This window comes from Castor canadensis, chromosome 9 (genome assembly GCF_047511655.1).
Source record: "Castor canadensis chromosome 9, mCasCan1.hap1v2, whole genome shotgun sequence".
Taxonomy (NCBI): Eukaryota; Metazoa; Chordata; class Mammalia; order Rodentia; family Castoridae; genus Castor; species Castor canadensis.
The window spans coordinates 58,483,467-58,555,555 of NC_133394.1; the positions used below are offsets into that span (position 1 = coordinate 58,483,467).

The 72,089-nt window shown below is 40.0% G+C and overlaps 1 protein-coding gene across 3 annotated transcripts; it reads left to right on the forward strand.

Annotated features, from left to right (window-relative positions):
* The first annotated feature begins 7,341 nt into the window (after positions 1-7,341).
* On the forward strand, positions 7,342-48,227 carry LOC141410903 (rho GTPase-activating protein 20-like). Of its 3 annotated transcripts, XM_074041694.1 has the most exons (11): positions 7,342-8,141; positions 9,737-9,883; positions 14,160-14,295; positions 14,594-14,753; positions 25,794-25,930; positions 32,477-32,614; positions 35,029-35,070; positions 35,707-35,785; positions 42,772-42,838; positions 44,865-45,032; positions 47,931-48,227. In XM_074041694.1, the coding sequence occupies exons 5-11, from the start codon at positions 25,806-25,808 to the stop codon at positions 48,173-48,175; spliced, it is 864 nt and encodes a 287-aa protein (XP_073897795.1). In that variant the 5' UTR covers positions 7,342-8,141; positions 9,737-9,883; positions 14,160-14,295; positions 14,594-14,753; positions 25,794-25,805; the 3' UTR covers positions 48,176-48,227. The 3 variants fall into 3 exon arrangements, with proteins under 3 accessions (XP_073897795.1, XP_073897796.1, XP_073897797.1); XM_074041695.1 differs by having other exon boundaries at positions 7,342-9,883; XM_074041696.1 differs by lacking the exon at positions 47,931-48,227 and having other exon boundaries at positions 44,865-46,318.
* Positions 48,228-72,089: the final 23,862 nt, after the last annotated feature.

Sequence of the window (72,089 nt, forward strand, 5' to 3'; positions counted from 1 at the left end):
AATTTCACATTAGTTTTTTGTTTTGTTTTCTTTGTTGTTCTAGGGTTGTAACATAGGGCCTTGCACTTTCTAGTCAGGCACTCTGCCATGTGAGCCATGCCCTCAGCCCATTTTTTTATTCTTAATGTACTGACTATATAATCTTTCTCCACCTGCTACATTATAAACACTTGAAATATCATAGTTATGTTTAAAGTATAAATCAGCCTATTTTCTCACTAATAATTATATTTTAAATTACATTTCATTGCAATTTAATCAAATATTTTATTTGTTATATTCTCTAATTTTCAAATACTTACAAGTATAAAAATATCAAAAATATAAAACAAATATGTTAATAATTCATAAACCACACAAGAATATACCCTCTAAATTACTTGTAATTTCCACAAGAAATGGCAGGAACATTGTTTAGTGGCATGAAGAATAGGCTTAGAACTGAGTGCTTCTGTTTACTTTTTGCTTTTGTGTAATTCAAACTAGAAATAAAATAAGAAAGTCTTATTTCAGGAAATTTGATTTGACCTTTCTAATCTAACTTCCTGTTATCCACACTTGTACCCTTTTCCTAACTAGTAAGTTATCTGTATAGCTGTAGGAAAGATTATTTTTTTGACCAGAAATGAGATTAGATATGTTCCCAGTAGTTTCAACTGAAGGTTACTCCATCGTCAAACTAACCTGCTCCAATGTTGACAACCTCAGATTTGAGATTTTAGGGGGCTGAAATTACCTATTACTTATTGACACATATATTAGAAAATATATCTCTTGGGAGGGGAGCCCTTGTGACTAGTACTGGGTTTCCACGTGGAAGTATAGCCACTGGAGTCATCTTTGTGAATTCTGTTCCAACAAACTGTGGAGGGACATATTTGATTGGAAAGTTTGTGAGAACTAATTTGCTTTTCAGTGTGGGCCATTTCCCTTTCAGTGGCACCCTGATCTCTGGAGGTATGTGCTGTGGTCACCTATCTGTGATGAGTAAGAGACTCCCCAAAGAGGAAAGCTTGTTCTTGTACAGTTGTACCACAACTTTCTCAACACAAAACTGCTTTTGTAACCAAGTATTCATTGTCTAACACAATGAATACACAGGTATCTGCTGTTAAGGAGATTGATCATCTTTGGGCCTGACCAAATTGAGAGATCAAATATGGTTCTCTATTCTGGATGGCATGGTTTGTGCAGAAAAAAATAAGACCAAAAATAGAGCAAACTTCTTTTAAACACATATGTCCTTTATAATTTTCTTTTAGTAGAAGCAGTATTGCAAATGTAAGTTTGATGAGATTGCTTTGTTATGAGTTACAAATTCATTAACTTAACCAGGTCATTTCCTTAGTAGCAGGTATATATCATCACATAAACTAAGCATTCTCAAAGAAATGACTTTTTTGGTCAAATCAAATTCCATGGAATTAAGATGGTGGCATGATACACACACATATACACACATACTCAGACAGAATTTTTTTGCTGATAGTGTCATTTTGGTGTTTCTATCATCAGGTATCAATTTTCCCCTCAAATGCAGGCATCACCTCATTCTGTAGCTAATTGCATTTTTCTTCTTAGCCTTTGTAAACCAGACCTTCATTAATGCTATTCACCAATACATGAGACTCAGGTCACCCATCCAAAATGCCACAAAAAACCCAGATTCTCATATAAATAGCACTCCCCAAAGTGCTATCCTCTTCCTCAATGCATATACACATCATAACCCTTCCATTTTTGTTCAGCCCCTTTGTTTTCACATAATCTGTCATACTTGGAATAAGTGGATATTCACAGGCTGTCAAACACATTATGCTTTATTTACATAATAAATTAAATAGCATGTTAATTATGAAGTTAGATTTTTTAAAAAGAAATTAAGATAGCTTATTCCATTTGAACTTCAAAATGGATTCCTTTTCCAGAGTGGTTTCTATTCATTTTTTACCTCTTCTCGAACTCTTGAGATAAAACCAATTTAAATTGTCCTCTTCTACTGAAGATAAAAAGGGAAAAATAGTTTTAGAATAGAAGTATTCAAGCAGAAGTGTAGGACTAAGTAATTCACCTTCTAAAGCCTTAAGTAACTTTAAATTCTATGCATACTAATAATTTTTCATCCCTTATATATTTCACCTCATATATTTCAATATTAACTACTTTTGGACATAAGTCATTATGAAAAGGCAGAATGAAACAGTTTACTCGGACAGAAACCAACAGCAACACTTTGGTATTTTAAGTTTCCTTAAAAACATTAAACTAACATAGATGAATTTTGGGCCTTTATGTTAAAGGCCTTTAGCTTTAAATAAAACTGAGTAAAAATATATGAGGTAACAAGCATTAGCATCTTTCCTTTCAGTCGCAAATATAACTGCACTAAATTTAATATACTTGTTAGGCAAAGTACAGTAAAAAACAGCAAATACTTTACTGAGCACATGTGATATGGTGGCATGAGACATTAGTAACCACAAAAAATTGGCAAGTACTGTGGAATGCACTGTTAACATTGGAAGTTAATGACACAGGCCATGAGTCTATTGGGAGACTTTATGGTAAGGATGACCTACACTTTTCTGCTGTTGAATGAAGTATAAACAGAGCAGGAAAGCTCATACAAAAAGAGCAATGAACACAAGTACAAAATGGAGAGATCTTTTGGCAGTGGGAACATTAACAGCATAAAAGGAGAGGGTGTAAGATCAAACTACTTCATATGCAGGTATGCAAATAGAATAATGAAACTCATTAATATTGCTCTAAAATCAGAGGACAGGAGCTGGGCACAGTGGCTCACACCTGTAATTCCAGGTACATGGAAGGTGGACATTGGAAAGATTGTGGTTTCAGGACAAACTGGGCAAAAAGTTAGTGAGACCCCATCTTAACTAATCTACGCTAGAAGTGGTGGCACATGCCTGTCACTCTAGCTCCATGGGAAGCATAAATAAGTAGATTATGGTAGAAGCCACTCCCATAAATTTGAGACCTGATTCAAAAGATAACTAAAGCAAAAAAAAAAAAAAACTGGAGGTGTTGCTTGAGTGGTAGAGCATCTGTACAGCAAGCACAAGGCACTAAGTTTAAACCCTAGTATCACCAAAAAAAATTAAAAGTTAAAAAGGGGCAGATGGGGGGATAAGAACAGGTAATTGGGTGATTTTGATCAAAGTTCATGATATGCATGTATGGAAATATCACAATGAAATTCCTTTGTACAATAAATCTATGCTAATAAAGAAATACAGCACAAAAAAGAGCAAAGGGAGACAGATTAAACAAGGCCAAGAGGAGAGGACAGGAGCTAAAGAGGACCAAATATCAATGACACTTTTAGATAAAGAGAGTGGGAAATTGATGAATGTATGATAATGAAAGAAAACCAGGGCATTTTCTTGGTAATTACAGCACTCACTGGAAATAATGAAGAATAATTAAAATACTGAAAGTCTTTGGTGTTTCATAAATAGAGTGCAACCATACCTTTCTAATTTGTACTTCATATTGGCTATGATAAGTTTACTAAAAGACTACTTGAAAATTCCAAACTTTTAGCCTGCCACACAGACTCTCTACAGAAAAGACTCAGATGTGATCTGATCACAGGAAAACTGTCCCTGGGATAAAGTGAGTTAGTTTGATGCTTCCATGCTTTTGTTCCACTGCCTTTAAATTATGGGTTTGTAATGTCCTCTTCTACATATCTACACCTAAAAATACTTTTTCCTACCTTTTATGACACAGACTGCACTTCATGTTCTCCATTAAACCTTCTCTAATAACCACTTCTATTAAACCACTCATCTTTTCCTGACAAAGTATTGTTTAAGTTTTAGATCCTTGAGAAACACTCTTTAGTTTTATTTATTTAATTTTTTTGAACTCAGGGCTTTGTGTTTGCAAGGCAGGTGTTCTATAACTGGAGCCACTCTGTCAGCCCTTCCTTTAGGTACTTTTAATTTTACAGCAAATTCAAATAATCACTAGATTCTCATCTTATTGCTTCTTGCTCATCTTATTGCTCCTTAAGTGCAGTGATTTTTGTGTACTGAATCCCCAACTACATTCACATAGCATAGCATGAATTCATTTTATTTTTCTCCTTCTTACTTTCCCCTACCCCCTTTCCTTTCTTCCTTCTTCTTCTTTTACTCTCATAACACACTGTGAGATAAACAGTACTTGTACTTAATAAATATCCACTGAGGAAGAAGTCTTTGTGTTTTTAGTTTTTCATTGCTGACTTCTCATCACATTCTTCATAATGACTGCTACAAATGTCTTTTCAACTTTTTTCACTTATCTGACTCCATCTTTCCCCTTGTCACTTATCTTGTTATTTCCTCCACTAAAAACCTAGAGATTATTTTTCACTTATGTTTCATGAAAAGTAAGAAATTTTCTATACTCCCACATTTCCTTTCTTCCATGTGTCCATTTTCCTGCGAGAGGTATTTCTTTTTGTGCTTATTCTCCATTTGGGTCCTTGGTGTGTCTGGCTCTATTAGTTATTTCTTTCCAACATTTCCTCTGAATATACTAAAAGTAAATTCATGGTCAGGTATATGTCTGCAATCCCAATATTTAGAGACTGAGGCATGAGAATCATGAGTTCAATGCCAGCCTGGACTATATAGCAAGGCTTCATCTCCAATCAATCAATTAACCACTCCAATTCCCAAAACATAGTAGACTTATCCCCACTTTCCATATCTCCTACAAACTTTTTACTTCCATTCTTTGTCCCTAACTTATAACAATTTGCAAGAAGTCCACCCCCTTACAATGTGACCTAAATTGCTTCCTATTTGTTCATCAAAGAACTTTTAAGTACAAAATTTAATAATATTTCCCCAGTCATTATCTTTGGGGTGATTTGTGTACTAAACTACTAAAGTAGTATCTGTTTTTTTGGTGGTACTGGGGTTTGAACTCAAGGTCCCAAACTTGCTAGGCAGGCATTCTTACTACTTGCACTTCACCAGCCCTAAAAAGGTATTTGTCTATCTAACACAAGTTCATTTAGTAGGTTCTTACAACATTTGTCTCTCATGATTTGTTCCCTTTTGTTTATCTCTTCTAAATTTCCCTCACTGCCTCTTATCTCTCAATGTGTTATTTTATGAGTGATTACACTTTCCATGAAAATCCATCACTTCCTGTCTTAAAATTGCCAGAAAGAAAACTAACCCAATACCATAACTTGGTCATCATTTCAATGTAGATAGCTCCACCATGACCTCTAAGACTTAGTTCTTCAGAGTTCAACCAAACACCTTAAACAGATTTTGAAATGCCTCAAATTTGTCATCTCTATATTCCCACAGTACTGTTCATTCTCACTTCTTTTGTTGGAGCTACCAGCAAAGTCAACAGATCAAACAATAGGTAGGATTGCAACTGCCATTTTACAGTGGTCAGAATATTTGTGTATTGTCATGCACAATATTTTTTAAATATTTTTTCTATTATTTTTATTTATTTATTTATTGCTATGGACAGGTATTTGTGGGGTTTAGTCTGATGCCTCAATACATGCATACAGTACACACTGACCAAATCTATTTGTAATGTTATAAAATATAAATTATTTCCAAGGTAATTAAAAATTAGAAACAATTAGTTCCTTTAGTTCCCAAGCAGGTAGAAAGGTATTGTGTTTGGTATTTTTAACAAATGGATGAAGAAACTGCTTACTTCACTGGTCTACCTATCAAAACATTTTAATGGATCACCTTTTAAATTATTTTTTACAACATATAATTGGCAACAGGAAAATGGAAATTTAATAAGTTCTTTTCAATGAATACTTTGCATGCCATTATATCAAAATTAAAATTCAGAAGTATACTTTCTTCCATTTAGTCTTCCTATCTTTAAAACATATCTGTTTTTTGTTTTAGTTTTGATGACCAAAAACAAACAAACCACAAAACCAAACTATGTTAATCAGACTTTTGCCACCATGACTAATACAAAATATTTCATCAACTGAAGGTGGAAATACTAATTTTGGCTCATGGGTTCATTGGTTTCTTTTGGTTTCCTCCACTGTGGTGGGCCTGAGATGAGGCTGAACATCATGACTGGTTGCATATGGTGGACAAAGCAGCTCACCGCATGGGGTATAAGAAGCAGTGAGAGAAAGACAAGAGGCATAGGGATAACTTGCATCCTTCAAGAATGAACACACACATACACACACACACACACACACCCCAAACTAAAGCCCTTTGGGCCAGCAGAGTGTCAAAAGGTAAAAGCACCTCCCTAGCAAGTGTGAGGCCCTGAGCTCAAACCCCAGTGTGAACCCCCCCCACAATAACAACATACTAAGAATATGTATATATTCAATCTATAAGTAGAAATATCCAACACAAGCAATAGAATTAATGTGTATGATTAGTGATTGATCTCTAACCTGATAAATAAGGCTTGACTATTGTACTATTTGAATGAACTTAAACACAAGGCAAGGTAGATGAAATTTATTCAAATTGTAAAGCCAAGTCATAATAGGAAAATATGACAAATTTAAAGTTAAGCAATTTTCCATGTTTTTATAAAGTGTTTTCTTTTTACAAATGTTTTATAAAATGGTATTGATAAATATGTGAGAAAGACCTAAATTTATGATCTACTTTATGTATGGAATTATCTCAAAAATATTTTTCTCCTTAATCAACAACAGAGTTTTATGACTAGTTGACAGACTTAGTAGAACTAATTTACCCGTATTTACATATTAGGCAATACAATAATCCAACATTCAATATATTCACAACCAACCGTCTAAAAATGTATTATAGGCCAAAAATATCTCACCAATTTAAATAAGTAGTTATAAAATAATTTGACACATTAAATCCATTTTTATTAATAGGACCATGGTTTATTACTTCTTCACAGAGGCTTTGTGTGGGCATTTTCCATATCTGAAACTTTTATGAGCTGTTTTGAATTTCAATTATATTTTAAAATGTATGCACATATAATATGCATTTTTTCAGCCTGTATGGATTAAATGTGAAAAAATTATATATCTACATTTTACATTATACCATTTGGTACATAATCATGGTTGAGTTATGAATAGATGTCAATATATAGTACTAATTTGATAAAATATGTTAATGCTTTCTGATTAGAAACCATGACTAAGAATTTCAAGAATTATTAGCTTTCAATACTTTGTTCTTAATCTTTACTGAAGATAAAAGGTTAATATTCTATGTATGTAACTGGATCCTTAAAAATTATGAACTCTATTGACATATATTTGTTGATTTTTTAAAAGTCAGTGTTAATTAGTATGTCATGATTCAAATTCATTTTGACCTTTTGGAGCACCTGCACCACCACAGAGCCCTTAAGAGGAAAGTGTTAGGGGGAAAGTTGCATTCTGCAGCTTGATTTTTAAGCCAAGAAAAGCCATATACAAACTGAACTTTAAGTAATCAGAATAGAAAATTACTGATTTTAATTCCTGTTCTTTACCTAAAATGAAATATAATCTCTATAAAAATAACACAGAAGAACACATGATTATCTCCCAGGAGAAGCCCATTGCCACGCAGAAATCAGGTTCTTCTCACGCAGCTCCTCTAGAAATCCCAAAGCATCTGGCAGAAGTTGCTAACATCCACCAGGCAGCACTGTGGCTGTGCCAGGCACAGCTGGCATGTTCACGTAAATTTAAAATGAAAATCTGAAACTCAGAGATGGTGCTCGCTCATTGTTCCGAAAACAGGAATAGGAAGCAGCCCCCCCACCTCCCAACCTCTAACAAGACAACTGCAGAGCTTGACCACCTGGAAGCAAGTACTAATGTCCACCCACTGCGCCTGCGCAACAGACCGCTCTGAGGTGGGCGGGAGAGACAGGGTTGCGCAGGACCTGGCTGCTTGGGGCGGGGCTGAGAGGCGCATCGCGCTTGCGCAGAGGGCCTGGCGGCGGGTTTAGTCGTTAATTTTGAAACGTCTGGTGGGGAAACTGCCGTGGAAGCCGTTGCTGGAGCTGTCTGCCCACTACCAGCCGCGTCTAGTGAGCGGACCTCGCCATGGCTCTGCAACTTGCTCGGGAGCAAGCCATTACTTTGCTCAGGACCGCGGAGGTTTTGGTCTATTTCTTCTGTGAGTCCTCGCTCAGGATGCGGCTGGGAGACGCGGGGTCGCCGGCCCAGGGTCGGCCTGGGAGACCACGAGGCCCAGGCCGCCCAGGCACCGGCCCCTCGAGCAACCTGGGAGTGGGATGCGGGCTCCTCCTCACTACTGACGCGCTGCTCAGGTGGGAGGAGAGGCCTGCATGCTGATGATGCCTATCTGGCAGGGCCTCCCCTTCTCCTGAGCTGCTCTTTAAAGTGCGCACCCCCTATCCCAGTCTTAGGCCTGGTGTACCTGGTGGGGCCTGGCGAGGATTTTTACCCAGACTCCACCCCACCTGGGCTGTGGAAGACGCTGCACCCCAGCAGGCCCCCTGCACCTTCTAATGGATCCTGAGGAGAGGAGGAGGAATTAGAGGGGCAAGCTTGCCTGAGGAGTGGGACCAGGAAGTCAGTCAGTCAGTTGCTAATGCCGAAGAAATAGCCTAATTTGATCTTCTCTAACCACATAACCTCAAGAGAGATTGCAAAGAGGTGAAATTTGGCAATAGTAGTTTAACGTTATGGAAGCTCAGGACCCCCCTGCATGGAGCAGGGTTTAGAGTCGCGCTTGCGCAGAGGGCACGCGGCGGGTCCCTGAGTTGGTTTTTACTATTTTCCCAGGCAGGGTTCAAACCGTGATTCTCCTGATCTCTGCTTCCTGAGTAGCTCTGATTACAGTTAGTCATGAGCTACTGGCGCATCGTTAGTTTTAAAACGCCTGCTAGGGAAACTGCTGCGGAAGCACAGCTGGAGCAGTCTGCCCTCTAAAACCAGCATCATGGTGAGCAGACCTCACCACAGCAATGCAGCTCCCTCCAGAGCAAGGCATCACCTGGTACAAAACACCAAGATCGTGGCTAAAGTCTTGTATGAATCCACACGCGAGACATCGCGGGGAGACTTATCTGGGGTCTGGTGGCCTCGCGGGACCAAGGCTCAGCCTGGGCCTGGAGGACCTGGCCGCGCAGGTACCAGCCCTCTGGAGGAACCTGGGAGTGGGATGCAGGCTCCTTGAGAGACTGATGGGCTGCTCAGGTGCGAAGAGAGACCTGTATGCTGCTGAGGCCTGTATGCTGCTGAGGCCTGGCTCACAGAGCCTCCCCTTCTCCTGAGCTTCCCTTTAAAGTGCACACACCTTCCTTCTGTCTTAGGCCTAGTGTGCTGATGAGGCCTGGTGTGGATTTTCACCCAGACTCCACCCCACCCGAGCTGTGGGTGGCATTATGCCCCACCAGGCCACCTGTATCTTAATGGAGCCTGAGGAAATGAGGAGGAATTAAGAGGGACAGGCTTTTCTGGGGAGGGGGGTCCAGACAGTCAAATCAGTTACTAATGCCGAGGAAACAACTTGAGTTGATCTCCTCTGGCCACATAATCTCAATTTAGATAGAGTGTAAAGAGGTGAAATTTGGCAATGGTAGTTTAATGTCGTTTGACATTTTTCTCTTACTGCCACGTAAATGCCACTTTGTTTTCCTTGGAAGCAAAATTTTAAGAAATTTCTATGTCACTTTTCTCTGCTTTCAGCAGACGTGCAAACACGTGTTTAGGCATTTATAGCTTTAACATTTCCTTTGCTTTCAGCGTTTGGCATCCACAGCATTTTCTATCAGCATGGTGTAGATCCACCTGACACTGTTACTGGAGTGCAGAAATCCTGACTCACCTTGCTTGTCATTACTGATTCTGCGCTCATAAAATATCTCAGTAATGAGATGGAACAACTGAAAGGTATTGAGTTTTGCATGTCTTCTTGGTCCACATTTTATACATCTCAAGGAGGTTTTTTTCCAGCTCTTTTTGTACAAGTAAAAAACTAACATCTCAAATACACTGATCTCAAGGGGACCAAGGAAAAAGACAGAGAAATTGAAAGAAAGCTTACCTTCCCTCAGTACAGTTTAAGTAAACTGAGTAGTTGATGTTGGAAATTTTATGTCTTAATAAAACAGTCTATTTTTTTTTCTTTATTCATATCTTCATATGTGCATACATTGTTTGGGTTGTTTCTCCCCCATCCCTCCCCTCCCCCCTCTCCCCCTCACCCCCTTGCTTCCAGGTAGAACCTGTTTTGCCCTTTTCTCCAATTAACAAAACAGTCTCTTATCATTTCTCTTAGAAATGGCTTTTGCAGTTAATATATCCAAATGAAAGAAGTTGGAATTTTTACACAATTGTGATGATATCCATTATCTGTTTGAGAAACCACTGTATATTCTTTTTTTATACTCTCTGCTTTAACTATGATAAATTAGTTTTCTGTAACCAGTAAACTGGTGTCTATTGTCATAATATTGAGATCAAAGAAAATAAAATTTGATCCAACTAGGAAAAGAAATTAAGAACAATGAACTAAGTAGAATATCCAGTAGAGTTTTATTTTTCAACTATTTCCATTTGGCGTTTTGAAAAATATTGCCTCTTATTCAAATCAAAACACGTTTTCTTTTTGTTAAATCAAGAAATTATTGTGTCACCTTTTGGATCAATGCTTGTTCACCATCACTTCTTTTTTCATTCTACTATTCCTATTAGTTCCTCATGACTCTCTTTGCTTAGGAGTCTCATTTCTAATTAGTTATAGCTTGTTTCTCCCCATCTCCCAGAATTCCAAAAAGTCCTTCAGTACCATCTTTTTAATTTTTAAGTGTTTAAATTCAGAAATCATTGTTTTTCAGAATTTTTAATTAGTTTCAATCATAGCTTCATTCTTTAAATTATAATTTTCATTTTTGTTAGTCTTAAGAGAGCCTTCCATTGATGGCCATCTGAACTTTGTTAGCTTGAAACAATTTTGTTTATTTTTTGCACTTGTACTGAGATTGAACAGTTTAGGCAAGTGTTCCTCTGCTTGAACCATGCCTAGCCCTTTTGTTTGTATTTTGTTTGGAGACAGTATCTGGCTAACTGCCCAGGCTGGCCTTGAGCTCTCCATTCTCTGCCTCTCAAGAACATTACATTACCATGTGCACCACTGTGCCCTGTGATATTTCTCTTTGAAGCCATATCCTTTAATGTTTCCCTACCCTTCATATCAACAGGAGTTATATCCCTCAACACTTGAGCAGGTCAGTTCTCAAGAATGACAGGCAAAGGATGGAGGGTTTATTGTGTAGTACAGGTTTTCTTATCCTTTGTGCTGTTGACATTTTGTTCTGGTATTAAGTGTGGTGTGCTTTCTTGTGTATTATAGGATGTGTAGCAACATCCTTGACCTCTACCCACTAGATGTGACTAAACACACCTTTTAGCTTTCACCATCAAAAATGTCTTGTGTATTGCTAAAGGTACTCTGGGTACAAAATCCTGCTTGATTGAGAACTTCTGCTCTGGTAGTTCAGTACTAGCATAACAGCAAGATGAGAGCTTTGCTAGTAATGGGGATAAACTTGTATTTTCAAGTGCAAATAAGAAACACATAGATAGCAACAGCCCACCACTCTCAGAATAGCTTTCAAAAACAGAGGTCAGAATTAAGTTATCTGTAGTTGTTCATAATCACATCATCTGCTGTGGGTCCTCTAGGACACTATGAATGTTCATCTTCATCTTACTGAACTTCTCATTTTTCTATTAATTAAAATAAAGGAATTGCTCTTCCTTACAGGCAAATAGTTCCAGGTTTTAAAAAAAATTTCATTTCCTCTAACCTGTTAGAGGCCTTATATTACTGCTCCTCTCTAATATTTTCTATGTACGCTATACCTTGAATTATTTCTCTTAGTTTCATCTCTTTCTCTGAATATGCTGTCCCAATTTCAAGATTAATTCAGGGCTCATTCTGAGCTTCTTCTCTTTATAACCTCTGTCTAGGTTATCTCTGACATCGACATAGCTTCACTAACAACTTTTGTGGAGTCAACCCATTTGCTTTTCTCTAACCCAGATCTCTTCTTATTCTAGACCTGTGTTTCTAAGAACTGTATCTTGATGTGGCTAATCTGGAGATAACTTTGTACTTAGCACACTAATAGCTGAATTTAGGATAGTCTTCCAAATTGATAATCTCTCAATGTAGCTTAATAGTCTAAATAGAAAGAAAAGTCAGAAACTTGAGAGCTACTTCTGAATCATTACTCTTCCTTATTCTCATGGCTAATCCAGTAAATCTTAATAATTGTAACCACGAAATGTCTTGGTGACATCTCTACTACTTATATCCTATAAGCTTTCATTCCTTTTTGATCAAATTACCAATGAACTAACTAGTATCCATAGATGCTCTTTTTATATCTTTCAGTCCATAGTCTACATGATAGTGTGGATGATAGTTTTAAATACAAGTCTTAACTCATCTTGCTCTGTTTCAAGTACAATAGTGATTTTCCTGATTCTTAAGTATGATTTCTTTAATTTGAGGCACATGGATTTGCACGCTCTGAGCTCTTATTTTACCAGAATTAGTTAACCTTCTCTTTCTTCACTCTAGTTGTATTGGTTTGCTTCAATGCTCTGGTCCCATCCTGTCCACTTTGTAATATTTAAAGCCTTTTTTCCCCTCTACTTTTGCATGCTTAGTTAGTTAATCATTAGAACTAAAACCAATGCTTTCCTCACCTTCTTGAATGGGCCATAATTTCCTATTATGCTGTCACTGCTCTATCCCTCTCTCTCCATAACAGATATCATAATTACAACTTCACATCTCTTGTGTTCATAATTATATTAATGTCCCTTTCCTAAGTTCTTACCTTGCATTTATTCAAAAGCACCACATGCTGTATCCTCAACATCTAGTATATACCTGCTCATGATATTAACAATTCAAAAACAGAAGCTCTATTATTGATGGGGCAAACTTCCTTAAATGTGAGAGGCAGTCCAAAATACCAGTGGTTGAAATTTACTACAGATAGAAAGTGTGAGCTTCGGAAAGAGTTGCTTTGCAAGAAAGTGAACTACACAATACTGGCTGTACAACTGTTAATTCAGAAACTGGTGGTAGTCATCTCAAATACTGAAAAGTGGTAGCAGTTGGATATTGAATGTGACAAGACTGCAAAAGATGAGAGAGAGGTGTAGATTAAATTATTCTTACCTTGATGTATGTTTTCAAAACTTGCTATAATTGCAAATGTGTTCTAACTTACTGAGGTAGTATGTTTCTAAGGTGTGTTTTCTAAAATATCTTCAAGGAAAATATCCTAGGCTATGGTAGTACCTCATTGGTTTGCATACATAGGATAATTTTAATATAATTGCCTCTAGCCTAAATCAGTAAATTTTGAATTTTAGTATTTTTGGTGATATATGCAGAACTACAGGTTATATACTATATGGACCAGTTAGTCAGTTATTGAAAGGTACTCTTAACTATACAAAATGGCCCCAGGTCCCCTCACAACTTAAGATGTGGCTCTACTCTGCTTCATTTATTGTCCTATGAACTTCCCAAGATACTTTACAACATCCTAAAGCTTGCAAACTCTCTTAAGTTAAAACTTAAAATGAATTAACCAATTTGGTTTCTTTGCTATGCTCCCAGAGAAATGGCTCAGAAAGCTGTCCAGGAATAAATCCATTCAGTGATCAGACAGATCACAGTTATAGTGACATTTCTGGCACTGTTAAATGTTTTTTATATGTATTATGCAACTTACTGCGTTAGATTTATTCGGAATAAGACTAAGCTACTGTTGTGTGAACCACACTTCATTAATTTTTTTCTTCATTATAATTACAATGTAGCATGTGTGCATGTGTATATGAATTCCAGAAAATTTGTAAATATTGAAAATGGAAAGGGATTCCATAACACCCACTGTTGAACATTTTCATATAATTCTTTTCACTACTTTTATTTTCTACCCATTATTTCATATAATATGACTTTAAATGTTATTGTATCTTTCTTTCCTTCTTAGTTACTCCATTCATGAAGTATTTACTAAATGCCTTCTATGTGCCAACCATTGATATGAACAGTAGTATATAGATTTCTTGTGCCTAATGTTCATTTTTTATGTAATTGTATGCTTACTGTATTTCAATGGTTTTCTCCTTACAGAAAATAAAAATTTGTATTTCTCATAAAAAAGTACACAACTGAGCTCTGGTGGCTCATACTTGTAACCCTAGCTGCTTGAGAGTCTGAGCACAGTGCTATGTCCCTGACACTGAGACTACAAAACAGACTGAAACTGGTAAGATCACAGTTCCAGGCCAGTCCATGCAAAAAATCAGAGCTCATTTCAAAGGAAAAAAGTGGGGTCTAGTGGCATATGCCTCTCTTCCTAGCTAGTCATGAAGTGTAAAATAGGAGTATTACCATCCAGACCAGCTTGTGCAAAAAAGCATGAATCTCCAGAATAAATGGGACAAAAAAGTGGTGGAGTTATGGCTCAAATGGTAAAGCATCTGCCTCATAAGCACGTCCTGTTGAGAGATTTGTGGGATGGTTTTGATTTTGAAAAGTAATGTACTTTCTTATCCCTAACATAGGCTCATTTAATCTAATGATTTATACAAAGATTTGATTGGACCTGAAAAATGGGACCTCAGTTCATTGCCAGTTCTGAAGATGTCCATCTTCCTTTCTTTACTACCACAATCCCCAAAGTAAACAACTTGGTGACCAACAAAGTCCTGTCAATGACTAAAGGTGAGATGGGGACAATAATGTAATCCTCAAATCTTGTACTCCTAAAACAAGATCAACAATTAATGTTTTTTTTTCATTGTTAAATTTTCACATGGGGAAAGCCAACATTATACTTTGATGAATGTGCATAATTTTTCCATTCGTGGGGGGACACTTTTGACTTACCATGGGTTTAACATAATTCATTTAGTGAACATTGTTCAAGAGGAACCAGAATATTTTGTAAGCATTGTAATGTGAAGTTCTTTAAAGTTAAATTATACATGGAAAATTTTTGCTACAAGGCTAAATACTTAGTCATTTTTTTCAACTAAGAACTCAGCACCTTGTTTCATTCTTAGCAGTTTACACATAGTAATATACACATTAATAGATATTAAATATGATTTTTGCATGAAGGATGCAGGCTATGTGCACTTATTTAATACTAGGAAATGTTAAATGAGTAAATACAGATAAAGAGCTTAGAACAGTGTTTAATCAGTGTTTAAACAGTGTTTAAACAGTGTTAATACTTGATTAAGTATTTAATCAAGTATTTAATAAAATGAGTAAAAATAATGACTCAGAATATACACATAATTGAATGTGAAATATAGTAAAAGTAGAGAAATACTGTTTTATTGGGTCTTTTATCATTTGTTTTAGTGTGTAGATCCCATACTGAAAAAAATCTACTGATACTGGATTTTAATTTATAAAACTTAACTCTTGGAGCAATGAATATTTGTACTGTTTAATTTCTCTGGTAAAGAACTGTTAATGTTTTATGTTTTAGATAATCAAACATTAAGTGAAAATGAAGAAGTAGTGCTAAATGTATATTTTTAAATTTTTCTTAAAATATTTTGATATTAGTGTATTAATACAGTGTAATCAGAAGAGATTCAGTATAGTAAATGATATCTTTTGATAATAGTGTCTTCTTCATCTTACAACAATGTGCTTAAAATAAGCTTCATTTTAAAGGGATTAATGTCATTTATAATTAGTTCAATTTAGCAAATGTTATATTGTGGCACCTTTTTTCTCAGCCTATTGTCAGCCTAGTTTTTCTTATGTTCTTCATCATCATGCTTATTCATAGCCTTCATTACTATCCTTATCAACTACATTGTCTCTATTCAGTTCTCACCAATTTTCAGCATTGTTTAGAAGTTTTGGAACTTCTAAAAACAATTCTGATCTCCATTGTACATCTAACCTTAGTTTTGCTCATTTTAATAAATATTTGATTAGACACTGCTCTAAGCTCTTTAATATATATTAACTCATTTAACCTTCCCTATTATTAAGTATGTGCACATAGTCTGTATCCTTCATGGAAAAATCACATATTTGCCATCTATTAATGTGCAGAATATGGTATATAAACTGCCAATAAGATGAAACAAGGTGTTTGTTTTTCTGAAGCTTGAGACCTTACAAGAGAAAAGAAAGTATATGACAAAGAACCAGGAAGTAGCCAAATAAGTTCATTTAATTATGCATTTTTCTGTCTTCTTTATCTCTGGATAAAGCATTATTTTGCTTCAGTTGTGTGCTTGGCAAGAGTAAAGTTTAGTGTGTTATATATTTTTTTTCCATTTTAGTGGTGGACAAAGAGATGCCAATATTTTCTGGTGATAAGTAGAGTAAATGCTGTTAGGAAAGCCTCTTCCTTAGAGTTGTTGAAGCTTCCTGAGGCCCAGTGGTCTATAAATGGTCACCCACAAGTGTTTATTCCCTAATAAAAAAAGTAGTTTTGGACATATGGAACTGGTTGTGAATTAGGTAGGATGAAATGTGTAGAATTCATACAACTTCAAGTACAGTATAAAGTGAATACTGTTGTGATTACAACGTTCATTTTGCTGGAGACTCAGATGGTAGTGCACTTGAGACAATGAGTTCAAGCCCTTGTTCTGGCAAAAAAAAATGAGTCAATGAACAAAACATTCATTTGAATTCTTTATTCATAAGCTCTAACAATTGAAATACAAGGTAAGAAGGAAAGCACAAATAGAGCTTCAATAAAAATATACAGGTGAAACTTCTATTCTTCTTTTTAGGAAATAGGTTTGGATATTTTTATATAGAGCAGTGAGTTTCAAAGAATATAGAATGCCTCTCTGCTAATTGGTGGGCATAATTAAATGTGATTGTTCACTCTTGAAAAGCACAGCAGAAATATCATTCCCATATATTGTTCATAATACCTAAATTTCAGTCATTATTGTCTTTTGTTTGTCACAATAAAACTAAATGATCTGTATCATACCACTTTTGTGATTTACTACATACTTTCTCTGTTGTTAAAGAGTTAAGTTCAGAAATTAATGGTCTGGATTTCACTGTTACTCTAAATAGTAGGAGCTGCTACTATTCTTTTTGCCTACAATTCATTTTGTAGTTAGTTCAGCTTCACAATTAGCCAGCCTCTTGCTTGTTAGAAAACAGCAAAACCTGACTCTGGAAAGATTAATGGAATAATATTAATGCCATATAGAATCAAATAAAATGCTGAACTCCAGAGACCATGAGCAACTACAAGTTTTTGTGACAAATTTGTTACCTTGAATGCCTTTTTGGAATTAGTGGACCACTGATGTTACTCAGTTTGATGATTTCAAGAAAAAGGACAGTAAAAGGCTTGTTTATAGTCTAATAACTTGAGATATAAACATAAGAATTCTGAAAAAGTCAAAATTGTTAAGGTTTATTATACTTTAATTTCATCTGAGCCAATCTTGCTAACAGTGTTAAATTCTTGGATCTTTATATCATTTTAATGTTACTGTTTCCTCTTGTGTAGTTTCAGAGTTGTCATTATCTTTTATCCCTTTTATTGTGTCAGTAAAGAAATAAACATTCTGGTATAAAGAGCCAAACTGTGAAAAATTGTAAAAGCTTTGGCTTATGGCTCCATGTTGACTTGTTCCTCCTTCTTTCTGTTAATTGAGGCTCAAATAAGGAGCAAGACATTTAATCCAACAGTGGAAAAAATTGTGACTGACTTCACACAATTTTAAGCTTAGGAAAGTCAAGATTCCACAGTTCTGGTAGACTTGAAATCTGATTCAGTATTGCTTACCAGATTTAGAGGAATAAAAACATGTTCTGCTGAGCCAATCAAGGTATGAAGTAAGAGTCCAAAATGATTAAGTCACACCTGGTCTTCAGGATCCTACCAGTGTCATAAATCAGAGAATTGAAATATTTAGAGAATGCTTATAAAGGAAGCTTTTAGGAAGAGGTATAACTTTCCTCTCTATTAGTTGGCTTTTCTGCAGAGCAAACAAACACAGAATGCAAAAAAAAAAAAAGCATTTTTTTCTCATGCAAATCTGTAAATAAGCAATAGGGTGGTTCTCTTCCACACTTCTTATTCTAACAATGGAGGGACAATGGCTAGCCAGGCCTCAAGGCATAGCTTCAAAATTTGTACAATGACATTTCTCCAACATTTTACTAAACAAAGCAAATCTCATGGCCAATTCAAACATCAATGGAACCACTCCTGCTTTGGTGTTCTAAGCAGAGCAGTTCAAAGACACCTGCAAATACAAAAATCCATGGATGCTCAAGTCCCCTATATGAAATGATGTAGAATTTCCATAAAAGCTACACACATGGTCCCAGTACTGTACATTTCTAGGTTACTTGTAACTAATCCAAGATAAATCCTATGTGAATAGTTGTTACAATATATTGTTAATGGAATAATGCAATATGAAAAATCTGTGCATGTTTAGACCAGGGACAGTTTTTCAAAAATATTTTGATGTAAAATTGGTTTAATCTATAGATGTAGAATTTCAGCTATGGTGGTCTGGCTGTATGTTATCCCATGGTTATAGATATTGAGAGGTAAATGAATGTTTGCTAAGTGATCCTGTGGATGATGGCTTGGCAAACTTTGTGCAAATGGCTAGATGGTAACTTGTTCAGGACTTGTAGGCTTATGGTCTCTTGCACCTAGCTACATAAGTTCTTGTAGCTTGAAAGCAAAGAGACAATATGTGAATGAATAAGCACAATTGTGTTTCAACAGCAAAAACCAGAATGGCCTGAATTTGACCCAATGGTTTTAGTTTGCAACCATGAGATCACTGTGTGCTTTGAGTTAAAAATATCCAAGCCCCTCCTTAACTCAGCGCATTTTGTTTTGTGATTTTTTAAGGCTCTCTTGTAAAAACATCATTTGATATTTCTATAGGGTCTCAAATTAGATGTCTCTCCTAAGTTTATCTCAGTTCCATGTTCCATGCAGCACATATGCCTATTTCTTTCAGGTACTATCTAGCACTTCCCACCATGTATTTTGATCTAGGAATGGGAAGTTCTTTGGCAAGTGATGCATAGAAAAGCAAAACAGTTCCATAAATTTGTTTTTAATTTTTTTGTAACTCTCCTCACATGCTTATTATTAGAATACACTAGAGTCCCTTGTGCTCCTTATTAATATCTGTGTTTTGTAATACAGGCTTAAAAATTGCTAGCACATTCAGACAATTATCTTTTTAAACATTCTCTTCATCTTTGTATTTATTTTCTTAGTATGTAATATTTATCTTGAATTTACTGTACATAAAAGATCAGAAAAGGTATATAATGGTACATTGTAACTCCTATACTTTCTGTCAGAGGTCAGTAATGCTATAATGTTCAAAGTAAGGTCAATTTCTTTTGATTCTGAAGACTATAATGTGTAGTTTTTCTTAGTGAATAAGTTAGCACAGGGGTTTCTACATACAAAAATAAATACATCAGGGGGAAAACAGCACCTATTATTTATTAGATACACTGCATGACCATTTCATGTAAGTCTCTTCCATTAGTGCAGAAGTAGAGTAGGGTCAGTGGGCATGCAACTTGCTGTGCTTCCTGAGGATTTGTTGTTCTTTTCCTTTTGTCCCTGGATAAGGAGGCTCATCCTCTGATTTCCTGGCAATCTCATCAAAACCACTGTTCCTTATCTTTTCTTCTTATCTTCCACACACATTGAGCTATTGAGTGTCCAGAAGAAACACTTTCCTTAATGCACTTTTCAAAACTTGTGCTTGTCTTATTGGGTGGCATTTATTTACACTTCAGCTATCTGATTCTCTTATGATTTGACCCACGGATAGGAGAAACCCAAAGACAGAATTTGATCCTCTATCTTATCAATCAGAAAAATTGTTTATTATGCAGCCTTAGTTTTATCAAATGTATGAAGTTATATTTTAAGTTGCATTCAATGTGATTATATTAAAAGTTTATGTTGGAATAACTATGGAATGGAAACTGCTAATTTTCACATTATATTATATCCTATAAAATCATATCTTTTGGGGCATTCCCATTCCACTTGATTATGGCTTTGAAAGTCAGCAGTGTTTGCTGCTGTTTATTTAAAAAAAAAACTCTTGTGGGCAAAATAAACTACTTAATCTCCATTAGATTTGACAATTTTGTTCAGTTCTATAAGAAGCATTATTGTAGTAAGTTTGTTAGAAAAAATCTAAATTGAAAAATGTCCAACCCTCTGATTACACAAGATTGGTTTATGTTACCATGCAAGAATTGTTGTCCTCTACATCTAAATCTACTTTTATGACAGAGAAACATAATACAATTTCATTTTTTGTACAATGTCCATTTTCATCTATGTTTATCTGTGCCATTTTGCTATGTAAGCCTGTTTGCATAAAGCAACGTTTACCAATCAAAATATTCATGCTCTTAGAATTTAATGCATGCTTAGAAAGGCCTCCAAATATAAGCTGGACCACCCATACTGCATTTCCATGAAAGAAAATGATCAGAGTCTTTAAAATTTTATTTAAATATGGAATATACAGTGTGTACATAGATGTGGATAGAATTTCATTCTGAAATGGCAGTGTCACTGACCAGGTTGAACTCCATAGGAGTGTGTTTTCTAGGATTAATTTCAGTATTTCAGATCTTATACTATGATATTTAATCCATTTTTAATTGATGATAGTACAAGGTCAGAGACTGGGAACTAGTTTCGGTCTTGGAAATTCAGTTTTCCCAGCACCATTTATTGAAGAGGCTGTCTTTTCTCCAGCACATATTTTGGGCACCTTTGTGAAAAATGAGATGGCTGTAGTTGCATGCATTAGTGTCAGAGTCTTCTATTCCATTGGTCTTCATGACTGTTTTTGTGCCAGTACCATGCTGTTTTCAGTACTATGACTCTGTAGTGTAGTTTGAAGTCAGATATTGTGATACTTCCAGCATTGCTGTTTTGGCTCAGGACTGATATGGGTTTTGAAGATCTTTTGTCCTTCCATTGAACTTTAAAATTGGCTTTTCAATCTTGGTGAAGAATGTCATTGGAATTTTGGTAGGGATTGCTTTGAACATACAGATTGTAGCATGTTATCTTAACCCTTATATTTAATGGGTTTTAACCAATTTGAGAAATATAAGTAGGTAGCTGAAATTTAATATATGTATTATTACACAGATTGCAGTGTTCTGTAGTAAAACATGGATGGTGAGTAAGCTTTTGACTTAGGCAGAAATTCAGATTTGCTCCTTAAGTGGACCAATCAGTCTGACACCTTCAGTCTTCTTCAGATCAACAATCTAGAAGTAAGCCCTGCATACTAAACTGTCAAGAGCAGGGTTAGCATTGCACTGGAGCCCCTCCAAGTCTTAGAAAGATGTCTTCTTTATGCTGGGGATAGAATGAGAGAGAAGGTGGAGTGCCCTAAAATATTCTCGAGTGCTGGTAATTGCCATCAGGATTGGAATGGAAACTTGAAGGGTGGAAGAACAAGAACTCTTTCCAGAATTTGCCAGCTTTTTCTTCTAGTATCTTACAGTATTGTAACACTGTCATAAATAATGTAAGTTTATTTTAGGTGACATGCTGATAGGCATTTTAAAATTGTTAGTTATTCTAATCTGTATTCAGAAAAATATGCAGCTAAAACACTTTAACACATTATGCAACATGAACAAAGGATTAAGCCAGAGAGTTCATAGGAAACACTAGGTATTGAAAGAAAAATACCATATCAGTATTTATATAGGTGATGTGTAGACACAGAAAAATCATGAAGGCACCATACATGATGGATTATTGAGAAACAATGTTGTAACCCACTGGACTATACAAGCAATTCAGAAGTAAGCCATGGTGGCTATTTTTCCCAGCAGGGAAATTTGCATACTCACAGCACAATTTGTGTTCTCAATCTTCTAAAGCCTGCTTCTTTGTTAGTAGGTCTCTCTGGGACTGCTGGGGGATATTTCACTTTTTTACCCACAGAAGACTATCCATTGTGTCGGTCAGGACTCCACACAGAACTCTAATACATTTCCTATTCTATTATTAGTTGTGTTGCCTCTATGTTGCCTGAAATAGCTAACTAGATTCTATGAAATAAATTTAAAGCCTGGAAAAATAACAAAAGTGTTCCAAATTTGAATAATATGAAACTCTGTTAATTTTTCAATTTCTCCCAAACTGAATCCTGTTGCAAATGAAAAGATCCAAATTCCTTCAATCCCAAGTTTATATAATTGGCTGTGTCCCAGCCAGAAGTTCTTACTCATCTGCTGAGATTCCTATAAATGCATCTGTATCCTGGGCTATCTTTCAAAGAGAGAGTTATGATATCTTTGGTCTCTTCAAAATTAAGTAATTCAATTCCCTAATTACTTAGGCTTTACAAGGATCACAGGCATAGAATAAGCTTCATCCCTATTACTGAAATTATCACAAGGAAAATTACAGTCATTCCCAGAATTAAGTAAATGGTGTGATCTTGGTTGACATGGCAGTTGCCAGCCAAAGAGCCTTTGAATTAATTTAGTGAGACCTGTGTTGTAGACAGAAGGATCTGGGCATGGCTGGCTGTGTCAAATCAGTCAGCTGCACCACTGTCAAGAGTCCACAGCCTATGATGTACATTAACTAAGCAGAAAGTACCCATTGACAATTGTGCTCTCCTGTGTGGGTGTGTCTTTGTATGTTGTGTCTGTGTGTTGTTTGTTATGGTATTTATGATAAAGCTTCTGGGAAAGTCCATATTTATTCCTAGCTTTCTTAATGGATGACATTTGAGGAACTGTTCCTTCTTAAAAATTAGATGTTCTGATTTCTTTATTTGCTTGTGTCTAATAAAATGTCATTAGCATTTCAATGCAAGATTGTGGTTTGTCTAGAGAAAATTTCTACCTTCAAATGCATCCAGGTATGTTCTTTCTAGGAATCAGAGGGAAATGTACCCTTTATGAGGATAACATGAGGAATAGAGTAATGATTTACTCTCTACTTCTTCAGCACTGTCTTAAAGAGTGAGATCTTACTTATTCTGATAACAGTAGTTTTCAAAAATTAACAAAAAAACACATTTAAAGAAACACAGAGAAGGCCAGTGAATTAAGATTTACCCTTGTCAAGAAATAACAGATCCAAAAGTTTAGCAAATCTTCAAAGACATTCTAGATATCGTGGTTAAAATAGTCAAAAGTTAATGTTTCTAAAGGTTGGGACATTAAAAAGGTAGAATACCAGCACAAACAATAAAAGACCCCAGAAAATGTGAACTTCAGAGCAGAAACTTACTCTGTTGTCCTCTTTTATTCCTTCCTGTTCCAGTAGAATATGATATTGACCATAGTGGAAGTGACTGCAGCTGAGGAAGGAAAGAAAGAGTGCTAAGAGCTGCAGCTGCACAAACTTTAGGATCTGAGGTTTTTCTCTCTCTTTTTTCTTCTTTCTGGGATTAAACTAAAATATGCACAAGTTTGAAAAATCAGTACCAAGTGATACCAAATGAAAAATAAATTCTCCACAAGAGTTCCCTAGTCCCCATTTCTAATCTAGCTCTCTATTATAAAACTGTTCTGTTGGTGGTCTTCACATACCTTTAAGCATATGTTAATACTTTCATTTCCTATTTTAAATTTTAGGGAGTGTATTGGACAGTTTTGTGTTGCTATCACAGAATACCAGAGACTAAGTAATTTATATACAAGAACATTTTTACCAACATGATCTGCCACATCTCTGTGCTTTCATAACACTCATAACCCATTTTTTAACATTAGTTTTAGTACTTATTAGTGATATTCTCTGTAGTAGTTATTATCTTCCATGTTTTCTTTCTATGTTGACTTATAAATTGAAACAGCATTTAAAGTGTTCCAATAATTAACTTACCCCTTTTTGATGAGCCAAATAGCATGAGTGTACATATTGAGGAAAAAATGTAATCTTATCCCATTATAACTAAAAAAGAATGTTCTAAATGTTGAAGTCAAATGTAATTTCTTAAACACAATCTTTAAGCCCTTCTATTAAACTATTCATTCAGACAATGATATCCTTTATTTCTATGAAATTAAACATAGAACACTGAACATCTTTGGTTGTTCTTGATTCAGAGCCCACCTGACCTTTAGCTTCTTGACTCTGAAGATGTTGATTTTTTAAAAAACAATTTTTCTTCTATTATCTTAATTAGCCCATTTCTTCATGAGTTAACTGTTACCTGTTCCATTTGGATCTTCTCACTTTTGCTGTTGGTTTCTTTAAATTTTATGAGTCTTTTTTCAACTGCATGAAAGATGGAAAAAGTTGACTGATAGTGGTAGCATAATTTTTCTGTGGTATTAGAACTCTCCCTGTAATGAAATGTATTTGTATAATTATTTTGACTTAAATTTTTTTTTGAAATTATTGATCTCATTTTTGTGCACATCCTCAAATTTTTGTGTTCCATGCTACACTCACTCCTTTCACTATAGTACCTCCCTTGGACCAAAGGCCTGAAAGATTACTTTCTATTTGTGATCAGCAGAGGGCAGCAAAGGGCAATGGAGCAAGTGTTTGCTGTCAGACTCTGGGAATCTTTAACTTTGTAGGGGGAAAAACAGACACAGCTAGTGGAAAGTAGGGGCTCCAGAGTTCTAGAACCAGTAGGTCACAATGGTGAATGAGCTTAACTACTGCAGTAGCCTCAGATTTCAGATAGTTATTCATAGTGCTCTACCAAGTGCACTATGGGTTGTGTTCAGAGTCTAGAATTGGAGGAAAATGGATATTCAGATCAAATACAAAGATTTTTACTCAATGCTTCACTGAGCCAGGTATTCTTTTACTATACTACTTTTGAGTTTGATCATTAAAACAATATTGTGGTCCCAGAAATGATTCTGTCTTGCTTTCTCTTAAATATGTGAACTAATTCTTGCCTTCAGCACTGGTTTCATGAAAAACTACTAATGTTTATGCTATTTAGTACTGTTGAACTCAACACCATAGGCTTTGTATTATCAGAAAAGATATGTTCTTGGCATCATGGAAGGTAATTTTGTAAATGTTGATGAAGATAACTTCCCTAGTTATGAGTAGCATTTTATGTTGTGTTCAGTCTAGTTGGTTTTAGCTATTATGACCACAGAGCACTATTGGAAAGCCATCATAGCTCAACCAAGAGTCTAAGCACTTCAATATGTCTTGAAAGTTTTTGATATTTCCAGTATTATTTAGAAACTTTTCACCCATAATTTGAATATTGATATATATAAGATGGAAATCAATTTTCCAGAATTATCAGTTACCTCAGTTTTCATGTTAATGTTACACCAAATTGAAACTACTTCTTCACAGGTCTTCTATTCCAAAAAATTGTTCTTGTCATGTTTACCAATGACTTTCACGTTGATAAAACCAATGTCCAATTGTCAGTTTATATCCATCTTGGCCTTACTATAGCATTTGTCATGGCTGGTTGTTCCTATCATTTAATACTCTCAGAATAGGCAATCCCCAAAGCTCTGTTTGTGAATCTGTCCTCCATCCACATTCCTAAGGGACATCATCTCTTCTGTTAGCAATTAAAATCATTACTCAATGACTCCTGGATTTCAGTGATGGAGTCCTTATTTGTGAAATGAGACTATCATTTTTAGCATGGTGTCCCCTTTCAAATTTTCCATAAACCTCTATACCATATTTTACCATTGACTAACTGTTCTGTGGTGTTTGATGTATATCACTAAGACGTTTCTATTCAAATGATAATACAGGATGAAAAACCCATGTCTTCCATGGCCACCTATCAAAACCTGCTCATCCATGGCCCTGTGGAACTAGGAAATGGCTGGCATAGGAAGAAGAGGCATCTGTTCCTATTCAGAGATTATTTACTTATATCGAACACCAGGTACATATACACTACATCCTCTCCTGATTATTACAATATGCATTTTCAATAATGTGGATTTTCACTAATAATTTATTACTATTATAATTATAAGTACTTATAATTAATTACTATTTGACAAGGAATCATAAAGTTTTTTTCCATGTTGTTTGTAAATGTTTTGATTCCTCCTCTATTTCACAAGCATTTGTGGAGATCCTGTTCTGTGCCCCTATATAGGATACAGTCAAGAATCAAGAGAATCTGGAATTGTGCTTCACATCTGTAATCCTAGCACTCAGAAGGTTGAGTCAGGAGTATCACAAGCTTCAACAGGAGTATACAACCTTGGCCACACAGTGAAGTCCTGTCTCAAAAAAAATTAAGAAAATCAATCACAAATATGACAGGCAGTTATCTGTGCTTATATATAGATTTTTTAAAAAGGGGGGAAAGTCAGATTATGATTTCTAATAAGAAGACATAGTTTGATATGTGGAGAAGATTGGAAAGTGTTAGAGAGGTTCATCCAAGTGATATTCTGTACTGATAACATTTCAACTTGGCCTAGGAGGTAAAAATCAGTGACCATCCCAACACTAGACAGAGGTAGCAGCAGGGCTGCGGTGAGTGCAGCTTGGTTCTTTAGAGGGAAGGGTTTAGTGAAGTCTGATATGGTGTGATATGATCCTAATACATGGGGGCATGATGTCAGAGAGGAGACTTAAGAATTGTTAGGAATCCGTTCATATATGGTCTCCACAGGTCAATCTTAAGGGCTTGGGATATTATTTCAAAGGACAGTTAACTAGAGGATTTCTCAAAAATATTAAGTTTTACTGTATTGCTCTCACTATTTTTTTTAAACAGTGGAAAGGAGGTCAGGCAGCATTGGAAGTAAGGCAAGCAGTTAGGAGAGGCAATATTCCTGATCACCATGGGGGAACAGTCCTGATCATCTATCTTGGGGGTGACAGTGGAAATAAAAGATGCAAAAGACAGGCTTACTTGGCACACTTTTCTCTCAACCTTGAACACAAATACCCAGCCTAAAGCATGGTGATTACTTGGTTGACTGCAGGGAGATGAAACAAATTGACTAACCTGGGTATCTCTTTATCTTTCCCTCTCTGTTTTCATTATTTATCAAATATCATGAAAAACAAAAGAAATCTCATCCAGAAGCTTTTTTAGTCACTTGAGAAACCAATGTTTTCCACTGTTGTCCTCCTCTTACCTTTTAGCTATGCCATGTCATGGTAAGACATGCAAGATGATATATGAACTTTGCAAAATTCTGTATTTCATCTAAGTAACAATGATAGGTATAATTCATCAGGAGCATATTTCCTGTGATGTATTATGTTAAGCACCTTATGTATCACATCTTGTCCACCCCTCACTTCTCCCCTATGACTGACATAAGATTAATTTCATTGTTTGACAGAGTGACTTGATAATCAGAGGTCTATTGGCTTACCCCAGGTCACTGCACAGCAGTCACTGGATTCCACATTTAACACTAGATGTGTTTATCTCAAAGCACAGGCTTTTCTTTCTTTCCTTTTGGGTCTAATCAAAGATTCCACAATCATTTTGATTCTGTCTCACAACCAAAATCAAACTTTCATTAGTGACAAATAAAAAACATAACTTCTGTATACTTGGTATTCAGTGAAAAATGGAGCAGAATCCTTAGTTAACAGAGACATGAAAAAGAAATCAATCCATCCAAAGTGTAGAGAAAAATATAAACATAATATGGGGTGGCCAGGATGAGGGAAATTGCCCAGAGATATTGTGGTAGAGTCTGTAATGTTATAAAAAGGACAGAGAGAAAGACCACGTAGGCCCTGGCATGAGGTTCCTGGTAAGTTCCCTGACAAAGCCTGATAGAGGATGTCTTGAATTTGTTAGGCTACTTGCATTCTTTTATTACCAAGGTGAATTTACTGGAAGGTTATCAAAACCATATGAGGAGCATCACTTATGGCGCATGTAACTTTCCCAAAGATCCAATGCAGATGTTAGAAATCCAGGTTTTATTCATTTTTAAATTGTTGTACTTGGGGTACATTGTGACATTTACAAAAGTTATTATAATATAACATAGCTCATTTCATCCTCTCAATCATTCTCCTTTTTCCTTTTTCCCCCATTCTTGGAATGCTTTCAACAAGTCTCATTTTTCCATTTACAAACATGCGTACATTATATTTCCACCACATTCACCCTCCTACACTTTCCTTATATTCTCCCCTCTCCCACTATTACCATCCCCCAAGGGAGGACCTGCTTTGCCTTCCTGTTCTCTGTTTTGAAAACAAGAGACCTACAGAGTGTTTCTTTGTAAAATTTCCCTGTGTATATGTATATAACTTAAATGGATTCATCCCCTCTATTTTTCTTCTTTCTTCCTTAATCCCTTTCTTACGGAGATTAAAACAGGTTTAAAAGTTCTATATTCATTCTTGCATGGGAAGTACATTAACCATAGTCACCTGAACTTTCTTTTTTTACCCTCCCTCTCTTGTATGTGACCCTCCATTATCATAACCTCTTTTTCATAATATTGCTTGTATTTGTGTTTGGGATGTATTCCACATATGAGAGAAAATGTGGCCTTTGGCTTTCTGAATCTGGCAAACTTTGCTTAAGAAGTTCCATCCATTTCCTTGCTAACAACAAAATTTCATTCTTCTTTATGGCTGAATAAAATCCTAGTGTATATAAATACTACATTTTCTTTCTTTTTTAAAATTCATTTACTCATATGTGCATACATTGCTGGGACCATTTCTCCCCCTTGCCCCCCTTCTCCTCCCTCTCCCCTCATCCCCCTCACTTCCAGACAGAACCAGTTCTGCCTTTTTCTCCAATTTTGTTGAAGTATAAATACTACATTTTCTTAATTCATTCATCAGTGGTGGGGCATCTTTGGCTGTTCATTCACAGCTTTCATAAACTTTCCCCTTCTCTGCAACATTTTGATTTCCTTATTTCTTGGATGACCCACTGATCATGGAGCATGTTTTGTTCAGTTTTTAGGTGTTTGAGTATTTTCTGCTGTTTCTTTTTTTTTTAAGTTCTACTTTTATTGCATTGTGGTCAGACAGTATGCAGGGTGTTACTTCAATTTTCTCCTATTTGTTAAGTCTTGCTTTGTGACCTAAAATATTATCTATTTTGGAGAAAGTTTCATGGGCTGTTGAGAAGAATGTATATTGTGGTGTTACAGGATGGAATCCAGGTTTCAGATAAGAGAACAGGGGCTGGGAAAGTCTCAGTAATTTGTCCAAATTCAAGTCCTGGGAAATTCTAGGGAGAGACTCAAATCCAGGTCAGCTCTATCCACATGCCAATCCACTTTTTTTTGTTGTACTAAGGTTTGCACTTAGGGTCTACACTTTGAGCCACTCCACCAGCCCTTTTGTGTGATGGGTTTTTTTGGGACAGAGTCTTGTGACCTATTTGCCCAGGCTGGCTTCAAACTGTGATTCTCCCAGTCTCTGTCTCCTGAGTAGCTAGGATTGCAAGCATTAGCCACCAGTGCCCAGCAGCAGTTTACTTTATCTGTGCTCAGCCTGAGAAGAGTGATAATCTACCATAATGCTCATTCTCGAATTCTTAGGACCTTGCAGAACACTTGCATCCTATTTTTATTTTATTTTATTTATTTATTTATTTTTTCTTTTATTATTCATATGTGCATACAAGGCTTGGTTCATTTCTCCCCCCTGCCCCCACCCCCTCCCTTACCACCCACTCTGCCCCCTCCCTCTCCCCCCCCTCAATACCCAGCATTGCATCCTATTTTTAAAGGAAACATGTTTTCCACCACTTCTGTTTCTTAACTTTTGTAATTATGCAAATATTTAGGGAGAGTAGACCTTTGGTTTCTTACCAGAAGCCATTTATTGTCCTGGATACTGCTGATCCCTTAATGGGTTTTACAAAACTTAGTGTTCTCTAAAACCTTTTCATATAAAGAAAATGTTTCCTTTTATGTTAGAAAATTGCATCTGTTCTAGAGCTGAATTTTTGTTTTGATTTGTCCATTATTCTAAAAGATGTGCAATATTTTTTCAATTTTCATATACTACTTTTGAGGTAGTCCTCTACATCCACTGAAAGGATTTGTGTAATATTCTAAAATTTATATATATATATATATATATATATATATATATATATATATATATATATTTAATGTGTATATATAAATAAATTAAGTAATGTCCTTGTTTCAGAGACTCAGTTCTTAAAAGATTTTATGCCAGGCACTTCTGCCTCACACCTTAATCAGCTATTTGGGAAGCTGAGTTTGTGAGAATCACAGTTTGATGCCATCCCAGGCAAAAAGTTTTTAAGATTCCATGTCCAACAATACAGTGTGTGCAGAGTTGCATACCTTTCATGCTTTCAGCTGTGGCCAGAAGCATAAAAGGATGGTAGTCCAGACTTGCCTGGCTACAAAATGAGAGCCTTCCAAAAATAACCAGAGCAAAGTGGGCTTGATGTGATGAACAGGGGACAGAACAACTGCTTAGCAATTGTGAAGCCTTGAGTTCAGACCCTACTACCACCAAACAAGTAAAGAATATTTTATATACTCTCTATGTCCATTTGGAATTTTAAAAACTATAAGTGACTTTGTGCATTTGAAAAAAGTTCAAAATCACAAGGCCCTTGAAATACAGAAAACAGAATTCTTTTTGAGTAGGTAACTGTCAGCATTGAATGCAGATACCTTTTGCAAGAGTTTATAGATTTTAGGAAAAGAGACATCATTATCATTTGGGCATAATCATGATCACAAGTAGTATAATAAATTTTTTTTGAGAAAAACATCTACTAACCTCCTGCAGTAACAAATGTTTTCTTTTCCATTACATGTCCCTCTTAGAGAAAGCGTGTGTTGTGCCTTCCATAAATTCCTTCAAATGAATGATCAGAATTTAGTGGCTCACTTCCCAACTTCTCCACATAAAGGGAGTGGGTGATTTGTGTTCCATTTTACCTCAGCTCACCTCAGACTTCACTTGGAAAGACTTACTTGTGAAGTCGATGAGCCAGTAACCACCTCAATGGAATAAAGAGTTCTACAAATCCCCATGTATTTTGTGGAAACAAATAAATTTCACTTTGTGTGTAGGGATTCATGCAAATTTAAGTGTTTATTTGCTCATATATGCAGTATATTTTCTCTATTTGTGCTGAATGTTGATAGTAAATTTTATTTTGAGAATTTTATTGAAGAGGTTGATTTAGCTTACAAGAGATGGTCATTGTTTTAATATCGCAGATTGAGGATACTCAACATTATCTAAAATTCTTGGGACCAGAAGTGTTTCAGTTTGGAGATTTTTTTTCAGATTTTGGAAATTTGAATATACACACAAGAGCTCTTGGGAATGTGATGCAAATTGAAATGTGAAAATCATTTATATTTAGTATACACTTTATAGACATAGCCTAAAGGTAATTTTATGTGATATGTCTATATTTTGACTTTAATCTGTCACATGCGATCTGGTGTACAATTTTCAACTTATGGTATATCATATTGGTGCTCAGAAAGGTTTGCATTTCATAGCATTTCAAATTTTGGAGTTTTGTTTTAGGGACTCTTAACCCATACATTAGAAAATTCTGTTCTCAAGAAGATGGGGCCTTCATGATCAATTTGATAGTCATTAGAATGCTAGGTAGGAAGTTATTTATTTCATTGCATTTGACTTACGTTTTTAAAACAGATTGTGCTTAATAACTATTAAAATATTAATAGTAAAAGAGTAGCTACAAAATTGAAAAGACCATACACGTTTCAAGTGTGCAACACTCACATGGAGTACCTCGTGGTCTCTACTGCATTTTGCCTGTTGTGTTTCTTCATTTGTGTTTTTTTTTAAAGTAGGGTTCATGTTGTAGCGTGCAATTTTTTTTCAGTGTAAAGAGAATCAATTGGAAAATGATTATGAACAAAATCTTTTCTTATTTTTTGTTTTATCATTTTTACATTTATTCACCTGTGAATAAAATCTTAACAAAGGAAATTTATAATAACTTGTATGCTAACAATAATAAATCTTATATGAACTAAGATTGAAATGTGTTTCAAAACCCTTGAATCCAAAGTTATATATTTCTAGCCCTGTCTGTCATATAAAAACTTTGTTTTCATAAATCATATACTTTTGCATTTTGGTCAGCCCTTCAAATTATTTTTGAGGCCATAGAAACTAAATCAATTAATGGTTCTCTAAAGCAAACCTTTAAAACATAGCGTATGATGCTTGCTCAGTACTTAACATTCTGAAAGATAGCATAGTCTACAATTGTTTGGTGCTATCTACAAAGTGTGTTCAGTGTTTCCTGGTTTAGGCTTCACCCACCACACCCTTGGTCATGGCCCATAGAGCTGTTCATTGGGCCAGACCCCAAAGCTGCTAGAGGTGGAAGTGGCATGCTTTTGCTCTGCAGCAGGCAGAATTAGTGTCTTCCCATGATCAGAGCTGCTCCCACAATTAAGACACAAACAGAGATTGTGCTTGATTATCTTTCTAGGTGTAAGAATATCTTGAAGATCAAATGTGTAATCCCACTGCACATCGTATGGATGGACAAAGTGGAGGAAGGCGATTCTGAAGCCAAGAAGTCCTTTCTCTTGGGGTGGCCGATGGAGAACTTCAGGGCCACCTTCCCGTAAGACCCACAACTAGGCCTTGTATTTATATGGGCTACCTATGACAGAGCACAGTTACCTTTTATGTTCTATTCCAGATCAAAAATGCCATTAAAAATTTCCTACAACTTATTCAAAATAGGAAAATATTTAAGTCTGACTGCATATTAAGCTGTAGATTCATTTTTTTGGACCTCCCATAAGATTGTTCATTTGCCTTGTATTTTCTCCTAAGAGATTTTTACATGCAAATATGTGCAAATGAGTCAATAGTCAAATAGGCTTTAACCAGTGGTTGTTCAGCAGGACTCTAGAAGTTACGTGGGGTGGGTGGGTGTTAGGGACTGTGAGAGGCAAACCAGCGAACAAGGGACTAGGCCTTTTCTCCACCATTCTCTCTCTCTCTAATGATCAGGTATTATCTGTGTTTTAAAACTATATGAATAGATCTTTTTTCAGCAAGTGTCATTGCATAGTCCAATTAAGTTTGAAATTTTCCTTTTGTTCTCTCAATTTAATTCTTTACAGAAATACAGTATTTAATTATACAAATAAAAAATTTTGTCATCAAAATTCAGATGCCTGAATTGCCATGTGACAGACTTTCATATTTGTTGTCTGTAGACAATATGTATCACTCATGGTGTCTTTAGACAATCTGAAATAGAGATTTATTCATGCAGTACAGATTAGTTTTCCAACACATTCATAGGTGGGCATGAAGATGGGAATGTGGCTATATACCTAGCCATCTTGAGCTCATACACTTGATTTCACAGATATTGTGTAACACAAACCTGATGCCACATTTCATATATATTTTACTCATAGAGGGTTCATCACATGTACTCAGCATTCTTCTTTACTCTCTTCACCACTCTGTGCCAAAACATGATGCACCATCTCAAAGTTGAAACAACTAATTAAAATTTTAGCAAGTTTTATAAATTTAGTAAATTCTTTGATGCAGCTTTTGACTCAAGGAAAATTTCCAAAGATTATTGGGAAGATTATGTTTGTATCAATGTCTTCTCTTCCATGACAGATTTATCTAAACATTATCACTTCTTATTGCTTAATATTCTCTCCATGTGGCAGGTTAGAGGAAGGAGTTTAAATTGAGAATATACGAAGCCTTTGCTGAGATAGTTTAAGAAAACCTTTTATATTTTTGATGAGTAGATGACATGTCAAAATTAGATTTACATGTTATAATACAAAAATGCTCAGCATCTATTGCTTTTCTGTTTGCTGTTGTTACAGTTCTTTAAACTGGCATAATTAGAAGTGATATCCCTGTACATATGCAGATTAGAGGCCATCTTGGTGATCAACACTCCTGATGAAACCCATCCCAACAGCACAGAGCTGGAAAGTGGACTTGCTGCTCCTGATAGAAATACAAAATGTGGCAGTTCTGGGGAAAAAAGTCTGATGTTTCCATAATAATTTCAAGATAGGATTGCTCAATGACTCAGCAATTCAATCCTGAATGTAGATTCATGAAAAATGCAAACATACATCCACACTAAACTTTGTGCATCAATGTTCACAGCAACATTGCTTGTAATAGCCAACATAGAAACAAACCAAATGTTTAACAATGTGGTGTTGGATAGGAACAAGGGAGAATGGGAATAATGATCAATAGGTTAGGTAAAGGGCTTGCTTTTGGTAAAAAGATATTGATGGTAGATAAACAATATTGAGAGTACTAGAAGTCACTCATGGTCAGTTTCATGTTATATATAATATGCCAGATTTTTAAGAAAAATAGCTAACAAGTGATCAATCCATATATGAATGATTCTCAAAATATTTTTATTTACATATTTAATACAAGTGTGGAATAGCAAAGGGGATACTAAATCATTAGCAATTTAGGCACAAGTGAATTGATCTTGGTCAGAGGGTCACACTAATGAATGTTTTCTAGAAAGTAACTTTCATTTTACAACTCTGAAATTTTCATAAAGAAATAAAACATTGTAGGTTTCTTTCCTCTAAAAAGATATTCTTGTTCCTTGTGCAAGAGTAGTTCATTCAAAGAACAAATTTCTCAAGTAATATTAAATCTGAACAATAGTTTTTATATTTGAATAGTACTTAAAGCTCCCCAAGGTTTAATTACCCTAATTATCAGTTGTAGTAACTGAATCTTAGACTTGGCTGTGACACAAAGCTTGTAGTAGGGTATGGCTGAAATCCAGTGTTTAAATTCCAAATCAACATCTCTTCCCCTCTGAAATGCACTTATCACTGGAAGATCACCTGTAAAGAGCAGGGTCCCTCAAACTCAGTTATTAGTGGGATACTACTTCCACCTGTACCCACAGCGGTAACAGTGGGCACTAATATTTTCATTTGGAATGATGATCTTAACATCTTAGCATGAATATGTTGTGCTTAATTTTTCTTACTTTTTATATTACAGATCTTTGGAGCAAAAAGAAAAGTGGTGTTCATTCCTTGAAAGGTATTTTGCCAGTGTACATATTTTAATACTTTAATTTGTGATAAAAGAAGGAAAGTCCCTGAAAGCCGACACCCTTAAACTATTCCACTTTTTAGTCACAGAAATTATCAGACTATCCTCAAATAAAATCTTATTTGCATTTACCCTGGATGCTACTATAAACAGTGTTCTCTAATTGATAAGTACGCTTTGTTTATATTTGAGGAAGTTTTGGTTGAAACTCTTACCTTTTCTGTTCTTCAACCTGTAGATTAGAGCTAATATTCTTGAAACATATATTAAATTCTCATAAACACAGGTTTCTTACTCTGTTGAGTCAATTCAAAGAAACTACTGCATCCTACCTAATCTTGAGTCCAGGAAGGTGTTGAACCCTGTCATGCAGGCAAGAGTGCTTAGAGGACTAGATCTGCTTCCCAAATCTTACATCCCAGGGCAACCTGGTATCCTCAGGGCCACAAATCATTTTCCTGAAATATTTTTGTCTATTTTCAAACATATAATTGATCTTGCTGAATCTTTTTGTATGTTCTTAAATATAACATAATAAAGATGGGTAATTTTAACAACATAGGTTTTGAAAATATGGTACTAGCTAATTCATTTTACAATTTGTGGTTATTATTGAATCATTAGAAACATCAATCTAACAAAAGAGAAGGACAATCAGAAGACCCTTGAGCTCCCGATCTTCATCAAAGACATACAGCATTCTGTAAGTGTTTTTAAGACCAAAAAGAAAATTTCAATTTCCTGACTTACAGTATGTTTGAGGGGGAGACAGAGAGGAGAGAGAGAGAGAGATTTATAAAGTATTGGAGGAAAAAGAGAGAATTTATAAAGTATCACATGGAACTTAATATTTCAAAAAAGGAAACAAGTGGGGGATGTAGGAAAGCAGGTTAAGAAATAGTAATAGAGGTGAATTTGATCAAAGTACATTATGTGCACGTATATAAACATTACAATGAAATAAACAATACAATGTGTTTTATATGTTTCTTATAACACACACATAACATACCTGCCTACATGAAAAAAATGTATATTATACACACACACATAAAAAGTATTTTATTTTAAAATACTTTTGTGTCTTTCAAAATCATCAACGTGCATTGAAGTAAAAGTGTGACTAGTAACATATAGTCCTTATATTCACTTATTTGATAATACTTTGCCTTATTCGTTTCCTTAAAAAACATTTATGCACACTTATTTTTGAAGGTCAGTTACATTTACCATGCCTCTATCCTTAAATACTTATGTATTTTCTAAGAATGAGGATATTCTTCTAGGTAACTACTATTCAGCAACTTCAGTAAATTTAATATCATTATATACATACATATGTATGATAAAATATATTTTATATTATACATATATGATATAGTGTGTGTCTGTATATACAGTGCTGATGTTTGAGTTCAGGGTCTCACATATGCTAGGGAAGTGCTTTATGACTGAGATAAAACTTAGCCAATATAAAATTTTATCTAATATTCATTTTCTAATTTTCTCAGTTCACACCAATAGTGTTCCCTTTCTAATACCGGATTCTTTAGGGACAGACATTGCACTTAGCAATTAATTAAAATACAGAGTTTTGATACATCTTTCATTCCTAAGAAAATCAGGAATCAATTGAGCTAGCTATGAGAGATGATACTTTTAAGGAATCAGCATATGTCTACTTCATGTGTTTTACTGCTATTGAGAAAAAAAAACCCATATCTTCAATACTATGTGACATTTGATTTCTGAAATTGTAGTACAGTAGCCAGGATGTTCATAATGATGAATAAAATAGGTATTTTTATGTCTCTTGTTTCTATATAGTGGTTCTAGTGGAGTCAGGGGTTTTTGTTTGTTTGTTTTTGTCACATTGAGGTTCTGAACTCAGGGCCTGATGCTTGCTAGATGGGCACTCTTACCACTTGGGCCACTCTGCTGCCCTGAATAGTGGTTCTAAATTATACAAAATAGTAATTGAAAGAGGAAAAGCATAGTGCAAACACATTCTTTCTTGGCCAATAGCATAGTCACAAGATTGTTCTGACCTGTTTCCATGTACCAGATGCATTGCAGGAGAAAGAAAAGGCTAGACAGTTGTCATAAGGAAGCACTGACATGTCTCTGCTGGCTTGATTTCAATGGTGGCAAGTGGTTATATTTACAATTTGTCATGGAATACATCTTGACTTCTTTTTATTTATTTTTTTTTAATTTTATGATTTTTACTTTAATCATACATTGTTTGGGCCACCTCCTCCCTCCACCCCTGCTCTCCATGCCCTGTGCCCAGCTAGAACCTGTTCCTCCCTCTTGTTTCTGATTTTGTTAAAGAGTAACCTTAGAGATAATAAGAAAGACATAGCATTTTTGCTACTTTGAGAAAAAGGTAGGTATACAGAGAGATTCCTAGTGATGCTTTCATGTACATGTGTATTGCAACCCACATTGGTTCTTCTCTACCAGATCTCTTTGCTACTTCCTAGTCCCCTTCCCATAGTGGCCTCTGCCAGTTTAAGATTACTATATTCACTCCTCTACAGTCAACCACATTTAAGGTTTAGGTTCCTTTCCTTTCCTCTATTCCTCCTTTGCGTGTTCTCCCCTTTAGTGTGGGACCCATGCCCAATAATATTACTGCATTTGTTTTAGGTATATAATCCACATATAAGGGAGAACATGCAATATTTGGCCCTCTGAGCATGGCTAACTTTGCTTAAGATGATGTTCTCCAGTTCCTTCCATTTACTTGTGAATAACAAAATTTCATTCTTCTTTGTGGCTGAATAAAATTCCATGGTATATAAGTACCACATTTTCTTAATGCATTTGTCTTGATATTTAAAAAAATCTACTTTATTTATGTCTAATTTATAAAAAATAAACATTTTGAATGCATGTTTTTGTGTCTCATAAGTTGACCGTCTATATCATCTTAAGCTTGGTCTCAGCTCTTAATATATTATATATATTATAAAATATATATATATATTTGTATTTGCAAGTAATATTCAACTTATATGGAAAAATAGTTATATTTCCATTTGGAAACATGGAATAAATATTTTTAAATTTTGATAAATATTTTTAAAACTTTATTTGTTGCTGGGTGCTACTGGCAAATATCTGTAATCCTTGGTGCTTGGGAGGCTGAGATCAGAAGGACTGCAGTTGAGGCCATCCCAGGCAAAAGTTAATGAGACATTAACTCAAATAATAGCTGGGCATAGTGGCAACATGTCTGTTACCTGGGAGGCTTAGATAGGGAAGATTGTGGTTCCCAGCCCATCTACGGAAAATTAAGTTTTCAAGATCTCATTTCAACAGAAAAATGGTGGGCATGGTGGCACATGCCTTCTATCCCAACAAGGGAAGAAAGCACAAGAAGGGAGTATTATGATGCACTTAGTCCTGGGCAGACATTGAAAACCTATTTCTGATGTAACCAGAGCAAAAAGGACTGGAGGCATGGTTCATGTGGTATAGAGTGCCTGTCTAGCAAATGTGAAGCCCTGAGTCCATATCTCAATATCAAAAAAAAACCCTACTTTTTTTTTTACAAAGAGCTCTATCTACACAAATTTACCTGTTTATCTACAAGAACACCATCTAGAATGAATACATATGTTATTGTAATTATTATTTTGATCTTACCTGGTTCCACATATCATGAGAACCTATTATCTTCTAAACCACATAAATTAGAATGATGAGAATTTCAAAGGGTTTCTTTGTAAAAGACAGTGGAATTTTAACATGTAAGGAGGGGCTTTCTGACATCTTAAAAACTGCAGAACCTTTACTTCTAACTAAATATCAAGCTATAGCCCAAGTGTTTGTACCCTCCAGATATTTTAGCATAAGAGGCTCTGACTTCCTTGAATTTGGATGATCTGAGCCCTACTTTTGGGTATTGTGAGAAATTTCATAATTGTTAGGCAATAAGAGGCACAATGAGAAGTGAATGAATTTAAGATGGTTTGTTCATAAAAATCCATTGTCCTTTGGCCAGGCTTGTTTGATAATCCTGTAATCCTAGATACTTAGAAGCCAGAGATTGGAAGAAATGTGGTTCAAGATCAGCCTGGGTAAAACAAGTTTTAATAAGACCCCAATGCCTAGCTAACCCTCAGTGATAGAAACACTTGACCATATGTGCTAGGCTGTGGGTGATCCTCAGCAACACAGATACACACACACACACATACACAATTAACAACTTTGGGTCCAGTTGTCCCATGAACCATTTAGTCCATAATAAAGTAAAATACAATGAGTCATAAAAGGGTTTCCTTAACTTGATTTTTTTTAGTATCATTTTAAGGCCTGTGGGTGCCCACCTATGCTGTTTGTCTTGTTAGCCATTCTCCTTATGTAGCTCAGGTTGGCCTCAAACTCACAACCCTCCTGCCTGAGTCTTTGGAGTACTGGAATTACAGGAGCCTGACACCATGCACAGCAGCTTTTGTCTTCTTTAAGCAGTGCTTATCAGATGACGCAGACCTGATTGTGGATTTTTGTTATATTGCAAAATCTACATGCATAGTAATTTTCTTATTTTATGCTAACATATTTTGAAATTCAGATGGTTCAATGGCATCAATTCAGAATCCCTTCAATTTTTTTCAGGCTTTCTACAAATTGTCTTCCTATTTTTCCAGAACACATCTTAATGTGTGATGTAGTAGAAATGACTTTATTCATTGGCAGATGGGAATGGAGCTAAAACCATGAAAGTTTTCATTCTTGATTGTTAGATTTATTATTTTAATAGATATCAACAATGAAAATCTAGCTAACCCTGAAGGGAAAGTGCTCTCTACATAGTGTTTTTGAAGAAGTCTTTTATAGCCAATTTTTATTCTGATTTTAGTAGAACTAAATATACGACAAGTAAAGGAATAAAGCCAAAGTATCACAACCCACTTGGCTAGAAAACGAAAGGCTTCAGCTCCTCCTTTACTTTTTAATCATTTTATTATTGTTGTACTGGGAGTACATTGTGATGTTTACCACAGTTCTTACAATGCATCATAATTGAATTCACCCTCTGCATTATTCTCCTTTATCCCTCATCCCCCCTATTACTGCAGCAGTTTCAGAAGGTCCATTTTTCCACTTTCATATATGAATACATAATATTTTGCCCATATTCACCCTTCTAACTTTTCCCTACATCCTTTTCACTCTCAATGATGCCAGCACCCAGAAACAAGACATGTTTTACCTTCCTGTTCTCCATGTTTGAAAAAAAGCATTTTGTATGTCTCTATGTAAGAGAGTTTCAATGTGACATTTCCACATATATATATTTTATAGCCCAAATTGTTCTCTCTTCTGTTTTTCTCCTTTCTATCTTAGTCCCCTTCAACATGTTTGAAAATTCTATATTCATTCTTGTATCAAGAGTACATCAACCATATTCACCTTCTTGACTTCCTTCTTTTTCGTCCATCTCCCATTAGTGGCCTCTGCTTAGTGTGTCCTGTTTTTCATAATATGAGCTTCTTCTTTTGAAACTACTCTCCTCCTTTATTGAAACAACCTCACAGTGCTCAGAATCAGTCCCCAAACCCTCTCTGAGTACTGAATTTTTCTCAGTTAAGCTGCTATATTTGAAGTGCTACAAATCCTTTATTTGCAGAGAAAGGTGTTATACTGAAATGCTTTCTACTGACTTCATGTTATATAAAGGAATGAAAAATATCTAAAGTCAAGGTTTTGTGCTCTACATGTGCTTTATTTTTGTCCTCACCTGAAAACAAGTTTTGTTTAATATGGATAATAAGTTGACAATAACTACAGAATTGTGTGCTTTGGAATTCTTAATTTATAGCATTTTTTTTCATTTTTTATGGCCTGTTGCTGTCACTGCAACAAGTTTTGATACAGTAAATGATATTATTAAGAAGACACTGTCGATTATAGGAATAACTGTAAGTTGCTTGTAAGCTACTTTTAAATTAAAAGATAACTTCTATTTTTGAGAATCATATATCTATCCAAATATATGTTTTTGTATGTGTATATATATATATAATCATATGATAATTGGTTATTATAGATATCAAAGTCATAGTTTGTCCCCCACACACACTTTTAGGAACTGAAGGCAGCTAGCTATAAGAGTGTGCACAACTTTCATTCTATTTTACTTTTGTTTGTTGTTTTATGTTTAGATAGTGCTCACATATGTAGTTAAATATATTTTGGTAAAAGAGGTGCACATATTTGAGAAGAAGGCACAAAAAAGGAAGAGGTAAGTGTGTGTAACTCAGTTTTAATAAATTTAATGACCTCTGGATCAAGGAACCATGGTATAGCATGGCTCCTTATATAGAATTATTTCCTTGTGAAAATTCTGAATATTGTGACATGATCTCTATGATTTATATGTAAATCTGACTGTGTAGCATAATAAAGTCCCATAAAAACTCAGAGCAACCACCGTTTGGTATAATAGTCATTTTATAGAAGTATCATTTAATAATAAATTGAAAAGAGAGCTGAACTCATATGTTCTAAGTAAAGCAGTTACTGCTGCCTTGATTTCTAAACTGTAGGATGTATGTGCTCTGTATAAGAATTAAATCTTGGAAGAGAGTGAGTACTTTTAGGGGCCACATGGGGATAGTGACTTAGAATACAGTTCACTTAATTCATATTTGTGAATTACCTTTGCTTAACGTGAACAGCTCACCACAAAGAAAAAGTTTCTATTGTAATAAAGAATTGAGGTTATTTGGTTATATAAGTATGCCTGATTTAAACAACTTCAACAAAGCATTTCCAAACCCTGCCTTATAAGAAAATATTTGTTATTAGATCTTACTTCCTATATGCCATGTAATATTGTGCTGATGTACCACACACCCGTGTGAGTGTGTGCATGCACACATGTGTTTGTGTGTACCTATTACAATAACTCCATTTGAAACATATTTCTGACTTAACCCTTCTTTTAGGACTCTAAATAATTCATCAGAATCTTGGTAATTTGGATTTGTTTAAGTGAGGTTTCCTTAATGTTGGCCAGTAATTCTGCTGGGGATAACCTTTCCACACCTGACCTATTTTCCAGGTGGAGTCCTTGTAGAGATTCTCTTCTCAGAACAAGGCTTCCCTGACTGAAAGTAACAACTGGCTTTCCCCTGACATCTCCTCAAGGCCTTTTGGACCTCTGTCTCTTTTGCTCAGTGTTATTGACCTTATAGTACATTCTAAATTTTACTTTTCTTAGGCCCATTTTAGCACATGTGTGGCTTTGAGCAACAAGTTTGTCTAAAGAGGGACATGTGTAACAGAAATCAACATTCTCCATGACTATTGGAGATAGCAGAAGGCAGAACTCTGGGGATTAGACTTTTCTTCTGTAGTGGAGGATATTGAGTATGGTTTCTCATTACTTGGTTCACTCAGAAAGTGATGGCTGGATTGCATTATGATCCGTAGTCTTTCAGAAGCCACAACGCAAGAATTTGGAGTAATCTCCTGGAGGTTTGGAAGTATCCAGGAGTTATTGAAATCAGCACTGTTGATGCAAAACTGTGGCCTCCTATGAATATAATAGCATTTGTAGTGATACAAATTCCTTTCCTTCTTAGAAACACAGAAATGCTATGGAAATAATTTCTTCAACAATCCATTTTCAATAATCTTTCATGATGCTTTGTTCTTTTTGTCTCCTAGGAATGTGAAAATGAATACCTGCTATCTTTCAACTCTGGGAAGGAAGAAGCCCCATTCACACTCTTGGGTAAATGTCAGGGACAATCTAAAATGTGATTGATTGGGCTCAAAGTTATACTTCTCTCAAAGTATTGACTGTTGTCTTAAGCTTGAATGCCTCTAAATGTAAAAATGGCCCAAGTATTCACTTGTACATTTAAGAAATAATTGCCAGCACTAACTCTATGACAGGTGTTTGGAAACATCTCTTTAGACTTGACAATTTCTGGTACAGTTGAGGAGAAAAAAAGTGAAGTTTTCTTCTAATTTTTCACATGAAGACATAGCTTTCTTTTAAAAAAAAACCAAGAACTGGATTATTTTTGTCAGGAAGTATAAAAAATATTAGAAATTAATTTTCCCATTTATTGTTCCTACTTCAGTAAAAATCCACTATTCATTTTCTAAAGAATAGGTCACCTCCATTTTGTAACAATCTTCTATAATTCAGTCATGGCTGTGAAACCATATATAAATATTTCATTAACACAAGCTCTATACATAGAACTTTTCACAAAAAAGGAGATAAGCAAACTCCTAAATTGTTCCCAACCTGTATTTTGTTATTTTTTGGTTGCATTTTCCTCTCTATTTAAAGTTACTGATAGATGATTCATCTTTAAGATAGTTATTAAAAGAATTTAGCTGGAAGAAAAACTCACGGCTCATCATGTGAAGATGAAGAAACAAATCCATTCCAATACACAGGAAGGACCAGGACATATTGCCTATGCTGTAATTGAGAGAGGGAATAATTTCTGCTAGAAGTCATGGGCATGTTTCTTTTTAATAACTTGATATTATTTAGTAATATTTATCAGCAATAAGTGAAATAACATGGGGAAGGCAATACTGGAAATATATTTTAATGAAATGTATTAGTTTGATAAAGTATCTAAATGATAACTAAACCTCAGAACTCCTTTGAATACAGCTTTCTCTCAGGAGCACTATTCTTGAGGACCTCTCCTCAGCCTTTCTGAATCCTTTTTTCTGAATGTACTCTCAGTTCTCGAGTGTGGATCAACTTCTGATTATCCTGAGCCTTAGTTTTATTACACTGATGCCAGTAGAGCTTGTTTTACCCTAAAAGTTGAAAGTTGCTGTAATTCTTGTTCTGAATGTAGCATTAACAATGTATCTGTACCAGATGGAAAGGAACAGCAAGAGTTCACCAAGTTACATCAGTGCAAAATCAGAAATGGATGCAAAGGGGCTTTTATACTCATCCTAGACAATGTCATTCACTTCACAGCACAGCATCTTTGATAATTCTTTGTAAAGAAAGTAAGTTAAACCATGAAAGAGCAAAGCAAGTCACTTGCCATGTAGCTCCTGGTGACTGTGGGTGTTGTTTTTGCACCTTGTTTCTATTTTCCAATATGCTGCAGTCTTCCTTCTGCTCACTGTCAGTGAGGAAACACTGGCAGAACAGCAGTGTAAGGGAAGCATGAAGAACACCAGTCCAATGCTCATGAGTAGCCTTGACGTGCGAACTGACAAAGGGAAACATGTCTTTTGGTAAAAGTGACATTTCATATGAGAAAATACTAATGTTACCAACTCTTGACATCTACTGTAATTATTAAGGAATATTAAAAACTAATGTCCATCAATGTATTTTCTTCCATCTCTGCAGTAGGAAGGACACATTTTTAAAATGATGAATGTAAGGTTAGAGGATTCAAGTAATTTTCCTAAGACTTAAAAATTTGGTTGATGTCAAGGCAGAAACTAGAAGGCCTTAAATAGTCTCAGATGGTAACATAGTGAAAGTCACCACTGAACATTTCACTGATGGATCTATGCATTCCAAACAAGGTAACATATTTAAGGTTTTTATCTCTTTATTACTTAACTTCTTTTGCTTGGGCACCTGTTTTCTGGATGTTCTCCTTAGTGAGTGTGCATAATGCACACTCAGGAGACATAGCATTATTAATTCCACAGGCTCCAAGAGAACCATGTCCATACCAGTGAATTCAGCAAAAGGTAAGTTTGATTACACCCACCATCATCAGCCTGAATCTATATTTCTATTTTTCTCCATATAGGACACGAATGTCCGTATGCCATCAAAATGAACTACCTTGGAGAGAAGGCATTCATGCCACAGAGACCCAGTAAATTAACTTCTCAGACCTTTCAGGAGCCCATCCAGGAACAGGTGTCCCCAGACCTCAAAGGCCAGTTTTTCCTAGGGCCAAGGCATCCAAACAAAGGCAAGCATGAGAGTAATGAATACCTTCCCTTCCTGGAAGTGCCATCTCACAGTTCACACCTCCATTCCTGATGAAAATAAAACTCTTGATTCATAGGTATTTTCCATATCCTAAGGAGGTAGTATATGCAAGTACCCAATACTCATTCAGAATCGGGCTTAGATTGCCTCTGAGAATTGAAGTTAAGACACAAGTCCCTATTAGGAGAATTTGTTTTTCATTCATCCACAGAGAAAATTGCTCTCTTATTTGTATCCCAAGAGCACTTTAGAAAAGTAGTTATGTAAGTCTACATCTGTGTGTCTTATTAGAAGATGCTCTCTTGAGGCCTGGACTCTCATATCGTCCCCATTTCTGGTTGCAGTCATCATCCGGGGCCAGAATAGTCATGACGACATGACCTAGACACACTTGAAATCTTGAGTAAAGAGATATGGTTTTAAATGGAATCTCTTCTTGGTCTGAAGGGTCTTTGTGATTCTAACCTGTATTCAGTTCTAAATCTACCCCAAGGCCAGCTTACTTTCTACATGTGCTTCAGACATACATCTAGAATTGGACTGAAGTTCTCAATGGAGAACTTTTGATTCATCCTTCTTGCCACTTTCTCCCTGAGATATTCCAGTGCTTTTGCACTGATATTTCTCTCTTTTATACAACTGTGTTATTAATTTAGGATATATTTAGCCTAGTACAGAGTTTTCCCTTATTGTTGTCACTTTTCTTGTATAAGCACACAGTTTATGATTTTTACATTTTTTTCATACCCTGAATCAAGCATGAGGAATCCATTAACCTAATTTGCTCTAGACTGTTGAAGACAGGCTGAGTTTCTCTGCAGTTAGGTTGTTTTATCAGCCCAATTTTATAGCAATCACATGCACTTTCATTCATTACAGAAACAATAAGAATTCTCCAATCAATAATATGCATCACAAAAGACTTATCTAAGTGAAAATATTGAGCAACTATTGGACTTGGAGTTTACTCTGCTGTCAAGTCTTTCCTCATACTATAACTGCATATTATATCTTTGTTTCAAGGGACAGGGTGTTAGTAATATTATTTTTCATATGAAGAATAAGAGAATACATTTGGGTTATTTTAGAAATAATAGCATTGGAGACACCAGGTAGAGTATAACAATTCAACCTGTGTATTTACATTTATAGTCATCAAATTTTGTATATGTTAACATACACAAATATGCTCCAGGATTTTAGAATGTATGTGCTTTTTTCTTTCCTAACTTTTGAATTGGAGGGGATAAGTATAACAGGTAGAGAGGTGGCAGTGTTTGTGCCTGCATGCCATCTGGAGGCTCCTATCTGAAAAGAAGAACAGGGTAGAGCTTGCTTTGCAGGAAGAACACTGCAATCTCAGCTGCCTTAAACCATCTGAGTTAGGGGTAAACTTAATTTTATCAAGAATACTGTGAACCATGCCTTGTTCTAGGCATTAGTCCAATGAGGTATATTGATAATATCCTTCAGGTTAAACTGAGGATTTGAATCAAAAAGAGTCTTGATAATTTGTCCAGGTAAGTGGCAGAAACAGAAACCCACACTAGCATCACTGATCCAGCCCCACAAGCATTGTCCCCATGTTTTTATACATAGCAAATCCCAGAAAAGCCAAGAGAGCAGCTATTTTTTTTTCATTTATTCATATGTGGATAAAATGTTTGGGTCATTTCTCCCCCCTACCCCTGCCCTCTCCCTTTTCTCCCACCCCCTTCCCTCTTCCCCCCACACCCTTGTTTCCAGGCAGAAACTGTTCTGCTCTTTTCTCTAATTTTGTTGAAGAGAGACTATGAACAATAATAAGGATAAAGCATTTTTGCTAGTTGAGATGAGGATAGCTATACAGGGAGATTCCTAGAATTGCTTCCATGTACGTATGTGTTACATTCTAAGTTGATTCTTCTCAAACTGACCTTTTCTCTAGTTCCTGATCCCCTTTTCCTACTGACTTCTGTCACTTTAAGGTTTCTGCATTAGTTCCTTTGTATTGAGGATATCAAATACTATCATGTGTTTTGGGTTTGTTACCTATCCTCATACTTCCCATGTATGCTCTCGCCTTATCATGTGACCAAAGTCCAGTCACCTTACTGTATTTGCCCTTGATCTAAAGTCCGCATATGAGGGAGAACATGTGATTATTGGTCTTCTGAGCCTAGGTAACCTTGAGAGAGCAGCTATTTAAACATATTTGGTCAAACGTCAATGATCTTGCAAATCTTGGCCTATCTGTTATCTTTTAAATATTTGGTATATGTTACTTATTTATTAAAATATGAAGGTACCATGTTTGGAAAATTTTATAGTTAAGCAGTAGAAACATTGGACTGAGGTTTGAAGACATACTTTATGGTGAAGTAGCCAGAGACTTACTAAGAATTGACTCAAGCAGGCTTTGTCATTAAGGGCAGATGCTCTTTTGATGGGGTACAGTTGACCTTGGTTACATGTTTTGAAAGTAGATTATGAGACTGCTGAAATTCAATACTAAATAGTTTTAGCTTTCAAAATGGGATATGACATGTTTACTCAGCTATCATACTTAACTTCCAGGAATCTTTTCCAACAAGGTGTGAATGGTCTGATGATTCAATGTTGCAGGACAGAGACAAACTCTCTACAATGCAGTCACATGGGAAAAACTAAACTAAATTAATTAACCACCAATTAATTGGTTTTGACAAAGAATATAATTACAAGGCAATTAACAAGTTTCAGAATGTAGGACATTTACAGTATAAATGACTTAGTTCCTCTAGTATGCAATGCACCTAGCACATTATAAAATGAAAATGGTGGGAACAAGGTGAAATGAATGAAACAACTAAAGGTTATAATAATCTCTCTTCTTCCTTTGATTCCTGGTCAACCTCAGATAAAGGAAGATACCCATTCAGGAATTGGAGATTTCGCCGCCGATCTAGATCCAGCCACAACAACCTGGGTGAATCCCCACCTACCATAAGGACAGAACTACACAGTGGAGTTTCTACTATGAATATTTGTGAGAATGACAATTCACTATCTCCAATTCTGGGGAAAAGAGCTTATTGCTACATAATACTTTTAAAATTTTATGCTCCCATGGCAGGAAATTCTATTCGTGGCCTAAAGATTTAGTTTAAAAAGCTCAGGGTAAAAGCCAGGCTGAGGGAATATGTGTACTATTTAACAGAAAGATTCCAAATGGAAGAAAGAAACCTTCACACCTGAATAGATAAATGAAGTGTCTAAGAAAAAATGACCATAACTCATTCAAGCAGTGCTGTTTAAGAAAAGTTGGGTTTCTATCACTTTAGCTTCATTCATCAACACAGATTTTTATGACAAGTACATACACCTCATATATTCATGATGAAATTATACAAATTATTTGATCACATAGGCAACTAGGATTCTTGCATCAAATAAAATACATCACCAAAAGACCCAGCAGAGTCTCAAAATATATGTTAGAAAGTACCAGACTCCATGATTGCTTCCACAGTAACATTCTTCAGTGAATTGCACGACATAGAGGATTTTTTGTTTTTTTGGTTTTTTTAGAGATGTCCTTTTAACATGCAGCTTGGAAACAGCTTTGGGTTGGTAGAGAAAATTTTATTTCATTTTTTAAATTTTTATTGTTTTTTTATTCATATGTGCATACAATGCTTGGATCATTTCTCCCCCCATCCCCACCCCCTCCCTTACCACCCACTCCACCCTTCCCTCTTCCCCCCACCTCCTCGAGAGCTGGCAGAAACTATTTTGCCCTTATCTTTAATTTTGTGGAAGAGAGAGTATAAGCAATAATAGGAAGGAACGAGGGTTTTTGCTAGTTGAGATAAGATAGCTATACAGAGAGTTGACTCACATTAATTTCCTGTGCATGTGTGTTACCTTTTTGGTTAATTCTTTTTGATCTAACCTTTTCTCTAGTTCCTGGTCCCCTTCTCCTATTAACCTCAGTTGCTTTTAAGGTTCTGCTTTAGTTTCTCAGTGTTGAGGTCAACAAATGCTAGCTAATTTTTCAGGTGTCTTACCTCTCCCCACCCCTCCCTTGTGTGCTCTCGCTTTTCTCATGTGCTCAAAGTCCAATCCTCTTGTTGTGTTTGCCCTTGATCTAATGTCCACATATGAAGGAGAACATGTGATTTTTGGTTTTTTGGACCAGACTAACCTCACTCAGAATGATGTTCTCCAATTCCATCCATGTACCAGCGAATGATAAATTTTCGTTCTTCTTCATGGCTGCATAAAATTCCATTGTGAATACATACCACATTTTCTTGATCCATTCATCAGTAGTGGGGCATCTTGGCTGTTTACTTGGCTATTGTGAATAGTGCTGCAATAACGTGGGTGTGCAGGTGCCTCTGGAGTTAACTGTGTCACAGTCTTTTGGGTATATGCCCAAGAGTTGTATTGCTGGATCAAATGGTAGATCAATGTTTAGCTTTTTAAGCAGCCTCCAAATTTTTTCCAGAGTGGTTGTACTAGCTTACATTCCCACCAACAGTGTAAGAGTGTTCCTTTTTCCCCACATCCTCACCAACACCTGTTGGTGGTGGTGTTGCTAATGATGGCTGTTCTAACAGGAGTGAGGTGGAATCTTAGTGTGGTTTTAATTTGCATTTCCTTTATTGCTAGAGATGGTGAGCATTTTTTCATGGGATTTTTGCCCATTTGAATTTCTTCTTTTGAGAAAGTTCTGTGTAGTTCACTTGCCCATTTCTTTATTGGTTCATTAGTTTTGGGAGAATTTAGTTTTTTAAGTTCCCTATGTATTCTGGTTATCAGTCCTTTGTCTGATATGTAGCTGACAAATATTTTCTCTCACTCTGTGGGTGTTCTCTTCAGTTTAGAGACCATTTCTTTTGATGATCAGAAGCTTTTTAGTTTTATGAAGTCCCATTTATCTATGCTATCTCTTAGTTGTTGTGCTGCTGGGGTTCCATTCAGAAAGTTCTTACATATACCTACTAACTCCAGAGTATTTCCTACTCTTTCTTGTATCAACTTTAGAGTTTGTGGTCTCATATTAAGATCCTTGATCCATTTTGAGTTAATATTGGTATAGGGTGATATACATGGATCTAGTTTCAGTTTTTTGCAGACTGCTAAACAGTTTTCACAGCAATTTTTGTTGAAGAGGCTGCTTTTTCTCCATCGTATATATTTAGTACCTTTGTGAAAGACAAGTTGGTTATAGTTGTGTGGCTTCATATCTGAGTCCCCTATTCTATTCTGTTCCACTTGTCGTCATGTCTGTTTCTGTGCCAGTACCATGCTGTTTTTTTAGTTATTGCTTTGTAATATAGTTTGAAGTCAGGTATCGTGATACCTCCTTTAATGAATGTCATTGGAATTTTGATGGGAATTGCATTAAACATGTAGATTACTTTTGAAAGTATAGACATTTTTACTATGTTGATTCTACCAATCCATGAGCATGGGAGATCTCTCCACTTTCTATAGTCTTCCTCAATCTCTTTCTTGAGAAGTTTATAGTTTTCCTTGTAGAGGTCATTCATATCTTTTGTTAGGTTTACACGTAGGTATTTGAATTTTTTTGAGGCTATTCTAAATGGAATTGTTTTCATACATTCTTTTTCAGTTTGCTCATTGTTAGAGTATAGAAATGCTAATGATTTTTCTATGTTGATTTTATATCCTGCTACCTTGCTATAGCCATCAATGATGTCTAGAAGCTTCTGAGTAGAGTTTTTTGGGTCTTTAAGGTATAGGATCATGTCATCTGCAAATAAGGATGTTTTGACAGCTTCTTTACCTATTTGTATTCTTTTTATTCCTTCTTCTCGCCTAATTGCTCTGGCTAGGAATTCCAGTACTATGTTGAATAGGAGTGGAGATAGTGGGCATCCTTGTCCAGTTCCTGATTTTAGAGGGAAGAGGTTTGTATCAAAAGGCAGAGCATTCTCATCTTACACACTGAACAAAGTGCAATAATTTGGTAAATTTTATGCATAACAAATTAGCATAAACAAGATTATGTACAATTTAACCTTCAAATATACAAGCACAGTAAGACAGAGGAACAACATCAAGCTTTTAAGGTGTATACTTTCATCTTTCCTCACCTGGTGAATGGTTTAGGGTGAAAACCCATGTAGGAAGGGCTCTTTGCCAAAGGGCATATATTAAAAAGTGTGTCACAAGCTATCGCTGAATTAGATGCAGATTTTCATTTCATATTCTGCTTGCTTACATAACTTCATCCATTCAGAAATATAGGGCACGATCTAGGGAAGGGAAGACAGGGAAGAAATGTGAGGGGAAGATCCTTTCTTGTAATATATTATTTAAAAAATTTATGTCCTTGGGAACAAAAGAGAATCTTTACCTGATGGTGGAAATCCATGTAGGAAGGGCAACTTGCGTTTAGGACCTGCTTTAAAGTGTGGCACGAGCCTGTGTGAGTTATTTGCAGATTTTCATTTTCATAGTCCGCTTGCCTCCACGCCAGTTGCCTTCAGATACGTGGGGCCTTGACACTCGGGGCAGAGGTGATAGTGAAGAAATGTGAGTGCAGGACCCTTTGTTGCTACATATTTTTTAAGAAAACGTAACCCTTCTTGGTACCCCAAGGCGATTCCTTACTTACCTACTTAGCTGAAGCCCCTCACGGCAGCAAGCCAAGGGAATCTGGTTGACGGGCCGTGTGTATTTTCCCTGGAGAGATTCCAGGAGGAAGCATGTATTTGTCACAGGATCCAGAGGTCGAGGATCTGTCTCCATCGTGTGACGTGTACCACATTCAAAAGGGATTCCTTTTGCTTTGGAAGATAGGCCAGCCACAATATTTGCAGGCACCCATGAGGGTGGAGTACATCAATGCACGCAGCACTGTACCTGAAAAAGACCTGTCTTGGAACGTGCGCTGCGCAAGAATCATCCAGGCGATTATGTCCACTGACGGGAGGGTAGATATCAGAAGGCCCCAGATAGCGTCCAGGTGGAAGTCAGGCACAGCCATCCTTGTCCAGTGTTCTGAGAGATCTTTGATTTCCATCCAGGCATCCAAGTATTGAAGGTAGCCTTTTCTCTGTCTTGGTGGAATCCCTGCTTTTGCCCACCTGTTCTCAGCGGGTCGTCCCCAGGTCCTTCTCCAGAGGCTCCATCTGGGGCGTGGCCTTTGGCCTTCCTGAAGCTCCAGGAGAACCATGCTGTCAGCAGCCTCTGCACACGAGGCACGGGGAGTTAGGATGGATCACACCGCTCCCCATCGGGCCGAATGTGTATTTCAATTTTCCTCCTCCTAGGTGAAGGCAGTCCACGAGCCACTCCAATGATCCACGTGGACGTGCCCGATGCACGGGACTCACCAGGGTCCGCATCCACACTCAACTTCTGCGATCCTGTCCGGGAACAAGAGGTGTCCCTTGATGAGCTGGACCAGCCAGTCGCTCTGCCAGGACCCTCACCCAAAGGTACGCCGTAGAGCATTCCTTCAAATGACCCGTCTCAGATCATACCTCCGTTCCCGTGAAGAAAATCATGACGCAGCTGTTCTGCATGCAGCGGGCACCTGGGGTGTGGGCCGAATCCCAACACATGCACCCAGAATCAGAGTAGCACTCAACACTCACATCTCAAGAAGGTCCACATCCCTTCTAGGAGAATGTTTTTTTCCCTTTGCCGTAGGGAAATGCATGCTGTCTTCTCCGTATGCTCAGAGCCTTTCAATCCATACTTTGTGTGCTCCTACCTATCTGCAAGTCTCCTTAGGGTAAAGTTTCCAAAGATCAGGCCACCCCTGTCTTCCCCACGCTGTGCTTTCCCTGAAATGTGGTGAAAGAGCACACTCTGACACGCTGATCACGGAGGTCCTGTAGAAAGAGATATGTCAGGGGTCCGAGTCTCTACTCAGTGCCACTTCACCTTGGCCTTCTATCCTTCGTTTAGTTCATGCTCGGCCACACCGAAAACTTCCTTTCTCCATGTACTTACAGCTCCTTCTTCAGTTGATACTGCACTCTGCCCCTCAGCTTCACCCTCAGGGCCTCGTAGCTTTCTTCTCCGGGGCTGCCAGGATTCGCCCTCTGGACTTCTGGCACTGTCCGTCACTGGGTGTTCACTTTGGGCGCATTGGCCTTGAGGGGTGTTTCTCGTTAAACCGCTGTCGTTAGCTTGATAGTCTAGAAACAGGAGCGTTATGTGAAACGTATGCATTCAATTTTGCATGACCCTGGCTTGAGCTTCGGGAACTGCGAAGCGACGTGCATGGAGGCAGGTTAAGTGTGGGGGTTTCTTTGTATTTCCCTGGTATCCTCAGCTCCTATTTCTGTGGCCAAAACCTAGCCTTTCTCTGCCCACATTGACTTACTTCCTGGGCTCTGACATCCAATGTCACACACAGGGAAAGGCCTCTTCTAAGTCTCCAGGTGTAGTTTGGACGATATCAGACTTGATAATGGTAACCGATCTCCCTCAGAACCCTCAAGGACCTGGAGTCCATACAGGTTGCGGGAAGGGTCAAAGCATCTTAGTTTTCACGCTTAGAAGCGTTGAGAATAACTGCGGCAAGTTTGCCCATAACAAAACCGGGCCTACAAATTGTATGCAATTCAACCTTCAGGCTTGCATGCTGGAAAAGGAAATCTTTTTCCATCCTGACACAGGAACATCCTGCCGCTTTTCAGAACCTATCTTCTTTCTTCTCTCCTCACCTCTTGAAGGCTTCGGGTGAAAATACGTGTAGGATGGGCACACTGCCTAAAGGACACGTGTTGATTAGTGTGGCACAAGCAGTGTTTGAGATAGGTGCAGACTTGGTTGTCATATTCTGCTTCCCCGCACCGTTCTCCCTTTCAGGAATGTAGGGCCTTGATGCTTCAGGGAACAGGTGATAGTGAAGAAATATGAGGGGAAGTCCTTGGTGGTGACATGACGTTCTTTTACAACTTTCCTCTCATCGGGCTACAACAGCGATTGCTTACCTAAATATTTAGCTGCAAAACCTCATTGTAGCGGCCTTAAAGAGTGAGGGTTGTGGGACCTGTGTGTACTGTTTCCTGGAAAGGTGCTTCCAAAAGGAAGCATGTATTTGTCACAGAGTCAAGAGGTCAGTGATGTGTGTCCGTAATATGGAGTCTGCCACATTCAAAAGGAGGTTTCTCTCCCGTCAAAATTGAGCTGGGCAACGTATTCCCAGGTATCCAAGAGGGATAAGCACATTAAAGACAGCACCAGGAGATTTAAGGAGACCTGTCTCACAGGGTGCTGGGCACGAGATTTACCCGCTCAGCGATTATGTCCACTGACTTCAGGGTGGATTCGTGACCCCTGGCCTCAGATGGTCTCCGAGGTGGAACACAGCAAAAGCCATCCTCGTCCAATGCACTTAGGACCCTCGGGTTTCCGTCCAGGTGTTGAAATGTTTATGATTTTCCTCTCTGTGTTTACTGACTGCCTGATTTCTCGTCCCTGTCCCAGCCAGTCCTCCCCAGGAACTTCTGACGAGGCTCAATGCTGGGAAATGGCCTTTGGACCTCCGGCCCTTGGAAGAGAACCACGCTGACACCAGCCTGTGCACCCAGGCAGAGGAACTTAGGATTGATCACATCCCTCACCATCAGGCTGAGTCTAATATTTAAATTTTTCTCCACTTAGGTGAAGAGGGTGCGCGTGTCAACGAGATGACCCACGTGATCGTGACCGATTCAAGGGACGCAGTGGAGACCGTATGCGCCCCCAGTCTCCTCGATTGCAGCCAGGATCCGAAGGGGTCCCTCGATGAGCCGGACCTTTCGATTACTCCGCCAGGACCTCCACCCGCAGGCAAGCACTACAACATGCCCCCCCAAACACCCGCCTCGGATCACGCCTCTATTCCTACCAGGAAAATCATGACACAGCTACTCTGCATGCAGCAGGCATTTGTGGCCTAGGCCGAATCCCAGCCCTCTCCCAGAATCAGGCTAAGAATCAAACTCTTATGCCTTGAGAAGGCTCAAAACCGTTCTAGGGGAATCTGTTTTCTTTGTTTGAACTCCTCTAGGAAAGTAGGTGTTGTCTTCTTTGTATGCCCAGTGTTCATCACTATGTCGTTTTGTGTACACCAGTCTATCTGTCTGCATGTCACCGTAGGGTAAGGTTTCCTAATTTCACCTCTCCCCACTCTTCTCCATTGTGGCACCCCCTGGGAATCTAGGGACGGAGCAGGAAGGGATGACACGTATGCATGACTTAGACGCATTTACCACGTGGGTCTTGACTAAAGAGGTGTGGCATGGGATGTAATCTATTCTCATTCCAAAGTAAGCTTGACCTGCTAACCTTCATTCAGTTCATACCCGGCGCCACCGGAAGCTTCCTTTCTCCCTCCATTTCACACCTCCTTCTGGAATTGAGCCTGCACGCTGCAAGGCATGTTCACCCTCCCTCCCGGACTTGTAGCTTTAATCTTGCCATTGTTTCCTCTCCCGTGCCAGGATTGCTCCCTGTGCAGTTCTCTCTCTGTCCGACCTCTGCTGTTAATTTTGAATTGTTGGCTCTTGAGGGGCGTTTCTAAGTAAACTGCTCTTGTTAAGTTGACAGTCTTCATCCCTCAGCGTTAAGTTAAAAGCATGTCTTTGATTTGTAATCACCCTGCTTTGGACTTTGGCAATGCGAACCCACATTGAATGAGGCATTTTAATGCTGTGTATCTGTGCATTTCGCGGGTCTCCTCACCTCATCCTTCCGAGGCAAAAGCGTACACCGCGCCTGGTCCCAGGGACACCCTGGCCTCTCCTGTCATTCACGTGTATCGGAAAAGGATCAGATAAGTCTCCACGTGTGGTTTACAGATTGCCCCACGTGACGTTAGCTATCCTCAACCAGGATCCTCTTGCGTCCCAGCGCGTACACCTGGTCGGAGCTTAAGAGCTTCTTAATTTTCACCCTGAGAAACATTGGGAACACCTGCCGCATTTTGACCCGTCACAGAATCAGGTCCACAAGACTGTACGCAATTGCACCTCAGTTTACATGGTGGAAAATGCAACCATTTTCCATGCTGACCGAGTGACCTCTTCAAGGTGTTGAGAAGCTGTCTGCTTTCTTCTTTCCTCACCTTTTGGATGGCTGATGGTGGAAACCCACGTAGGAAGGGCACCTTGCGGTTAGGACCTGCTTTGAAGTGTGGCACGAGCCTGTGTGAGTTATTTGCAGATTTTCATTTTCGTAGTCTGCTTGCCTCCACGCCAGTTGCCTTCAGATCCGTGGGGCCTTGACACTCGGGGCAGAGGTGATAGTGAAGAAATGTGAGTGCAGGACCCTTTGTTGCTACATATTTTTTAAGAAAACGTAACCCTTCTTGGTACCCCAAGGCGATTCCTTACTTACCTACTTAGCTGAAGCCCCTCACGGCAGCAAGCCAAGGGAATCTGGTTGACGGGCCGTGTGTATTTTCCCTGGAGAGATTCCAGGAGGAAGCATGTATTTGTCACAGGATCCAGAGGTCGAGGATCTGTCTCCATCGTGTGACGTGTACCACATTCAAAAGGGATTCCTTTTGCTTTGGAAGATAGGCCAGCCGCAATATTTGCAGGCACCCATGAGGGTGGAGTACATCAATGCACGCAGCACTGTACCTGAAAAAGACCTGTCTTGGAACGTGCGCTGCGCAAGAATCATCCAGGCGATTATGTCCACTGACGGGAGGGTAGATATCAGAAGGCCCCAGATAGCGTCCAGGTGGAAGTCAGGCACAGCCGTCCTTGTCCAGTGCTCTGAGAGATCTTTGATTTCCATCCAGGCATCCAAGTATTGAAGGTAGCCTTTTCTCTGTCTTGGTGGAATCCCTGCTTTTGCCCACCTGTTCTCAGCGGGTCGTCCCCAGGTCCTTCTCCAGAGGCTCCATCTGGGGCGTGGCCTTTGGCCTTCCTGAAGCTCCAGGAGAACCATGCTGTCAGCAGCCTCTGCACACGAGGCACGGGGAGTTAGGATGGATCACACCGCTCCCCATCGGGCCGAATGTGTATTTCAATTTTCCTCCTCCTAGGTGAAGGCAGTCCACGAGCCACTCCAATGATCCACGTGGACGTGCCCGATGCACGGGACTCACCAGGGTCCGCATCCACACTCAACTTCTGCGATCCTGTCCGGGAACAAGAGGTGTCCCTTGATGAGCTGGACCAGCCAGTCGCTCTGCCAGGACCCTCACCCAAAGGTACGCCGTAGAGCATTCCTTCAAATGACCCGTCTCAGATCATACCTCCGTTCCCGTGAAGAAAATCATGACGCAGCTGTTCTGCATGCAGCGGGCACCTGGGGTGTGGGCCGAATCCTAACACACGCACCCAGAATCAGAGTAGCACTCAACACTCACATCTCAAGAAGGTCCACATCCCTTCTAGGAGAATGTTTTTTTCCCTTTGCCGTAGGGAAATGCATGCTGTCTTCTCCGTATGCTCAGGGCCTTTCAATCCATACTTTGTGTGCTCCTACCTATCTGCAAGTCTCCTTAGGGTAAAGTTTCCAAAGATCAGGCCACCCCTGTCTTCCCCACGCTGTGCTTTCCCTGAAATGTGGTGAAAGAGCACACTCTGACACGCTGATCACGGAGGTCCTGTAGAAAGAGATATGTCAGGGGTCCGAGTCTCTACTCAGTGCCACTTCACCTTGGCCTTCTATCCTTCGTTTAGTTCATGCTCGGCCACACCGAAAACTTCCTTTCTCCATGTACTTACAGCTCCTTCTTCAGTTGATACTGCACTCTGCCCCTCAGCTTCACCCTCAGGGCCTCGTAGCTTTCTTCTCCGGGGCTGCCAGGATTCGCCCTCTGGACTTCTGGCACTGTCCGTCACTGGGTGTTCACTTTGGGCGCATTGGCCTTGAGGGGTGTTTCTCGTTAAACCGCTGTCGTTAGCTTGATAGTCTAGAAACAGGAGCGTTATGTGAAACGTATGCATTCAATTTTGCATGACCCTGGCTTGAGCTTCGGGAACTGCGAAGCGACGTGCATGGAGGCAGGTTAAGTGTGGGGGTTTCTTTGTATTTCCCTGGTATCCTCAGCTCCTATTTCTGTGGCCAAAACCTAGCCTTTCTCTGCCCACATTGACTTACTTCCTAGGCTCTGACATCCAATGTCACACACAGGGAAAGGCCTCTTCTAAGTCTCCAGGTGTAGTTTGGACGATATCAGACTTGATAATGGTAACCGATCTCCCTCAGAACCCTCAAGGAGCTGGAGTCCATACAGGTTGCGGGAAGGGTCAAAGCATCTTAGTTTTCACACTTAGAAGCGTTGAGAATAACTGCGGCAAGTTTGCCCATAACAAAACCGGGCCTACAAATTGTATGCAATTCAACCTTCAGGCTTGCATGCTGGAAAAGGAAATCTTTTTCCATCCTGACACAGGAACATCCTGCCGCTTTTCAGAACCTATCTTCTTTCTTCTCTCCTCACCTCTTGAAGGCTTCGGGTGAAAATACGTGTAGGATGGGCACACTGCCTAAAGGACACGTGTTGATTAGTGTGGCACAAGCAGTGTTTGAGATAGGTGCAGATTTGGTTGTCATATTCTGCTTCCCCGCACCGTTCTCCCTTTCAGGAATGTAGGGCCTTGATGCTTCAGGGAACAGGTGATAGTGAAGAAATATGAGGGGAAGTCCTTGGTGGTGACATGACGTTCTTTTACAACTTTCCTCTCATCGGGCTACAACAGCGATTGCTTACCTAAATATTTAGCTGCAAAACCTCATTGTAGTGGCCTTAAAGAGTGAGGGTTGTGGGACCTGTGTGTACTGTTTCCTGGAAAGGTGCTTCCAAAAGGAAGCATGTATTTGTCACAGAGTCAAGAGGTCAGTGATGTGTGTCCGTAATATGGAGTCTGCCACATTCAAAAGGAGGTTTCTCTCCCGTCAAAATTGAGCTGGGCAACGTATTCCCAGGCATCCAAGAGGGATAAGCACATTAAAGACAGCACCAGGAGATTTAAGGAGACCTGTCTCACAGGGTGCTGGGCACGAGATTTACCCGCTCAGCGATTATGTCCACTGACTTCAGGGTGGATTCGTGACCCCTGGCCTCAGATGGTCTCCGAGGTGGAACACAGCAAAAGCCATCCTCGTCCAATGCACTTAGGACCCTCGGGTTTCCGTCCAGGTGTTGAAATGTTTATGATTTTCCTCTCTGTGTTTACTGACTGCCTGATTTCTCGTCCCTGTCCCAGCCAGTCCTCCCCAGGAACTTCTGACGAGGCTCAATGCTGGGAAATGGCCTTTGGACCTCCGGCCCTTGGAAGAGAACCACGCTGACACCAGCCTGTGCACCCAGGCAGAGCAACTTAGGATTGATCACATCCCTCACCATCAGGCTGAGTCTAATATTTAAATTTTTCTCCACTTAGGTGAAGAGAGTGCGCGTGTCAACGAGATGACCCACGTGATCGTGACCGATTCAAGGGACGCAGTGGAGACCGTATGCGCCCCCAGTCTCCTCGATTGCAGCCAGGATCCGAAGGGGTCCCTCGATGAGCCGGACCTTTCGATTACTCCGCCAGGACCTCCACCCGCAGGCAAGCACTACAACATGCCCCCCCAAACACCCGCCTCGGATCACGCCTCTATTCCTACCAGGAAAATCATGACACAGCTACTCTGCATGCAGCAGGCATTTGTGGCCTAGGCCGAATCCCAGCCCTCTCCCAGAATCAGGCTAAGAATCAAACTCTTATGCCTTGAGAAGGCTCAAAACCGTTCTAGGGGAATCTGTTTTCTTTGTTTGAACTCCTCTAGGAAAGTAGGTGTTGTCTTCTTTGTATGCCCAGTGTTCATCACTATGTCGTTTTGTGTACACCAGTCTATCTGTCTGCATGTCACCATAGGGTAAGGTTTCCTAATTTCACCTCTCCCCACTCTTCTCCATTGTGGCACCCCCTGGGAATCTAGGGACGGAGCAGGAAGGGATGACACGTATGCATGACTTAGACGCATTTACCACGTGGGTCTTGACTAAAGAGGTGTGGCATGGGATGTAATCTATTCTCATTCCAAAGTAAGCTTGACCTGCGAACCTTCATTCAGTTCATACCCGGCGCCACCGGAAGCTTCCTTTCTCCCTCCATTTCAAACCTCCTTCTGGAATTGAGCCTGCACGCTGCAAGGCATGGTCACCCTCCCTCCCGGACTTGTAGCTTTAATCTTGCCATTGTTTCCTCTCCCGTGCCAGGATTGCTCCCTGTGCAGTTCTCTCTCTGTCCGACCTCTGCTGTTAATTTTGAATTGTTGGCTCTTGAGGGGCGTTTCTAAGTAAACTGCTCTTGTTAAGTTGACAGTCTTCATCCCTCAGCGTTAAGTTAAAAGCATGTCTTTGATTTGTAATCACCCTGCTTTGGACTTTGGCAATGCGAACCCACATTGAATGAGGCATTTTAATGCTGTGTATCTGTGCATTTCGCGGGTCTCCTCACCTCATCCTTCCGAGGCAAAAGCGTACACCGCGCCTGGTCCCAGGGACACCCTGGCCTCTCCTGTCATTCACGTGTATCGGAAAAGGATCAGATAAGTCTCCACGTGTGGTTTACAGATTGCCCCACGTGACGTTAGCTATCCTCAACCAGGATCCTCTTGCGTCCCAGCGCGTACACCTGGTCGGAGCTTAAGAGCTTCTTAATTTTCACCCTGAGAAACATTGGGAACACCTGCCGCATTTTGACCCGTCACAGAATCAGGTCCACAAGACTGTACGCAATTGCACCTCAGTTTACATGGTGGAAAATGCAACCATTTTCCATGCTGACCGAGTGACCTCTTCAAGGTGTTGAGAAGCTGTCTGCTTTCTTCTTTCCTCACCTTTTGGATGGCTGATGGTGGAAACCCATGTAGGAAGGGCACCTTGCGTTTAGGACCTGCTTTGAATTGTGGCACGAGCCTGTGTGAGTTATTTGCAGATTTTCATTTTCGTAGTCCGCTTGCCTCCACGCCAGTTGCCTTCAGATCCGTGGGGCCTTGACACTCGGGGCAGAGGGGATAGTGAAGAAATGTGAGTGCAGGACCCTTTGTTGCTACATATTTTTTAAGAAAACGTAACCCTTCTTGGTACCCCAAGGCGATTCCTTACTTACCTACTTAGCTGAAGCCCCTCACGGCAGCAAGCCAAGGGAATCTGGTTGACGGGCCGTGTGTATTTTCCCTGGAGAGATTCCAGGAGGAAGCATGTATTTGTCACAGGATCCAGAGGTCGAGGATCTGTCTCCATCGTGTGACGTGTACCACATTCAAAAGGGATTCCTTTTGCTTTGGAAGATAGGCCAGCCGCAATATTTGCAGGCACCCATGAGGGTGGAGTACATCAATGCACGCAGCACTGTACCTGAAAAAGACCTGTCTTGGAACGTGCGCTGCGCAAGAATCATCCAGGCGATTATGTCCACTGACGGGAGGGTAGATATCAGAAGGCCCCAGATAGCGTCCAGGTGGAAGTCAGGCACAGCCGTCCTTGTCCAGTGCTCTGAGAGATCTTTGATTTCCATCCAGGCATCCAAGTATTGAAGGTAGCCTTTTCTCTGTCTTGGTGGAATCCCTGCTTTTGCCCACCTGTTCTCAGCGGGTCGTCCCCAGGTCCTTCTCCAGAGGCTCCATCTGGGGCGTGGCCTTTGGCCTTCCTGAAGCTCCAGGAGAACCATGCTGTCAGCAGCCTCTGCACACGAGGCACGGGGAGTTAGGATGGATTACACCGCTCCCCATCGGGCCGAATGTGTATTTCAATTTTCCTCCTCCTAGGTGAAGGCAGTCCACGAGCCACTCCAATGATCCACGTGGACGTGCCCGATGCACGGGACTCACCAGGGTCCGCATCCACACTCAACTTCTGCGATCCTGTCCGGGAACAAGAGGGTCCCTTGATGAGCTGGACCAGCCAGTCGCTCTGCCAGGACCCTCACCCAAAGGTACGCCGTAGAGCATTCCTTCAAATGACCCGTCTCAGATCATACCTCCGTTCCCGTGAAGAAAATCATGACGCAGCTGTTCTGCATGCAGCGGGCACCTGGGGTGTGGGCCGAATCCCAACACACGCACCCAGAATCAGAGTAGCACTCAACACTCACATCTCAAGAATGTCCACATCCCTTCTAGGAGAATGTTTTTTTCCCTTTGCCGTAGGGAAATGCATGCTGTCTTCTCCGTATGCTCAGAGCCTTTCAATCCATAGTTTGTGTGCTCCTACCTATCTGCAAGTCTCCTTAGGGTAAAGTTTCCAAAGATCAGGCCACCCCTGTCTTCCCCACGCTGTGCTTTCCCTGAAATGTGGTGAAAGAGCACACTCTGACACGCTGATCACGGAGGTCCTGTAGAAAGAGATATGTCAGGGGTCCGAGTCTCTACTCAGTGCCACTTCACCTTGGCCTTCTATCCTTCGTTTAGTTCATGCTCGGCCACACCGAAAACTTCCTTTCTCCATGTACTTACAGCTCCTTCTTCAGTTGATACTGCACTCTGCCCCTCAGCTTCACCCTCAGGGCCTCGTAGCTTTCTTCTCCGGGGCTGCCAGGATTCGCCCTCTGGACTTCTGGCACTGTCCGTCACTGGGTGTTCACTTTGGGCGCATTGGCCTTGAGGGGTGTTTCTCGTTAAACCGCTGTAGTTAGCTTGATAGTCTAGAAACAGGAGCGTTATGTGAAACGTATGCATTCAATTTTGCATGACCCTGGCTTGAGCTTCGGGAACTGCGAAGCGACGTGCATGGAGGCAGGTTAAGTGTGGGGGTTTCTTTGTATTTCCCTGGTATCCTCAGCTCCTATTTCTGTGGCCAAAACCTACCCTTTCTCTGCCCCCATTGACTTACTTCCTGGGCTCTGACATCCAATGTCACACACAGGGAAAGGCCTCTTCTAAGTCTCCAGGTGTAGTTTGGACGATATCAGACTTGATAATGGTAACCGATCTCCCTCAGAACCCTCAAGGAGCTGGAGTCCATACAGGTTGCGGGAAGGGTCAAAGCATCTTAGTTTTCACACTTAGAAGCGTTGAGAATAACTGCGGCAAGTTTGCCCATAACAAAACCGGGCCTACAAATTGTATGCAATTCAACCTTCAGGCTTGCATGCTGGAAAAGGAAATCTTTTTCCATCCTGACACAGGAACATCCTGCCGCTTTTCAGAACCTATCTTCTTTCTTCTCTCCTCACCTCTTGAAGGCTTCGGGTGAAAATACGTGTAGGATGGGCACACTGCCTAAAGGACACGTGTTGATTAGTGTGGCACAAGCAGTGTTTGAGATAGGTGCAGACTTGGTTGTCATATTCTGCTTCCCCGCACCGTTCTCCCTTTCAGGAATGTAGGGCCTTGATGCTTCAGGGAACAGGTGATAGTGAAGAAATATGAGGGGAAGTCCTTGGTGGTGACATGACGTTCTTTTACAACTTTCCTCTCATCGGGCTACAACAGCGATTGCTTACCTAAATATTTAGCTGCAAAACCTCATTGTAGCGGCCTTAAAGAGTGAGGGTTGTGGGACCTGTGTGTACTGTTTCCTGGAAAGGTGCTTCCAAAAGGAAGCATGTATTTGTCACAGAGTCAAGAGGTCAGTGATGTGTGTCCGTAATATGGAGTCTGCCACATTCAAAAGGAGGTTTCTCTCCCGTCAAAATTGAGCTGGGCAACGTATTCCCAGGCATCCAAGAGGGATAAGCACATTAAAGACAGCACCAGGAGATTTAAGGAGACCTGTCTCACAGGGTGCTGGGCACGAGATTTACCCGCTCAGCGATTATGTCCACTGACTTCAGGGTGGATTCGTGACCCCTGGCCTCAGATGGTCTCCGAGGTGGAACACAGCAAAAGCCATCCTCGTCCAATGCACTTAGGACCCTCGGGTTTCCGTCCAGGTGTTGAAATGTTTATGATTTTCCTCTCTGTGTTTACTGACTGCCTGATTTCTCGTCCCTGTCCCAGCCAGTCCTCCCCAGGAACTTCTGACGAGGCTCAATGCTGGGAAATGGCCTTTGGACCTCCGGCCCTTGGAAGAGAACCACGCTGACACCAGCCTGTGCACCCAGGCAGAGGAACTTAGGATTGATCACATCCCTCACCATCAGGCTGAGTCTAATATTTAAATTTTTCTCCACTTAGGTGAAGAGGGTGCGCGTGTCAACGAGATGACCCACGTGATCGTGACCGATTCAAGGGACGCAGTGGAGACCGTATGCGCCCCCAGTCTCCTCGATTGCAGCCAGGATCCGAAGGGGTCCCTCGATGAGCCGGACCTTTCGATTACTCCGCCAGGACCTCCACCCGCAGGCAAGCACTACAACATGCCCCCCCAAACACCCGCCTCGGATCACGCCTCTATTCCTACCAGGAAAATCATGACACAGCTACTCTGCATGCAGCAGGCATTTGTGGCCTAGGCCGAATCCCAGCCCTCTCCCAGAATCAGGCTAAGAATCAAACTCTTATGCCTTGAGAAGGCTCAAAACCGTTCTAGGGGAATCTGTTTTCTTTGTTTGAACTCCTCTAGGAAAGTAGGTGTTGTCTTCTTTGTATGCCCAGTGTTCATCACTATGTCGTTTTGTGTACACCAGTCTATCTGTCTGCATGTCACCGTAGGGTAAGGTTTCCTAATTTCACCTCTCCCCACTCTTCTCCATTGTGGCACCCCCTGGGAATCTAGGGACGGAGCAGGAAGGGATGACACGTATGCATGACTTAGACGCCTTTACCACGTGGGTCTTGACTAAAGAGGTGTGGCATGGGATGTAATCTATTCTCATTCCAAAGTAAGCTTGACCTGCGAACCTTCATTCAGTTCATACCCGGCGCCACCGGAAGCTTCCTTTCTCCCTCCATTTCAAACCTCCTTCTGGAATTGAGCCTGCACGCTGCAAGGCATGGTCACCCTCCCTCCCGGACTTGTAGCTTTAATCTTGCCATTGTTTCCTCTCCCGTGCCAGGATTGCTCCCTGTGCAGTTCTCTCTCTGTCTGACCTCTGCTGTTAATTTTGAATTGTTGGCTCTTGAGGGGCGTTTCTAAGTAAACTGCTCTTGTTAAGTTGACAGTCTTCATCCCTAAGCGTTAAGTTAAAAGCATGTCTTTGATTTGTAATCACCCTGCTTTGGACTTTGGCAATGCGAACCCACATTGAATGAGGCATTTTAATGCTGTGTATCTGTGCATTTTGCGGGTCTCCTCACCTCATCCTTCCGAGGCAAAAGCGTACACCGCGCCTGGTCCCAGGGACACCCTGGCCTCTCCTGTCATTCACGTGTATCGGAAAAGGATCAGATAAGTCTCCACGTGTGGTTTACAGATTGCCCCACGTGACGTTAGCTATCCTCAACCAGGATCCTCTTGCGTCCCAGCGCGTACACCTGGTCGGAGCTTAAGAGCTTCTTAATTTTCACCCTGAGAAACATTGGGAACACCTGCCGCATTTTGACCCGTCACAGAATCAGGTCCACAAGACTGTACGCAATTGCACCTCAGTTTACATGGTGGAAAATGCAACCATTTTCCATGCTGACCGAGTGACCTCTTCAAGGTGTTGAGAAGCTGTCTGCTTTCTTCTTTCCTCACCTTTTGGATGGCTGATGGTGGAAATCCATGTAGGAAGGGCACCTTGCGTTTAGGACCTGCTTTGAAGTGTGGCACGAGCCTGTGTGAGTTATTTGCAGATTTTCATTTTCGTAGTCCGCTTGCCTCCACGCCAGTTGCCTTCAGATCCGTGGGGCCTTGACACTCGGGGCAGAGGTGATAGTGAAGAAATGTGAGTGCAGGACCCTTTGTTGCTACATATTTTTTAAGAAAACGTAACCCTTCTTGGTACCCCAAGGCGATTCCTTACTTACCTACTTAGCTGAAGCCCCTCACGGCAGCAAGCCAAGGGAATCTGGTTGACAGGCCGTGTGTATTTTCCCTGGAGAGATTCCAGGAGGAAGCATGTATTTGTCACAGGATCCAGAGGTCGAGGATCTGTCTCCATCGTGTGACGTGTACCACATTCAAAAGGGATTCCTTTTGCTTTGGAAGATAGGCCAGCCGCAATATTTGCAGGCACCCATGAGGGTGGAGTACATCAATGCACGCAGCACTGTACCTGAAAAAGACCTGTCTTGGAACGTGCGCTGCGCAAGAATCATCCAGGCGATTATGTCCACTGACGGGAGGGTAGATATCAGAAGGCCCCAGATAGCGTCCAGGTGGAAGTCAGGCACAGCCATCCTTGTCCAGTGCTCTGAGAGATCTTTGATTTCCATCCAGGCATCCAAGTATTGAAGGTAGCCTTTTCTCTGTCTTGGTGGAATCCCTGCTTTTGCCCACCTGTTCTCAGCGGGTCGTCCCCAGGTCCTTCTCCAGAGGCTCCATCTGGGGCGTGGCCTTTGGCCTTCCTGAAGCTCCAGGAGAACCATGCTGTCAGCAGCCTCTGCACACGAGGCACGGGGAGTTAGGATGGATCACACCGCTCCCCATCGGGCCAAATGTGTATTTCAATTTTCCTCCTCCTAGCTGAAGGCAGTCCACGAGCCACTCCAATGATCCACGTGGACGTGCCCGATGCACGGGACTCACCAGGGTCCGCATCCACACTCAACTTCTGCGATCCTGTCCGGGAACAAGAGGTGTCCCTTGATGAGCTGGACCAGCCAGTCGCTCTGCCAGGACCCTCACCCAAAGGTACGCCGTAGAGCATTCCTTCAAATGACCCGTCTCAGATCATACCTCCGTTCCCGTGAAGAAAATCATGACGCAGCTGTTCTGCATGCAGCGGGCACCTGGGGTGTGGGCCGAATCCCAACACACGCACCCAGAATCAGAGTAGCACTCAACACTCACATCTCAAGAAGGTCCACATCCCTTCTAGGAGAATGTTTTTTTCCCTTTGCCGTAGGGAAATGCATGCTGTCTTCTCCGTATGCTCAGAGCCTTTCAATCCATACTTTGTGTGCTCCTACCTATCTGCAAGTCTCCTTAGGGTAAAGTTTCCAAAGATCAGGCCACCCCTGTCTTCCCCACGCTGTGCTTTCCCTGAAATGTGGTGAAAGAGCACACTCTGACACGCTGATCACGGAGGTCCTGTAGAAAGAGATATGTCAGGGGTCCGAGTCTCTACTCAGTGCCACTTCACCTTGGCCTTCTATCCTTCGTTTAGTTCATGCTCGGCCACACCGAAAACTTCCTTTCTCCATGTACTTACAGCTCCTTCTTCAGTTGATACTGCACTCTGCCCCTCAGCTTCACCCTCAGGGCCTCGTAGCTTTCTTCTCCGGGGCTGCCAGGATTCGCCCTCTGGACTTCTGGCACTGTCCGTCACTGGGTGTTCACTTTGGGCGCATTGGCCTTGAGGGGTGTTTCTCGTTAAACCGCTGTTGTTAGCTTGATAGTCTAGAAACAGGAGCGTTATGTGAAACGTATGCATTCAATTTTGCATGACCCTGGCTTGAGCTTCGGGAACTGCGAAGCGACGTGCATGGAGGCAGGTTAAGTGGGGGGTTTCTTTGTATTTCCCTGGTATCCTCAGCTCCTATTTCTGTGGCCAAAACCTACCCTTTCTCTGCCCCCATTGACTTACTTCCTGGGCTCTGACATCCAATGTCACACACAGGGAAAGGCCTCTTCTAAGTCTCCAGGTGTAGTTTGGACGATATCAGACTTGATAATGGTAACCGATCTCCCTCAGAACCCTCAAGGAGCTGGAGTCCATACAGGTTGCGGGAAGGGTCAAAGCATCTTAGTTTTCACACTTAGAAGCGTTGAGAATAACTGCGGCAAGTTTGCCCATAACAAAACCGGGCCTACAAATTGTATGCAATTCAACCTTCAGGCTTGCATGCTGGAAAAGGAAATCTTTTTCCATCCTGACACAGGAACATCCTGCCGCTTTTCAGAACCTATCTTCTTTCTTCTCTCCTCACCTCTTGAAGGCTTCGGGTGAAAATACGTGTAGGATGGGCACACTGCCTAAAGGACACGTGTTGATTAGTGTGGCACAAGCAGTGTTTGAGATAGGTGCAGACTTGGTTGTCATATTCTGCTTCCCCGCACCGTTCTCCCTTTCAGGAATGTAGGGCCTTGATGCTTCAGGGAACAGGTGATAGTGAAGAAATATGAGGGGAAGTCCTTGGTGGTGACATGACGTTCTTTTACAACTTTCCTCTCATCGGGCTACAACAGCGATTGCTTACCTAAATATTTAGCTGCAAAACCTCATTGTAGCGGCCTTAAAGAGTGAGGGTTGTGGGACCTGTGTGTACTGTTTCCTGGAAAGGTGCTTCCAAAAGGAAGCATGTATTTGTCACAGAGTCAAGAGGTCAGTGATGTGTGTCCGTAATATGGAGTCTGCCACATTCAAAAGGAGGTTTCTCTCCCGTCAAAATTGAGCTGGGCAACGTATTCCCAGGCATCCAAGAGGGATAAGCACATTAAAGACAGCACCAGGAGATTTAAGGAGACCTGTCTCACAGGGTGCTGGGCACGAGATTTACCCGCTCAGCGATTATGTCCACTGACTTCAGGGTGGATTCGTGACCCCTGGCCTCAGATGGTCTCCGAGGTGGAACACAGCAAAAGCCATCCTCGTCCAATGCACTTAGGACCCTCGGGTTTCCGTCCAGGTGTTGAAATGTTTATGATTTTCCTCTCTGTGTTTACTGACTGCCTGATTTCTCGTCCCTGTCCCAGCCAGTCCTCCCCAGGAACTTCTGACGAGGCTCAATGCTGGGAAATGGCCTTTGGACCTCCGGCCCTTGGAAGAGAACCACGCTGACACCAGCCTGTGCACCCAGGCAGAGCAACTTAGGATTGATCACATCCCTCACCATCAGGCTGAGTCTAATATTTAAATTTTTCTCCACTTAGGTGAAGAGGGTGCGCGTGTCAACGAGATGACCCACGTGATCGTGACCGATTCAAGGGACGCAGTGGAGACCGTATGCGCCCCCAGTCTCCTCGATTGCAGCCAGGATCCGAAGGGGTCCCTCGATGAGCCGGACCTTTCGATTACTCCGCCAGGACCTCCACCCGCAGGCAAGCACTACAACATGCCCCCCCAAACACCCGCCTCGGATCACGCCTCTATTCCTACCAGGAAAATCATGACACAGCTACTCTGCATGCAGCAGGCATTTGTGGCCTAGGCCGAATCCCAGCCCTCTCCCAGAATCAGGCTAAGAATCAAACTCTTATGCCTTGAGAAGGCTCAAAACCGTTCTAGGGGAATCTGTTTTCTTTGTTTGAACTCCTCTAGGAAAGTAGGTGTTGTCTTCTTTGTATGCCCAGTGTTCATCACTATGTCGTTTTGTGTACACCAGTCTATCTGTCTGCATGTCACCGTAGGGTAAGGTTTCCTAATTTCACCTCTCCCCACTCTTCTCCATTGTGGCACCCCCTGGGAATCTAGGGACGGAGCAGGAAGGGATGACACGTATGCATGACTTAGACGCCTTTACCACGTGGGTCTTGACTAAAGAGGTGTGGCATGGGATGTAATCTATTCTCATTCCAAAGTAAGCTTGACCTGCGAACCTTCATTCAGTTCATACCCGGCGCCACCGGAAGCTTCCTTTCTCCCTCCATTTCAAACCTCCTTCTGGAATTGAGCCTGCACGCTGCAAGGCATGGTCACCCTCCCTCCCGGACTTGTAGCTTTAATCTTGCCATTGTTTCCTCTCCCGTGCCAGGATTGCTCCCTGTGCAGTTCTCTCTCTGTCCGACCTCTGCTGTTAATTTTGAATTGTTGGCTCTTGAGGGGCGTTTCTAAGTAAACTGCTCTTGTTAAGTTGACAGTCTTCATCCCTAAGCGTTAAGTTAAAAGCATGTCTTTGATTTGTAATCACCCTGGTTTGGACTTTGGCAATGCGAACCCACATTGAATGAGGCATTTTAATGCTGTGTATCTGTGCATTTTGCGGGTCTCCTCACCTCATCCTTCCGAGGCAAAAGCGTACACCGCGCCTGGTCCCAGGGACACCCTGGCCTCTCCTGTCATTCACGTGTATCGGAAAAGGATCAGATAAGTCTCCACGTGTGGTTTACAGATTGCCCCACGTGACGTTAGCTATCCTCAACCAGGATCCTCTTGCGTCCCAGCGCGTACACCTGGTCGGAGCTTAAGAGCTTCTTAATTTTCACCCTGAGAAACATTGGGAACACCTGCCGCATTTTGACCCGTCACAGAATCAGGTCCACAAGACTGTACGCAATTGCACCTCAGTTTACATGGTGGAAAATGCAACCATTTTCCATGCTGACCGAGTGACCTCTTCAAGGTGTTGAGAAGCTGTCTGCTTTCTTCTTTCCTCACCTTTTGGATGGCTGATGGTGGAAATCCATGTAGGAAGGGCACCTTGCGTTTAGGACCTGCTTTGAAGTGTGGCACGAGCCTGTGTGAGTTATTTGCAGATTTTCATTTTCGTAGTCCGCTTGCCTCCACGCCAGTTGCCTTCAGATCCGTGGGGCCTTGACACTCGGGGCAGAGGTGATAGTGAAGAAATGTGAGTGCAGGACCCTTTGTTGCTACATATTTTTTAAGAAAACGTAACCCTTCTTGGTACCCCAAGGCGATTCCTTACTTACCTACTTAGCTGAAGCCCCTCACGGCAGCAAGCCAAGGGAATCTGGTTGACAGGCCGTGTGTATTTTCCCTGGAGAGATTCCAGGAGGAAGCATGTATTTGTCACAGGATCCAGAGGTCGAGGATCTGTCTCCATCGTGTGACGTGTACCACATTCAAAAGGGATTCCTTTTGCTTTGGAAGATAGGCCAGCCGCAATATTTGCAGGCACCCATGAGGGTGGAGTACATCAATGCACGCAGCACTGTACCTGAAAAAGACCTGTCTTGGAACGTGCGCTGCGCAAGAATCATCCAGGCGATTATGTCCACTGACGGGAGGGTAGATATCAGAAGGCCCCAGATAGCGTCCAGGTGGAAGTCAGGCACAGCCGTCCTTGTCCAGTGCTCTGAGAGATCTTTGATTTCCATCCAGGCATCCAAGTATTGAAGGTAGCCTTTTCTCTGTCTTGGTGGAATCCCTGCTTTTGCCCACCTGTTCTCAGCGGGTCGTCCCCAGGTCCTTCTCCAGAGGCTCCATCTGGGGCGTGGCCTTTGGCCTTCCTGAAGCTCCAGGAGAACCATGCTGTCAGCAGCCTCTGCACACGAGGCACGGGGAGTTAGGATGGATCACACCGCTCCCCATCGGGCCAAATGTGTATTTCAATTTTCCTCCTCCTAGCTGAAGGCAGTCCACGAGCCACTCCAATGATCCACGTGGACGTGCCCGATGCACGGGACTCACCAGGGTCCGCATCCACACTCAACTTCTGCGATCCTGTCCGGGAACAAGAGGTGTCCCTTGATGAGCTGGACCAGCCAGTCGCTCTGCCAGGACCCTCACCCAAAGGTACGCCGTAGAGCATTCCTTCAAATGACCCGTCTCAGATCATACCTCCGTTCCCGTGAAGAAAATCATGACGCAGCTGTTCTGCATGCAGCGGGCACCTGGGGTGTGGGCCGAATCCCAACACACGCACCCAGAATCAGAGTAGCACTCAACACTCACATCTCAAGAAGGTCCACATCCCTTCTAGGAGAATGTTTTTTTCCCTTTGCCGTAGGGAAATGCATGCTGTCTTCTCCGTATGCTCAGAGCCTTTCAATCCATACTTTGTGTGCTCCTACCTATCTGCAAGTCTCCTTAGGGTAAAGTTTCCAAAGATCAGGCCACCCCTGTCTTCCCCACGCTGTGCTTTCCCTGAAATGTGGTGAAAGAGCACACTCTGACACGCTGATCACGGAGGTCCTGTAGAAAGAGATATGTCAGGGGTCCGAGTCTCTACTCAGTGCCACTTCACCTTGGCCTTCTATCCTTCGTTTAGTTCATGCTCGGCCACACCGAAAACTTCCTTTCTCCATGTACTTACAGCTCCTTCTTCAGTTGATACTGCACTCTGCCCCTCAGCTTCACCCTCAGGGCCTCGTAGCTTTCTTCTCCGGGGCTGCCAGGATTCGCCCTCTGGACTTCTGGCACTGTCCGTCACTGGGTGTTCACTTTGGGCGCATTGGCCTTGAGGGGTGTTTCTCGTTAAACCGCTGTTGTTAGCTTGATAG

Excerpts from the sequence above, each read along its gene's own strand:
- LOC141410903 (XM_074041695.1), top strand. The coding sequence starts at position 25,806 with ATGTCTTCCATGGCCACCTATCAAAACCTGCTCATCCATGGCCCTGTG. Across the intron at positions 35,786-42,771 it reads TCAAAGACATACAGCATTCT|GAATGTGAAAATGAATACCT; the intron begins GTAAGTGTTTTT and ends TTTGTCTCCTAG. Across the intron at positions 45,033-47,930 it reads GCCAAGGCATCCAAACAAAG|ATAAAGGAAGATACCCATTC; the intron begins GCAAGCATGAGA and ends GGTCAACCTCAG.